The sequence below is a fragment of the Ovis canadensis genome, chromosome 4, assembly GCF_042477335.2.
Source record: "Ovis canadensis isolate MfBH-ARS-UI-01 breed Bighorn chromosome 4, ARS-UI_OviCan_v2, whole genome shotgun sequence".
NCBI lineage: Eukaryota > Metazoa > Chordata > Mammalia > Artiodactyla > Bovidae > Ovis > Ovis canadensis.
This window is the reverse complement of record NC_091248.1, coordinates 681,105-746,996: the sequence shown is the minus strand read 5'-3', so window position 1 is coordinate 746,996 and position 65,892 is coordinate 681,105.

The window sequence follows — 65,892 nt, the reverse complement described above, 5'->3', positions numbered from 1 at the left end:
GGCGCCCAGGGAGACAGCCTCCGGGTGTGCGGGGCTGCAGACCCCAGCCAGGGGCCCTGGGAGCCTGGTGCTCTCCGTGCAGCGCTGAGTCTGGGCGGCCAAGCAACCGCTGGAGGAGCCCTGCACTGGACCTTCCCTTCCCTCGCACAGAGCTCTTCCTGCTGGAGCCCTTGGCAGTGTGCAAGCCACCGGCCCTTAAGCCGTCCCCAAGGACGCCTGGGGACTAGGTGCAAAGGCAAGGCAGGAGCGGAGCTGCGGTCAGGAAGGCGCCAGTGGCGTCTCCCAGCCTCGCGCAGCCTGCTCCTTCCTGGACAGGAAGCCTAGCAGCGAGGCAAGTCTGGGCAAGGCTCGCCCAGGGCAGAGCAGCCTCACTCCAGCAACTCTGCCAGATCGGGCCTCTGAGCAGAGATGGAGCTCTGCCGCCCTGGAGGAGCACTCGGCTCCAGCCAAGTAGGGCTTGAGCCAAACGAGGCTGGGCTGCCTCTTCTTCCCTCGAGGAGGCTCGCCTCCCCGCCAGATGTTCACTCGGGTTCCAGGTGGGGGCGCTCTGCGCCTTCTGCAGGTCTTGGCTCAGGGGCTGCTTGCCCTGAGCTGGGGCTGTGGGCGGGAGCCCAGGCACGCAGGGGCAGGCCCCAACCAGCTGCACACGTCTCTGCTGGGGAGGAGAGCGCTAGGGAACCTACGTGTGTGAGGCCGCTGCTAGGCGCCCAGGGAGTCAGCCTCCGGGTGTGCGGGGCTGCAGACCCCAGCCAGGGGCCCTGGGAGCCTGGTGCTCTCCGTGCGGCGCTGAGTCTCGGCAGCCAAGCAACCGCTGGAGGAGCCCTGCACTAGCCCTTCCCTTCCCTTGCACAGAACTCTTCCTGCTGGAGCCCTTGGCAGTGTGCCAGCCACCGGCCCCTAAGCCCTCCCCAAGGACGACTGGTGCCTAGGTGCAAAGGCAAGGCAGGAGCGGAGCTGAGGCCAGGAAGGCGCCAGTGGCGTCTCCCAGCCTCGCGCAGCCTGCTCCTTCCTGGGCAGGAAGCCTAGCAGCGAGGCAAGTCTGGACAAGGCTCGCCCAGGGCAGAGCAGCCTCACTCCAGCAACTCTGCCAGATAGGGCCTCTGAGCAGAGTGGAGCTCTGCCGTCCTGGAGGCGCACTCGGCTCCAGCCAAGTAGGGCTTGAGCCAAGCGAGGCTGGGCTGCCTCTTCTTCCCTCGAGGATGCTCGCCTCCCCGCCAGCTGTTCACTCGGCTTCCTGGTGGGGGCGCTCTGCGCCTCCTGCAGGTCTTGGCTCAGGGGCTGCTTGCCTGGGCTGGGGCTGTGGGCGGGAGCCAAGGCACGCAGGGGCAGGCCCCAACCAGCTGCAAACGTCCCTGCTGGGGAGGAGAGCGCTAGGGAAGCTACGTGTGTGAGGAAGCTGCTGGGCGCCCAGGGAGTCAGCCTCCGGGTGTGCGGTGCTGCAGAACCCAGCCAGGGGCCTGGGAGCCTGGTGCTCTCCGTGCGGCGCTGAGTCTGGGCGGCCAAGCAACCGCTGGAGGAGCCCTGCACTAGCCCTTCCCTTCCCTCGCACAGAGCTCTTCCTGCTGGAGCCCTTGGCAGTGTGCAAGCCACCGGCCCCTAAGCCGTCCCGAAGGACGCCTGGGGACTAGGTCCAAAGGCAAGGCAGGAGCGGAGCTGAGGCCAGGAAGGCGCCAGTGGCGTCTCCCAGCCTCGCGCAGCCTGCTCCTTCCTGGGCAGGAAGCCTAGCAGCGAGGCAAGTCTGGGCAAGGCTCGCCCAGGGCAGAGCAGCCTCACTCCAGCAACTCTGCCAGATCGGGCCTCTGAGCAGAGCTGGAGCTCTGCCGTCCTGGAGGAGCACTCGGCTCCAGCCAAGTAGGGCTTGAGCCAAACGAGGTTGGGCTGCCTCTTCTTCCCACGAGGAGGCTCGCCACCCCGCCAGCTCTTCACTCGGCTTCCAGGTGGGGGCGCTCTGCGCCTCCTGCAGGTCTTGGCTCAGGGGCTGCTTGCCCTGAGTTGGGGCTGCGGGCGGGAGCCCAGGCACGCAGGGGCAGGCCCCAACCAGCTGCACACGTCTCTTCTGGGGAGGAGAGCGCTAGGGAAGCTACGTGTGTGAGGCAGCTGCTGGGCGCCCAGGGAGTCAGCCTCCGGGTGTGCGGGGCTGCAGAACCCAGCCAGGGGCCCTGGGAGCCTGGTGCTCTCCGTGCGGCGCTGAGTCTGGGCGGCCAAGCAACCGCTGGAGGAGCCCTGCACTAGCCCTTCCCTTCCCTTGCACAGAACTCTTCCTGCTGGAGCCCTTGGCAGTGTGCCAGCCACCGGCCCCTAAGCCCTCCCCAAGGACGCCTGGGGCCTAAGTGCAAAGGCAAGGCAGGAGCGGAGCTGAGGCCAGGAAAGCGCCAGTGGCGTCTCCCAGCCTCGCGCAGCCTGCTCCTTCCTGGGCAGGAAGCCTAGCAGCGAGGCAAGTCTGGGCAAGGCTCGCCCAGGGCAGAGCAGCCTTGCGGAGCAACTCTGCCAGATCGGGCCTCTGAGCAGAGTGGAGCTCTGCCGTCCTGGAGGCGCACTCGGCTCCAGCCAAGTAGGGCTTGAGCCAAACGTGGCTGGGCTGCCTCTTCTTCCCTCGAGGAGGCTCGCCTCCCCGCCAGCTGTTCACTCGGCTTCCAGGTGGGGGCGCTCTGCGCCTCCTGCAGGTCTTGGCTCATGGGCTGCTTGCCCTGAGTTGGGGCTGTGGGCGGGAGCCAAGGCACGCAGGGGCAGGCCCCAACCAGCTGCACACGTCTCTGCTGGGGAGGAGAGCGCTAGGGAAGCTACGTGTGTGAGGAAGCTGCTGGGCGCCCAGGGAGTCAGCCACCGGGTGTGCGGGGCTGCAGAACCCAGCCAGGGGCCTGGGAGCCTGGTGCTCTCCGTGCGGCGCTGAGTCTGGGCGGCCAAGCAACCGCTGGAGGAGCCCTGCACTAGCCCTTCCCTTCCCTCGCACAGAACTCTTCCTGCTGGAGCCCTTGGCAGTGTGCAAGCCACCGGCCCCTAAGCCCTCCCCAAGGACGCCTGGGGCCTAGGTGCAAGGCAAGGCAGGAGCGGAGCTGAGGCCAGGAAGGCGCCAGTGGCGTCTCCCAGCCTCGCGCAGCCTGCTCCTTCCTGGGCTGGAAGCCTAGCAGCAGGCAAGTCTGGGCAAGGCTCGCCCAGGGCAGAGCATCCTCGCGCCAGCAACTCTGCCAGTTCGGGCCTCTGAGCAGTGCTGGAGCTCTGCCGTCCTGGAGGAGCACTCGGCTCCAGCCAAGTAGGGCTTGAGCCAAACGAGGCTGGGCTGCCTCTTCTTCCCACGAGGGGGCTCGCCACCCCGCCAGCTCTTCACTCGGCTTCCAGGTGGGGGCGCTCTGCGCCTCCTGCAGGTCTTGGCTCAGGGGCTGCTTGCCCTGAGCTGGGGCTGTGGGCGGGAGCCCAGGCACGCAGGGGCAGGCCCCAACCAGCTGCACACGTCTCTGCTGGGGAGGAGAGCGCTAGGGAAGCTACGTGTGTGAGGCAGCTGCTGGGCGCCCAGGGAGTCAGCCTCCGGGTGTGCGGGGCTGCAGACCCCAGCCAGGGTACCTGGGAGCCTGGTGCTCTCCGTGCGGCGCTGAGTCTGGGCGGCCAAGCAACCCCTGGAGGAGCCCTGCACTAGCCCTTCCCTTCCCTTGCACAGAACTCTTCCTGCTGGAGCCCTTGGCAGTGTGCCAGCCACCGGCCCCTAAGCCCTCCCCAAGGAAGCCTGGGGCCTAGGTGCAAAGGCAAGGTAGGAGCGGAGCTGAGGCCAGGAAGGCGCCAGTGGCGTCTTCCAGCCTCGCGCAGCCTGCTCCTTCCTGGGCAGGAAGCCTAGCAGCGAGACAAGCCTGGGCAAGGCTCGCCCAGGGCAGAGCAGCCTCGCGCCAGGAACTCTGCCAGATCGGGCCTCTGAGCAGAGCTGGAACTCTGCCCTCTTGGAGGCGCACTCGACTCCAGCCAAGTAGGGCTTGAGCCAAACGAGGCTGGGCTGCCTCTTCTTCCCTCGAGGAGGCTCGCCTCCCCGCCAGATGTTCACTCGGGTTCCAGGTGGGGGCGCTCTGCGCCTCCTGCAGGTCTTGGCTCAGGGGCTGCTTGCCCTGAGCTGGGGCTGCGGGCGGGAGCCCAGGCACGCAGGGGCAGGCCCCAACCAGCTGCACACGTCTCTGCTGGGGAGGAGAGCGCTAACGAAGCTACGTGTGTGAGGCAGCTGCTGGGCGCCCAGGGATTCAGCCTCCGGGTGTGCGGGTCTGCAGACCCCAGCCAGGGGCCCTGGGAGCCTGGTGCTCTCCGTGCGGCGCTGAGTCTGGGCGGCCAAGCAACCGCTGGAGGAGCCCTGCACTAGCCCTTCCCTTCCCTCGCACAGAATTCTTCCTGCTGGAGCCCTTGGCAGTGTGCAAGCCACCGGCCCCTAAGCCCTCCCCAAGGACGCCTGGGGCCTAGGTGCAAGGAAAGGCAGGAGCGGAGCTGAGGCCAGGAAGGCGCCAGTGGCGTCTCCCAGCCTCGCGCAGCCTGCTCCTTCCTGGGCTGGAAGCCTAGCAGCAGGCAAGTCTGGGCAAGGCTCGCCCAGGGCAGAGCATCCTCGCGCCAGCAACTCTGCCAGTTCGGGCCTCTGAGCAGTGCTGGAGCTCTGCCGTCCTGGAGGAGCACTCGGCTCCAGCCAAGTAGGGCTTGAGCCAAACGAGGCTGGGCTGCCTCTTCTTCCCTCGAGGAGGCTCGCCATCCCGCCAGCTCTTCACTCGGCTTCCAGGTGGGGGCGCTCTGCGCCTCCTGCAGGTCTTGGCTCAGGGGCTGCTTGCCCTGAGCTGGGGCTGTGGGCGGGAGCCCAGGCACGCAGGGACAGGCCCCAACCAGCTGCACACGCCTCTGCTGGGGAGGAGAGCGCTAGGGAACTACGTGTGTGAGGCAGCTGCTGGGCGCCCAGGGAGTCAGCATCCAGGTGTGCGGGGCTGCAGACCCCAGGCAGGGGCCCTGGGAGCCTGGTGCTCTCCGTGCGGCGCTGAGTCTGGGTGGCCAAGCAACCGCTGGAGGAGCCCTGCACTAGCCCTTCCCTTCCCTCGCACAGAGCTCTTCCTGCTGGAGCCCTTGGCAGTTTGCAAGCCACCGGCCCCTAAGCCCTCCCCAAGGAGGCCTGGGGCCTAGGTGCAAAGGCAAGGCAGGAGCGAAGCTGAGGCCAGGAAGGCGCCAGTGGCGTCTCCCAGCCTCGCGCAGCCTGCTCCTTCCTGGGCAGGAAGCCTAGCAGCGAGGCAAGTCTGGGCAAAGCTCGCCCAGGGCAGAGCAGCCTCACTCCAGCAACTCTGCCAGATCGGGCCTCTGAGCAGAGCTGGACCTCTGCCGTCCTGGAGGAGCACTCGGCTCCAGCCAAGTAGGGCTTGAGCCAAACGAGGCTGGGCTGCCTCTTCTTCCCACGAGGAGGCTCGCCACCCCGCCAGCTCTTCACTCGGCTTCCAGGTGGGGGCGCTCTGCGCCTCCTGCAGGTCTTGGCTCAGGGGCTGCTTGCCCTGAGCTGGGGCTGTGGGCGGGAGCCCAGGCACGCAGGGGCAGGCCCCAACCAGCTGCACACGTCTCTGCTGGGGAGGAGAGCGCTAGGGAAGCTACGTGTGTGAGGCAGCTGCTGGGCGCCCAGGGAGTCAGCCTCCGGGTGTGCGGGGCTGCAGACCCCAGCCAGGGGCCCTGGGAGCCTGGTGCTCTCCGTGCGGCGCTGAGTCTGGGCAGCCAAGCAACCGCTGGAGGAGCCCTGCACTAGCCCTTCCCTTCCCTCGCACAGAACTCTTCCTGCTGGAGCCCTTGGCAGTGTGCCAGCCACCGGCCCCTAACCCCTCCCCAAGGTCCCTGGTGCCTAGGTGCAAAGGCAAGGCAGGAGCGGAGCTGAGGCCAGGAAGGCGCCAGTGGCGTCTCCCAGCCTCGCGCAGCCTGCTCCTTCCTGGGCAGGAAGCCTAGCAGCGAGGCAAGTCTGGGCAAGGCTCACCCAGGGCAGAGCAGCCTCGAGCCAGCAACTCTGCCAGATCGGGCCTCTGAGCAGAGCTGGAGCTCTGCCGTCCTGGAGGCTCACTCGGCTCCAGCCAAGTAGGGCTTGAGCCAAACGGGGCTGGGCTGCCTCTTCTTCCCTCGAGCAGGCTCGGCTCCCCGCCAGATGTTCACTCGGCTTCCAGGTGGGGGCGCTCTGCGCCTCCTGCAGGTCTTGGCTCAGGGGCTGCTTGCCCTGAGCTGGGGCTGCGGGCGGGAGCCCAGGCACGCAGTGGCAGGCCCCAACCAGCTGCACACGTCTCTGCTGGGAAGGAGAGCGCTAGGAAAACTACGTGTGTCAGGCAGCTGCTGGGCGCCCAGGGAGACAGCCTCCGGGTGTGCGGGGCTGCAGACCCCAGCCAGGGGCCCTGGGAGCCTGGTGCTCTCCGTGCAGCGCTGAGTCTGGGCGGCCAAGCAACCGCTGGAGGAGCCCTGCACTGGACCTTCCCTTCCCTCGCACAGAGCTCTTCCTGCTGGAGCCCTTGGCAGTGTGCAAGCCCCCGGCCCTTAAGCCGTCCCCAAGGACGCCTGGGGACTAGGTGCAAAGGCAAGGCAGGAGCGGAGCTGCGGCCAGGAAGGCGCCAGTGGCGTCTCCCAGCCTCGCGCAGCCTGCTCCTTCCTGGACAGGAAGCCTAGCAGCGAGGCAAGTCTGGGCAAGGCTCGCCCAGGGCAGAGCAGCCTCACTCCAGCAACTCTGCCAGATCGGGCCTCTGAGCAGAGATGGAGCTCTGCCGCCCTGGAGGAGCACTCGGCTCCAGCCAAGTAGGGCTTGAGCCAAACGAGGCTGGGCTGCCTCTTCTTCCCTCGAGGAGGCTCGCCTCCCCGCCAGATGTTCACTCGGGTTCCAGGTGGGGGCGCTCTGCGCCTTCTGCAGGTCTTGGCTCAGGGGCTGCTTGCCCTGAGCTGGGGCTGTGGGCGGGAGCCCAGGCACGCAGGGGCAGGCCCCAACCAGCTGCACACGTCTCTGCTGGGGAGGAGAGCGCTAGGGAACCTACGTGTGTGAGGCCGCTGCTAGGCGCCCAGGGAGTCAGCCTCCGGGTGTGCGGGGCTGCAGACCCCAGCCAGGGGCCCTGGGAGCCTGGTGCTCTCCGTGCGGCGCTGAGTCTCGGCAGCCAAGCAACCGCTGGAGGAGCCCTGCACTAGCCCTTCCCTTCCCTTGCACAGAACTCTTCCTGCTGGAGCCCTTGGCAGTGTGCCAGCCACCGGCCCCTAAGCCCTCCCCAAGGACGACTGGTGCCTAGGTGCAAAGGCAAGGCAGGAGCGGAGCTGAGGCCAGGAAGGCGCCAGTGGCGTCTCCCAGCCTCGCGCAGCCTGCTCCTTCCTGGGCAGGAAGCCTAGCAGCGAGGCAAGTCTGGACAAGGCTCGCCCAGGGCAGAGCAGCCTCACTCCAGCAACTCTGCCAGATAGGGCCTCTGAGCAGAGTGGAGCTCTGCCGTCCTGGAGGCGCACTCGGCTCCAGCCAAGTAGGGCTTGAGCCAAGCGAGGCTGGGCTGCCTCTTCTTCCCTCGAGGATGCTCGCCTCCCCGCCAGCTGTTCACTCGGCTTCCTGGTGGGGGCGCTCTGCGCCTCCTGCAGGTCTTGGCTCAGGGGCTGCTTGCCTGGGCTGGGGCTGTGGGCGGGAGCCAAGGCACGCAGGGGCAGGCCCCAACCAGCTGCAAACGTCCCTGCTGGGGAGGAGAGCGCTAGGGAAGCTACGTGTGTGAGGAAGCTGCTGGGCGCCCAGGGAGTCAGCCTCCGGGTGTGCGGTGCTGCAGAACCCAGCCAGGGGCCTGGGAGCCTGGTGCTCTCCGTGCGGCGCTGAGTCTGGGCGGCCAAGCAACCGCTGGAGGAGCCCTGCACTAGCCCTTCCCTTCCCTCGCACAGAGCTCTTCCTGCTGGAGCCCTTGGCAGTGTGCAAGCCACCGGCCCCTAAGCCGTCCCGAAGGACGCCTGGGGACTAGGTCCAAAGGCAAGGCAGGAGCGGAGCTGAGGCCAGGAAGGCGCCAGTGGCGTCTCCCAGCCTCGCGCAGCCTGCTCCTTCCTGGGCAGGAAGCCTAGCAGCGAGGCAAGTCTGGGCAAGGCTCGCCCAGGGCAGAGCAGCCTCACTCCAGCAACTCTGCCAGATCGGGCCTCTGAGCAGAGCTGGAGCTCTGCCGCCCTGGAGGAGCACTCGGCTCCAGCCAAGTAGGGCTTGAGCCAAACGAGGCTGGGCTGCCTCTTCTTCCCTCGAGCAGGCTCGCCTCCCCGCCAGCTGTTCACTCGGCTTCCAGGTGGGGGCGCTCTGCGCCTCCTGCAGGTCTTGGCTCAGCGGCTGCTTGCCCTGAGCTGGGGCTGCGGGCGGGAGCCCAGGCACGCAGGGGCAGGCCCCAACCAGCTGCACACGTCTCTGCTGGGGAGGAGAGCGCTAGGGAAGCTACGTGTGTGAGGCAGCTGCTGGGCGCCCAGGGAGTCAGCCTCCGGGTTTGAGGGGCTGCAGACCCCAGCCAGGGGCCCTGGGAGCCTGGTGCTCTCCGTGCGGCGATGAGTCTGGGCGGCCAAGCAACCGCTGGAGGAGCCCTGCACTAGCCCTTCCCTTCCCTCGCACAGAACTCTTCCTGCTGGAGCCCTTGGCAGTGTGCAAGCCACCGGCCCCTAAGCCCTCCCCAAGGACGCCTGGGGCCTAGGTGCAAGGCAAGGCAGGAGCGGAGCTGAGGCCAGGAAGGCGCCAGTGGCGTCTCCCAGCCTCGCGCAGCCTGCTCCTTCCTGGGCTGGAAGCCTAGCAGCAGGCAAGTCTGGGCAAGGCTCGCAAAGGGCAGAGCAGCCTCGCGCCAGCAACTCTGCCAGATCGGGCCTCTGAGCAGAGCTGGAGCTCTGCCGTCCTGGAGGCGCACTCGGCTCCAGCCATGTAGGGCTTGAGCCAAACGAGCCTGGGCTGCCTCTACTTCCCTCAAGCAGGCTCGCCTCCCCGCCAGCTGTTCACTTGGCTTCCAGGTGGGAGCGCTCTGTGCCTCCTGTAGGTCTCTGCTCAGGGGCTGCTTGCCCTTAGCTGGGGCTGTGGGCGGGAGCCCAGGCACGCAGGGGCAGGCCCCAACCAGCTGCACACGTCTGTGCTGGCGAGGAGAGCGCTAGGGAAGCTACGTGTGTGAGGCAGCTGCTGGGCGCCCAGGGAGTGAGCCTCCGGGTGTGCGGGGCTGCAGACCCCAGCCAGGGGCCCTGGGAGCATGGTGCACTCCGTGCGGCGCTGAGTCTGGGCGGCCAAGCAACCGCTGGAGGAGCCCTGCACTAGCCCTTCCCTTCCCTCGCACAGAGCTCTTCCTGCTGGAGCCCTTGGCAGTGTGCAAGCCACCGGCCCCTAAGCCCTCCCCAAGGACGCCTGGGGCCTAGGTGCAAAGGCAAGGCAGGAGCGGAGCTGAGGCCAGGAAGGCGCCAGTGGCGTCTCCCAACCTCGCGCAGCCAGCTGCTTCCTGGGCAGGAAGCCTAGCAGCGAGGCAAGTCTGGGCAAGGCTCGCCCAGGGCAGAGCAGCCTCGCGCCAGCAACTCTGCCAGATCTGGCCTCTGAGCAGAGCTGGAGCTCTGCCGTCCTGGAGGCGCACTCGGCTCCAGCCAAGTAGGGCTTGAGCCAAACGAGGCTGGGCTGCCTCTTCTTCCCTCCAGGAGGCTCGCCTCACCGCCAGCTGTTCACTCGGCTTCCAGGTGGGGGCGCTCTGCGCCTCCTGCCGGTCTTGGCTCAGGGGCTGCATGCCTGAGCTGGGGCTGTGCGCGGGAGCCCAGGCACGCAGGGGCAGGCCCCAACCAGCTGCACACGTCTCTACTGGGGAGGAGAGCGCTAGGGAAGCTACGTGTGTGAGGCAGCTGCTGGGCGCCCAGGGAGTCAGCCTCCGGGTGTGCGGGGCTGCAGACCCCAGCCAGGGGCCCTGGGAGCCTGGTGAACTCCGTGCGGCTCTGAGTCTGGCCGGCCAAGCAACCGCTGGAGGAGCCCTGCACTAGCCCTTCCCTTCCCTCGCACAGAGCTCTTCCTGCTGGAGCCCTTGGCAGTCTGCAAGCCACCGGCCCCTAAGCCCTCCCCAAGGACGCCTGCCTGGGGCCTAGGTGCAAAGGCAAGGCAGGAGCGGAGCTGAGGCCAGGAAGGCGCCATTGGCGTCTCCCAGCCTCGCGCAGCCTGCTCCTTCCTGGGCAGGAAGCCTAGCAGCGAGGCAAGTCTGGGCAAGGCTCGCCCAGGGCAGAGCAGCCTCGCGCCAGCAACTCTGCCAGATCGGGCCTCTGAGCAGAGCTGGAGCTCTGCCGTCCTGGAGGCGCACTCGGCTCCAGCCAAGTAGGGCTTGAGCCAAACGAGGCTGGGCTGCCTCTTCTTCCCTCGAGGAGGCTCGCTTCCCCGCCAGCTCTTCACTCGGCTTCCAGGTGGGGGCGCTCTGCGCCTCCTGCAGGTCTTGGCTCAGGGGATGCTTGCCCTGAGCTGGGGCTGTGCGCGGGAGCCCAGGCACGCAGGGGCAGGCCCCAACCAGCTGCACACCTCTCTGCTGGGGAGGAGAGCGCTAGGGAAGCTACGTGTGTGAGGCAGCTGCTGGGCGCCCAGGGAGTCAGCCTCCGGGTGTGCGGGGCTGCAGACCCCAGCCAGGGGCCCTGGGAGCCTGGTGCACTCCGTGCCGAGCTGAGTCTGGGCGGCCAAGCAACCGCTGGAGGAGCCCTGCACTAGCCCTTCCCTTCCCTCGCACAGAGCTCTTCCTGCTGGAGCCCTTGGCAGTGTGCAAGCCACCGGCCCCTAAGCCCTCCCCAAGGACGCCTGCCTGGGGCCTAGGTGCAAAGGCAAGGCAGGAGCGGAGCTGAGGCCAGGAAGGCGCCATTGGCGTCTCCCAGCCTCGCGCAGCCTGCTCCTTCCTGGGCAGGAAGCCTAGCAGCGAGGCAAGTCTGGGCAAGGCTCGCCCAGGGCAGAGCAGCCTCGCGCCAGCAACTCTGCCAGATCAGGCCTCTGAGCAGAGCTGGAGCTCTGCCGTCCTGGAGGCGCACTCGGCTCCAGCCATGTAGGGCTTGAGCCAAACGAGCCTGGGCTACCTCTACTTCCCTCAAGCAGGCTCGCCTCCCCGCCAGCTGTTCACTTGGCTTCCAGGTGGGAGCGCTCTGCGCCTCCTGTAGGTCTCTGCTCAGGGGCTGCTTGCCCTTAGCTGGGGCTGTGGGCGGGAGCCCAGGCACGCAGGGGCAGGCCCCAACCAGCTGCACACGTCTGTGCTGGCGAGGAGAGCGCTAGGGAAGCTACGTGTGTGAGGCAGCTGCTGGGCGCCCAGGGAGTGAGCCTCCGGGTGTGCGGGGCTGCAGACCCCAGCCAGGGGCCCTGGGAGCATGGTGCACTCCGTGCGGCGCTGAGTCTGGGCGGCCAAGCAACCGCTGGAGGAGCACTGCACTAGCCCTTCCCTTCCCTCGCACAGAGCTCTTCCTGCTGGAGCCCTTGGCAGTGTGCAAGCCACCGGCCCCTAAGCCCTCCCCAAGGACGCCTGGGGCCTAGGTGCAAAGGCAAGGCAGGAGCGGAGCTGAGGCCAGGAAGGCGCCAGTGGCGTCTCCCAGCCTCGCGCAGCCAGCTGCTTCCTGGGCAGGAAGCCTAGCAGCGAGGCAAGTCTGGGCAAGGCTCGCCCAGGGCAGAGCAGCCTCGCGCCAGCAACTCTGCCAGATCTGGCCTCTGAGCAGAGCTGGAGCTCTGCCGTCCTGGAGGCGCACTCGGCTCCAGCCAAGTAGGGCTTGAGCCAAACGAGGCTGGGCTGCCTCTTCTTCCCTCCAGGAGGCTCGCCTCACCGCCAGCTGTTCACTCGGCTTCCAGGTGGGGGCGCTCTGCGCCTCCTGCAGGTCTTGGCTCAGGGGCTGCATGCCTGAGCTGGGGCTGTGCGCGGGAGCCCAGGCACGCAGGGGCAGGCCCCAACCAGCTGCACACGTCTCTGCTGGGGAGGAGAGCGCTAGGGAAGCTACGTGTGTGAGGCAGCTGCTGGGAGCCCAGGGAGTCAGCCTCCGGGTGTGCGGGGCTGCAGACCCCAGCCAGGGGCCCTGGGAGCCTGGTGCACTCCGTGCCGAGCTGAGTCTGGGCGGCCAAGCAACCGCTGGAGGAGCCCTGCACTGGCCCTTCCTTTCCCTAGCACAGAGCTCTTCCTGCTGGAGCCCTTGGCAGTCTGCAAGCCACCGGCCCCTAAGCCCTCCCCAAGGACGCCTGCCTGGGGCCTAGGTGCAAAGGCAAGGCAGGAGCGGAGCTGAGGCCAGGAAGGCGCCATTGGCGTCTCCCAGCCTCGCGCAGCCTGCTCCTTCCTGGGCAGGAAGCCTAGCAGCGAGGCAAGTCTGGGCAAGGCTCGCCCAGGGCAGAGCAGCCTCGCGCCAGCAACTCTGCCAGATCGGGCCTCTGAGCAGAGCTGGAGCTCTGCCGTCCTGGAGGCGCACTCGGCTCCAGCCAAGTCGGGCTTGAGCCAAACGAGGCTGGGCTGCCTCTTCTTCCCTCGAGGAGGCTCGCTTCCCCGCCAGCTCTTCACTCGGCTTCCAGGTGGGGGCGCTCTGCGCCTCCTGCAGGTCTTGGCTCAGGGGATGCTTGCCCTGAGCTGGGGCTGTGCGCGGGAGCCCAGGCACGCAGGGGCAGGCCCCAACCAGCTGCACACGTCTCTGCTGGGGAGGAGAGCGCTAGGGAAGCTACGTGTGTGAGGCAGCTGCTGGGCGCCCAGGGAGTCAGCCTCCGGGTGTGCGGGGCTGCAGACCCCAGCCAGGGGCCCTGGGAGCCTGGTGCACTCCGTGCCGAGCTGAGTCTGGGCGGCCAAGCAACCGCTGGAGGAGCCCTGCACTAGCCCTTCCCTTCCCTCGCACAGAGCTCTTCCTGCTGGAGCCCTTGGCAGTGTGCAAGCCACCGGCCCCTAAGCCCTCCCCAAGGACGCCTGCCTGGGGCCTAGGTGCAAAGGCAAGGCAGGAGCGGAGCTGAGGCCAGGAAGGCGCCATTGGCGTCTCCCAGCCTCGCGCAGCCTGCTCCTTCCTGGGCAGGAAGCCTAGCAGCGAGGCAAGTCTGGGCAAGGCTCGCCCAGGGCAGAGCAGCCTCGCGCCAGCAACTCTGCCAGATCAGGCCTCTGAGCAGAGCTGGAGCTCTGCCGTCCTGGAGGCGCACTCGGCTCCAGCCATGTAGGGCTTGAGCCAAACGAGCCTGGGCTGCCTCTACTTCCCTCAAGCAGGCTCGCCTCCCCGCCAGCTGTTCACTTGGCTTCCAGGTGGGAGCGCTCTGCGCCTCCTGTAGGTCTCAGCTCAGGGGCTGCTTGCCCTTAGCTGGGGCTGTGGGCGGGAGCCCAGGCACGCAGGGGCAGGCCCCAACCAGCTGCACACGTCTCTACTGGGGAGGAGAGCGCTAGGGAAGCTACGTGTGTGAGGCAGCTGCTGGGCGCCCAGGGAGTGAGCCTCCGGGTGTGCGGGGCTGCAGACCCCAGCCAGGGGCCCTGGGAGCATGGTGCACTCCGTGCGGCGCTGAGTCTGGGCGGCCAAGCAACCGCTGGAGGAGCCCTGCACTAGCCCTTCCCTTCCCTCGCACAGAGCTCTTCCTGCTGGAGCCCTTGGCAGTGTGCAAGCCACCGGCCCCTAAGCCCTCCCCAAGGACGCCTGGGGCCTAGGTGCAAAGGCAAGGCAGGAGCGGAGCTGAGGCCAGGAAGGCGCCAGTGGCGTCTCCCAGCCTCGCGCAGCCAGCTGCTTCCTGGGCAGGAAGCCTAGCAGCGAGGCAAGTCTGGGCAAGGCTCGCCCAGGGCAGAGCAGCCTCGCGCCAGCAACTCTGCCAGAACGGGCCTCTGAGCAGAGCTGGAGCTCTGCCGTCCTGGAGGCGCACTCGGCTCCAGCCAAGTAGGGCTTGAGCCAAACGAGGCTGGGCTGCCTCTTCTTCCCTCCAGGAGGCTCGCCTCACCGCCAGCTGTTCACTCGGCTTCCAGGTGGGGGCGCTCTGCGCCTCCTGCAGGTCTTGGCTCAGGGGCTGCATGCCTGAGCTGGGGCTGTGCGCGGGAGCCCAGGCACGCAGGGGCAGGCCCCAACCAGCTGCACACGTCTCTGCTGGGGAGGAGAGCGCTAGGGAAGCTACGTGTGTGAGGCAGCTGCTGGGCGCCCAGGGAGTCAGCCTCCGGGTGTGCGGGGCTGCAGACCCCAGCCAGGGGCCCTGGGAGCCTGGTGCACTCCGTGCCGAGCTGAGTCTGGGCGGCCAAGCAACCGCTGGAGGAGCCCTGCACTGGCCCTTCCTTTCCCTAGCACAGAGCTCTTCCTGCTGGAGCCCTTGGCAGTGTGCAAGCCACCCGCCCCTAAGCCCTCCCCAAGGACGCCTGGGGCCTAGGTGCAAAGGCAAGGCAGGAGCGGAGCTGAGGCCAGGAAGGCGCCAGTGGCGTCTCCCAGCCTCGCGCAGCCTGCTCCTTCCTGGGCAGGAAGCCTAGCAGCGAGGCAAGTCTGGGCAAGGCTCGCCCAGGGCAGAGCAGCCTCGCGCCAGCAACTCTGCCAGATCGGGCCTCTGAGCAGAGCTGGAGCTCTGCCGTCCTGGAGGCGCACTCGGCTCCAGCCAAGTAGGGCTTGAGCCAAACGAGGCTGGGCTGCCTCTTCTTCCCTCGAGGAGGCTCTCCTCCCCGCAGGCTGTTCACTCGGCTTCGAGGTGGGGGCGCTCTGCGCCTCCTGCAGGTCTTGGCTCAGGGGCTGCTTGCCCTGAGCTGGGGCTGTGCGCGGGAGCCCAGGCACGCAGGGGCAGGCCCCAACCAGCTGCACACGTCTCTGCTGGGGAGGAGAGCGCTAGGGAAGCTACGTGTGTGAGGCAGCTGCTGGGCGCCCAGGGAGTCAGCCTCCGGGTGTGCGGGGCTGCAGACCCCAGCCAGGGGCCCTGGGAGCCTGGTGCACTCCGTGCGGCGCTGAGCCTGGGCGGCCAAGCAACCGCTGGAGGAGCCCTGCACTGGCCCTTCCCTTCCCTCGCACAGAGCTCTTCCTGCTGGAGTCCTTGGCACTGCGCAAGCCACCGGCCCCTAAGCCCTACCCAAGGACGCCTGGGGCCTAGGTGCAAAGGCAAGGCAGGAGCGGAGCTGAGGCCAGGAAGGCGCCAGTGGCGTCTCCCAGCCTCGCGCAGCCTACTCCTTCCTGGGCAGGAAGCCTAGCAGCGAGGCAAGTCTGGGCAAGGCTCGCCCAGGGCAGAGCAGCCTCGCGCCAGCAACTCGGCCAGAACGGGCCTCTGAGCAGAGCTGGAGCTCTGCCGTCCTGGAGGCGCACTCGGCTCCAGCCAAGTAGGGCTTGAGCCAAACGAGGCTGGGCTGCCTCTTCTTCCCTCAAGGAGGCTCGCCTCCCCACCAGCTGTTCACTCGGCTTCCAGGTGGGGGCGCTCTGCGCCTCCTGCAGGTCTTGGCTCAGGGGCTGCTTGCCCTGAGCTGGGGCTGTGGGCGGGAGCCTAGGCACGCAGGGGCAGGCCCCAACCAGCTGCACACGTCTCTGCTGGGGAGGAGAGCGCTAGGGAAGCTACGTGTGTGAGGCAGCTGCTGGGCGCCCAGGGAGTCAGCCTCCGGGTGTGCGGGGCTGCAGACCCCAGCCAGGGGCCCTGGGAGCCTGGTGCACTCCGTGCGGCGCTGAACCTGGGCGGCCAAGCAACCGATGGAGGAGCCCTGCACTGGCCCTTCCCTTCCCTCGCACAGAGCTCTTCCTGCTGGAGCCCTTGGCAGTGTGCAAGCCACCGGCCCCTAAGCCCTCCCCAAGGACGCCTGAGGCCTAGGTGCAAAGGCAAGGCAGGAGCGGAGCTGAGGCCAGGAAGGCGCCAGTGGCGTCTCCCAGCCTCGCGCAGCCTGCTCCTTCCTGGGCAGGAAGCCTAGCAGCGAGGCAAGTCTGGGCAAGGCTAGCCCAGGGCAGAGCAGCCTCGCGCCAGCAACTCTGCCAGATCGGGCCTCTGAGCAGAGCTGGAGCTCTGCCGTCCTGGAGGCGCACTCGGCTCCAGCCATGTAGGGCTTGAGCCAAACGAGCCTGGGCTGCCTCTACTTCCCTCAAGCAGGCTCGCCTCCCCGCCAGCTGTTCACTCGGCTTCCAGGTGGGGGCGCTCTGCGCCTCCTGCAGGTCTTGGCTCAGGGGCTGCTTGCCCTTAGCTGCGGCTGTGGGCGGGAGCCCAGGCACGCAGGGGCAGGCCCCAACCAGCTGCACACGTCTCTGCTGGGGAGGAGAGCGCTAGGGAAGCTACGTGTGTGAGGCAGCTGCTGGGCGCCCAGGGAGTCAGCCTCCGGGTGTGCGGGGCTGCAGACCCCAGCCAGGGGCCCTGGGAGCCTGGTGCACTCCGTGCCGAGCTGAGTCTGGGCGGCCAAGCAACCGCTGGAGGGGCCCTGCACTAGCCCTTCCCTTCCCTCGCACAGAGCTCTTCCTGCTGGAGCCCTTGGCAGTGTGCAAGCCACCCGCCCCTAAGCCCTCCCCAAGGACGCCTGGGGCCTAGGTGCAAAGGCAAGGCAGGAGCGGAGCTGAGGCCAGGAAGGCGCCAGTGGCGTCTCCCAGCCTCGCGCAGCCTGCTCCTTCCTGGGCAGGAAGCCTAGCAGCGAGGCAAGTCTGGGCAAGGCTCGCCCAGGGCAGAGCAGCCTCGCGCCAGCAACTCTGCCAGATCGGGCCTCTGAGCAGAGCTGGAGCTCTGCCGTCCTGGAGGCGCACTCGGCTCCAGCCAACTAGGGCTTGAGCCAAACGAGGCTAGGCTGCCTCTTCTTCCCTCGAGGAGGCTCGCCTCCCCGCCAGCTGTTCACTCGGCTTCCAGGTGGGGGCGCTCTGCGCCTCCTGCAGGTCTTGGCTCAGGGGCTGCTTGCCCTGAGCTGGGGCTGTGCGCGGGAGCCCAGGCACGCAGGGGCAGGCCCCAACCAGCTGCACACATCTCTGCTGGGGAGGAGAGCGCTAGGGAAGCTACGTGTGTGAGGCAGCTGCTGGGCGCTCAGGGAGTCAGCCTCCGGGTGTGCGGGGCTGCAGACCCCAGCCAGGGGCCCTGGGAGCCTGGTGCACTCCGTGCGGCGCTGAGCCTGGGCGGCCAAGCAACCGCTGGAGGAGCCCTGCACTGGCCCTTCCTTTCCCTAGCACAGAGCTCTTCCTGCTGGAGCCCTTGGCAGTGTGCAAGCCACCCGCCCCTAAGCCCTCCCCAAGGACGCCTGGGGCCTAGGTGCAAAGGCAAGGCAGGAGCGGAGCTGAGGCCAGGAAGGCGCCAGTGGCGTCTCCCAGCCTCGCGCAGCCTGCTCCTTCCTGGGCAGGAAGCCTAGCAGCGAGGCAAGTCTGGGCAAGGCTCGCCCAGGGCAGAGCAGCCTCGCGCCAGCAACTCTGCCAGATCGGGCCTCTGAGCAGAGCTGGAGCTCTGCCGTCCTGGAGGCGCACTCGGCTCCAGCCAAGTAGGGCTTGAGCCAAACGAGGCTGGGCTGCCTCTTCTTCCCTCGAGGAGGCTCTCCTCCCCGCAGGCTGTTCACTCGGCTTCCAGGTGGGGGCGATCTGCGCCTCCTGCAGGTCTTGGCTCAGGGGCTGCTTGCCCTGAGCTGGGGCTGTGCGCGGGAGCCCAGGCACGCAGGGGCAGGCCCCAACCAGCTGCACACGTCTCTGCTGCGGAGGAGAGCGCTAGGGAAGCTACGTGTGTGAGGCAGCTGCTGGGCGCCCAGGGAGTCAGCCTCCGGGTGTGCGGGGCTGCAGACCCCAGCCAGGGGCCCTGGGAGCCTGGTGCACTCCGTGCGGCGCTGAGCCTGGGCGGCCAAGCAACCGCTGGAGGAGCCCTGCACTGGCCCTTCCCTTCCCTCGCACAGAGCTCTTCCTGCTGGAGTCCTTGGCACTGCGCAAGCCACCGGCCCCTAAGCCCTACCCAAGGACGCCTGGGGCCTAGGTGCAAAGGCAAGGCAGGAGCGGAGCTGAGGCCAGGAAGGCGCCATTGGCGTCTCCCAGCCTCGCGCAGCCTGCTCCTTCCTGGGAAGGAAGCCTAGCAGCGAGGCAAGTCTGGGCAAGGCTCGCCCAGGGCAGAGCAGCCTCGCGCCAGCAACTCTGCCAGATCGGGCCTCTGAGCAGAGCTGGAGCTCTGCCGTCCTGGAGGCGCACTCGGCTCCAGCCAACTAGGGCTTGAGCCAAACGAGGCTGGGCTGCCTCTTCGTCCCTCGAGGAGGCTCGCCTCCCCGCCAGCTGTTCACTCGGCTTCCAGGTGGGGGCGCTCTGCGCCTCCTGCAGGTCTTGGCTCAGGGGCTGCTTGCCCTGAGCTGGGGCTGTGGGCGGGAGCCCAGGCACGCAGGGGCAGGCCCCAACCAGCTGCACACGTCTCTGCTGGGGAGGAGAGCGCTAGGGAAGCTACGTGTGTGAGGCAGCTGCTGGGCGCCCAGGGAGTCAGCCTCCGGGTGTGCGGGGCTCAGACCCCGGCCAGGGGCCCTGGGAGCCTGGTGCACTCCGTGCGGCGCTGAGCCTGGGCGGCCAAGCAACCGCTGGAGGAGCCCTGCACTGGCCCTTCCCTTCCCTCGCACAGAGCGCTTCCTGCTGGAGCCCTAGGCAGTGTGCAAGCCACCGGCCCCTAAGCCCTCCCCAAGGACGCCTGGGGCCTAGGTGCAAAGGCAAGGCAGCAGCGGAGCTGAGGCCAGGAAGGCGCCAGTGGCGTCTTCCAGCCTCGCGCAGCCTGCTCCTTCCTGGGCAGGAAGCCTAGCAGTGAGGCAAGTCTGGGCAAGGCTCACCCAGGGCAGAGCAGCCTCGCGCCAGCAACTCTGCCAGAACGGGCCTCTGAGCAGAGCTGGAGCTCTGCCGTCCTGGAGGCGCACTCGGCTCCAGCCAAGTAGGGCTTGAGCCAAACGAGGCTGGGCTGCCTCTTCTTCCCTCGAGGAGGCTCGCCTCCCCGCCAGCTGTTCACTCGGCTTCCAGGTGGGGGCGCTCTGCGCCTCCTGCAGGTCTTGGCTCAGGGGCTGCTTGCCCTGAGCTGGGGCTGTGCGCAGGAGCCCAGGAACGCAGGGGCAGGCCCCAACCAGCTGCACACGTCTCTGCTGGGGAGGAGAGCGCTAGGGAAGCTACATGTGTGAGGCAGCTGCTGGGCGCCCAGGGAGTCAGCCTCTGGGTGTGCGGGGCTGCAGACCCCAGCCAGGGGCCCTTGGAGCCTGGTGCACTCCGTGCGGCGCTGAGTCTGGGCGGCCAAGCAACCTCTGGAGGAGCCCTGCATTAGCCCTTCCCTTCCCTCGCACAGAGCTCTTCCTGCTGGAGCCCTTGGCAGTGTGCAAGCCACCGGCCCCTAAGCCCTCCCCAAGGACGCCTGAGGCCTAGGTGCAAAGGCAAGGCAGGAGCGGAGCTGAGGCCAGGAAGGCGCCAGTGGCGTCTCCCAGCCTCGCGCAGCCTGCTCCTTCCTGGGCAGGAAGCCTAGCAGCGAGGCAAGTCTGGGCAAGGCTCGCCCAGGGCAGAGCAGCCTCGCGCCAGCAACTCTGCCAGATCGGGCCTCTGAGCAGAGCTGGAGCTCTGCCGTCCTGGAGGCGCACTCGGCTCCAGCCATGTAGGGCTTGAGCCAAACGAGCCTGGGCTGCCTCTACTTCCCTCAAGCAGGCTCGCCTCCCCGCCAGCTGTTCACTCGGCTTCCAGGTGGGGGCGCTCTGCGCCTCCTGCAGGTCTTGGCTCAGGGGCTGCTTGCCCTTAGCTGGGGCTGTGGGCGGGAGCCCAGGCACGCAGGGGCATGCCCCAACCAGCTGCACACGTCTCTGCTGGGGAGGAGAGCGCTAGGGAAGCTACGTGTGTGAGGCAGCTGCTGGGCGCCCAGGGAGTCAGCCCCCGGGTGTGCGGGGCTGCAGACCCCAGCCAGGGGCCCTGGGAGCCTGGTGCACTCCGTGCCGAGCTGAGTCTCGGCGGCCAAGCAACCGCTGGAGGGGCCCTGCACTAGCCCTTCCCTTCCCTCGCACAGAGCTCTTCCTGCTGGAGCCCTTGGCAGTGTGCAAGCCACCGGCCCCTAAGCCCTCCCCAAGGACGCCTGGGGCCTAGGTGCAAAGGCAAGGCAGGAGCGGAGCTGAGGCCAGGAAGGCGCCAGTGGCGTCTCCCAGCCTCGCGCAGCCTGCTCCTTCCTGGGCAGGAAGCCTAGCAGCGAGGCAAGTCTGGGCAAGGCTCGCCCAGGGCAGAGCAGCCTCGCGCCAGCAACTCTCCCAGATCGGGCCTCTGAGCAGAGCCGGAGCTCTGCCGTCCTGGAAGCGCACTCGGCTCCAGCCAAGTAGGGCTTGAGCCAAACGAGGCTGGGCTGCCTCTTCTTCCCTCGAGGAGGCTCTCCTCCCCGCAGGCTGTTCACTCGGCTTCGAGGTGGGGGCGCTCTGCGCCTCCTGCAGGTCTTGGCTCAGGGGCTGCTTGCCCTGAGCTGGGGCTGTGCGCGGGAGCCCAGGCACGCAGGTTCAGGCCCCAACCAGCTGCACACGTCTCTGCTGGGGAGGAGAGCGCTAGGGAAGCTTCGTGTGTGAGGCAGCTGCTGGGCGCCCAGGGAGTCAGCCTCCGGGTGTGCGGGGCTGCAGACCCCAGCCAGGGGCCCTGGGAGCCTGGTGCACTCCGTGCGGCGCTGAGCCTGGGCGGCCAAGCAACCGCTGGAGGAGCCCTGCACTGGCCCTTCCCTTCCCTCGCACAGAGCTCTTCCTGCTGGAGTCCTTGGCACTGCGCAAGCCACCGGCCCCTAAGCCCTACCCAAGGACGCCTGGGGCCTAGGTGCAAAGGCAAGGCAGGAGCGGAGCTGAGGCCAGGAAGGCGCCATTGGTGTCTCCCAGCCTCGCACAGCCTGCTCCTTCCTGGGCAGGAAGCCTAGCAGCGAGGCAAGTCTGGGCAAGGCTCGCCCAGGGCAGAGCAGCCTCGCGCCAGCAACTCTGCCAGATCGGGCCTCTGAGCAGAGCTGGAGCTCTGCCGTCCTGGAGGCGCACTCGGCTCCAGCCAAGTAGGGCTTGAGCCAAACGAGGCTGGGCTGCCTCTTCTTCCCTCGAGGAGGCTCGCCTCCCCGCCAGCTGTTCACTCGGCTTCCAGGTGGGGGCGCTCTGCGCCTCCTGCAGGTCTTGGCTCAGGGGCTGCTTGCCCTGAGCTGGGGCTGTGGGCGGGAGCCCAGGCACGCAGGGGCAGGCCCCAACCAGCTGCACACGTCTCTGCTGGGGAGGAGAGCGCTAGGGAAGCTACGTGTGTGAGGCAGCTGCTGGGCGCCCAGGGAGTCAGCCTCCGGGTGTGCGGGGCTGCAGACCCCGGCCAGGGGCCCTGGGAGCCTGGTGCACTCCGTGCGGCGCTGAGCCTTGGCGGCCAAGCAACCGCTGGAGGAGCCCTGCACTGGCCCTTCCCTTCCCTCGCACAGAGCGCTTCCTGCTGGAGCCCTTGGCAGTGTGCAAGCCACCGGACCCTAAGCCCTCCCCAAGGACGCCTGGGGCCTAGGTGCAAAGGCAAGGCAGCAGCGGAGCTGAGGCCAGGAAGGCGCCAGTGGCGTCTTCCAGCCTCGCGCAGCCTGCTCCTTCCTGGGCAGGAAGCCTAGCAGCGAGGCAAGTCTGGGCAAGGCTCGCCCAGGGCAGAGCAGCCTCGCGCCAGCAACTCTGCCAGAACGGGCCTCTGAGCAGAGCTGGAGCTCTGCCGTCTTGGAGGCGCACTCGGCTCCAGCCAAGTAGGGCTTGAGCCAAACGAGGCTGGGCTGCCTCTTCTTCCCTCGAGGAGGCTCGCCTCCCCGCCAGCTGTTCACTCGGCTTCCAGGTGGGGGCGCTCTGCGCCTCCTGCAGGTCTTGGCTCAGGGGCTGCTTGCCCTGAGCTGGGGCTGTGCGCAGGAGCCCAGGAACGCAGGGGCAGGCCCCAACCAGCTGCACACGTCTCTGCTGGGGAGGAGAGCGCTAGGGAAGCTACATGTGTGAGGCAGCTGCTGGGCGCCCAGGGAGTCAGCCTCTGGGTGTGCGGGGCTGCAGACCCCAGCCAGGGGCCCTTGGAGCCTGGTGCACTCCGTGCGGCGCTGAGTCTGGGCGGCCAAGCAACCTCTGGAGGAGCCCTGCATTAGCCCTTCCCTTCCCTCGCACAGAGCTCTTCCTGCTGGAGCCCTTGGCAGTGTGCAAGCCACCGGCCCCTAAGCCCTCCCCAAGGACGCCTGAGGCCTAGGTGCAAAGGCAAGGCAGGAGCGGAGCTGAGGCGAGGAAGGCGCCAGTGGCGTCTCCCAGCCTCGCGCAGCCTGCTCCTTCCTGGGCAGGAAGCCTAGCAGCGAGGCAAGTCTGGGCAAGGCTCGCCCAGGGCAGAGCAGCCTCGCGCCAGCAACTCTGCCAGATCGGGCCTCTGAGCAGAGCTGGAGCTCTGCCGTCCTGGAGGCGCACTCGGCTCCAGCCATGTAGGGCTTGAGCCAAACGAGCCTGGGCTGCCTCTACTTCCCTCAAGCAGGCTCGCCTCCCCGCCAGCTGTTCACTCGGCTTCCAGGTGGGGGCGCTCTGCGCCTCCTGCAGGTCTTGGCTCAGGGGCTGCTTGCCCTTAGCTGGGGCTGTGGGCGGGAGCCCAGGCACGCAGGGGCAGGCCCCAACCAGCTGCACACATCTCTGCTGGGGAGGAGAGCGCTAGGGAAGCTACGTGTGTGAGGCAGCTGCTGGGCGCTCAGGGAGTCAGCCTCCGGGTGTGCGGGGCTGCAGACCCCAGCCAGGGACCCTGGGAGCCTGGTGCACTCCGTGCGGCGCTGAGCCTGGGCGGCCAAGCAACCGCTGGAGGAGCCCTGCACTGGCCCTTCCTTTCCCTAGCACAGAGCTCTTCCTGCTGGAGCCCTTGGCAGTGTGCAAGCCACCGGCCCCTAAGCCCTCCCCAAGGACGCCTGGGGCCTAGGTGCAAAGGCAAGGCAGGAGCGGAGCTGAGGCCAGGAAGGCGCCAGTGGCGTCTCCCAGCCTCGCGCAGCCTGCTCCTTCCTGGGCAGGAAGCCTAGCAGCGAGGCAAGTCTGGGCAAGGCTCGCCCAGGGCAGAGCAGCCTCGCGCCAGCAACTCTGCCAGATCGGGCCTCTGAGCAGAGCTGGAGCTCTGCCGTCCTGGAGGCGCACTCGGCTCCAGCCAAGTAGGGCTTGAGCCAAACGAGGCTGGGCTGCCTCTTCTTCCCTCGAGGAGGCTCTCCTCCCCGCAGGCTGTTCACTCGGCTTCGAGGTGGGGGCACTCTGCGCCTCCTGCAGGTCTTGGCTCAGGGGCTGCTTGCCCTGAGCTGGGGCTGTGCGCGGGAGCCCAGGCACGCAGGGGCAGGCCCCAACCAGCTGCACACGTCTCTGCTGGGGAGGAGAGCGCTAGGGAAGCTACGTGTGTGAGGCAGCTGCTGGGCGCCCAGGGAGTCAGCCTCCGGGTGTGCGGGGCTGCAGACCCCAGCCAGGGGCCCTGGGAGCCTGGTGCACTCCGTGCGGCGCTGAGCCTGGGCGGCCAAGCAACCGCTGGAGGAGCCCTGCACTGGCCCTTCCCTTCCCTCGCACAGAGCTCTTCCTGCTGGAGTCCTTGGCACTGCGCAAGCCACCGGCCCCTAAGCCCTACCCAAGGACGCCTGGGGCCTAGGTGCAAAGGCAAGGCAGGAGCGGAGCTGAGGCCAGGAAGGCGCCATTGGCGTCTCCCAGCCTCGCGAGCCTGCTCCTTCCTGGGCAGGAAGCCTAGCAGCGAGGCAAGTCTGGGCAAGGCTCGCCCAGGGCAGAGCAGCCTCGCGCCAGCAACTCTGCCAGATCGGGCCTCTGAGCAGAGCTGGAGCTCTGCCGTCCTGGAGGCACACACGGCTCCAGCCAAGTAGGGCTTGAGCCAAACGAGGCTGGGCTGCCTCTTCTTCCCTCGAGGAGGCTCGCCTCCCCGCCAGCTGTTCACTCGGCTTCCAGGTGGGGGCGGTCTGCGCCTCCTGCAGGTCTTGGCTCAGGGGCTGCTTGCGCTGAGCTGGGGCTGTGGGCGGGAGCCCAGGCACGCAGGGGCAGGCCCCAACCAGCTGCACACGTCTCTGCTGGGGAGGAGAGCGCTAGGGAAGCTACGTGTGTGAGGCAGCTGCTGGGCGCCCAGGGAGTCATCCTCCGGGTGTGCGGGGCTGCAGACCCCGGCCAGGGGCCCTGGGAGCCTGGTGCACTCCGTGCGGCGCTGAGCCTGGGCGGCCAAGCAACCGCTGGAGGAGCCCTGCACTGGCCCTTCCCTTCCCTCGCACAGAGCGCTTCCTGCTGGAGCCCTTGGCAGTGTGCAAGCCACCGGACCCTAAGCCCTCCCCAAGGACACCTGGGGCCTAGGTGCAAAGGCAAGGCAGCAGCGGAGCTGAGGCCAGGAAGGCGCCAGTGGCGTCTTCCAGCCTCGCGCAGCCTGCTCCTTCCTGGGCAGGAAGCCTAGCAGCGAGGCAAGTCTGGGCAAGGCTCGCCCAGGGCAGAGCAGCCTCGCGCCAGCAACTCTGCCAGAACGGGCCTCTGAGCAGAGCTGGAGCTCTGCCGTCCTGGAGGCGCACTCGGCTCCAGCCAAGTAGGGCTTGAGCCAAACGAGGCTGGGCTGCCTCTTCTTCCCTCCAGGAGGCTCGCCTCCCCGCCAGCTGTTCACTCGGCTTCCAGGTGGGGGCGCTCTGCGCCTCCTGCAGGTCTTGGCTCAGGGGCTGCTTGCCCTGAGCTGGGGCTGTGCGCAGGAGCCCAGGCACGCAGGGGCAGGCCCCAACCAGCTGCACACGTCTCTGCTGGGGAGGAGAGCGCTAGGGAAGCTACATGTGTGAGGCAGCTGCTGGGCGCCCAGGGAGTCAGCCTCCGGGTGTGCGGGGCTGCAGACCCCAGCCAGGGGCCCTTGGAGCCTGGTGCACTCCGTGCGGCGCTGAGTCTGGGCGGCCAAGCAACCTCTGGAGGAGCCCTGCATTAGCCCTTCCCTTCCCTCGCACAGAGCTCTTCCTGCTGGAGCCCTTGGCAGTGTGCAAGCCACCGGCCCCTAAGCCCTCCCCAAGGACGCCTGAGGCCTAGGTGCAAAGGCAAGGCAGGAGCGGAGCTGAGGCCAGGAAGGCGCCAGTGGCGTCTCCCAGCCTCGCGCAGCCTGCTCCTTCCTGGGCAGGAAGCCTAGCAGCGAGGCAAGTCTGGGCAAGGCTCGCCCAGGGCAGAGCAGCCTCGCGCCAGCAACTCTGCCAGATCGGGCCTCTGAGCAGAGCTGGAGCTCTGCCGTCCTGGAGGCGCACTCGGCTCCAGCCATGTAGGGCTTGAGCCAAACGAGCCTGGGCTGCCCCTACTTCCCTCAAGCAGGCTCGCCTCCCCGCCAGCTGTTCACTCGGCTTCCAGGTGGGGGCGCTCTGCGCCTCCTGCAGGTCTTGGCTCAGGGGCTGCTTGCCCTGAGCTGGGGCTGTGGGCGGGAGCCCAGGCACGCAGGGGCAGGCCCCAACCAGCTGCACACGTCTCTGCTGGGGAGGAGAGCGCTAGGGAAGCTACGTGTGTGAGGCAGCTGCTGGGCGCCCAGGGAGTCAGCCTCCGGGTGTGCGGGGCTGCAGACCCCAGCCAGGGGCCCTGGGAGCCTGGTGCACTCCGTGCCGAGCTGAGTCTGGGCGGCCAAGCAACCGCTGGAGGGGCCCTGCACTAGCCCTTCCCTTCCCTCGCACAGAGCTCTTCCTGCTGGAGCCCTTGGCAGTGTGCAAGCCACCGGCCCCTAAGCCCTCCCCAAGGACGCCTGGGGCCTAGGTGCAAAGGCAAGGCAGGAGCGGAGCTGAGGCCAGGAAGGCGCCAGTGGCGTCTCCCAGCCTCGCGCAGCCTGCTCCTTCCTGGGCAGGAAGCCTAGCAGCGAGGCAAGTCTGGGCAAGGCTCGCCCAGGGCAGAGCAGCCTCGCGCCAGCAACTCTGCCAGATCGGGCCTCTGAGCAGAGCAGGAGCTCTGCCGTCCTGGAGGCGCACTCGGCTCCAGCCAAGTAGGGCTTGAGCCAAACGAGGCTAGGCTGCCTCTTCTTCCCTCGAGGAGGCTCGCCTCCCCGCCAGCTGTTCACTCGGCTTCCAGGTGGGGGCGCTCTGCGCCTCCTGCAGGTCTTGGCTCAGGGGCTGCTTGCCCTGAGCTGGGGCTGTGCGCGGGAGCCCAGGCACGCAGGGGCAGGCCCCAACCAGCTGCACACATCTCTGCTGGGGAGGAGAGCGCTAGGGAACCTACGTGTGTGAGGCAGCTGCTGGGCGCTCAGGGAGTCAGCCTCCGGGTGTGCGGGGCTGCAGACCCCAGCCAGGGGCCCTGGGAGCCTGGTGCACTCCGTGCGGCGCTGAGCCTGGGCGGCCAAGCAACCGCTGGAGGAGCCCTGCACTGGCCCTTCCTTTCCCTAGCACAGAGCTCTTCCTGCTGGAGCCCTTGGCAGTGTGCAAGCCACCGGCCCCTAAGCCCTCCCCAAGGACGCCTGGGGCCTAGGTGCAAAGGCAAGGCAGGAGCGGAGCTGAGGCCAGGAAGGCGCCAGTGGCGTCTCCCAGCCTCGCGCAGCCTGCTCCTTCCTGGGCAGGAAGCCTAGCAGCGAGGCAAGTCTGGGCAAGGCTCGCCCAGGGCAGAGCAGCCTCGCCCCAGCAACTCTGCCAGATCGGGCCTCTGAGCAGAGCTGGAGCTCTGCCGTCCTGGAGGCGCACTCGGCTCCAGCCAAGTAGGGCTTGAGCCAAACGAGGCTGGGCTGCCTCTTCTTCCCTCGAGGAGGCTCTCCTCCCCGCAGGCTGTTCACTCGGCTTCGAGGTGGGGGCACTCTGCGCCTCCTGCAGGTCTTGGCTCAGGGGCTGCTTGCCCTGAGCTGGGGCTGTGCGCGGGAGCCCAGGCACGCAGGGGCAGGCCCCAACCAGCTGCACACGTCTCTGCTGGGGAGGAGAGCGCTAGGGAAGCTACGTGTGTGAGGCAGCTGCTGGGCGCCCAGGGAGTCAGCCTCCGGGTGTGCGGGGCTGCAGACCCCAGCCAGGGGCCCTGGGAGCCTGGTGCACTCCGTGCGGCGCTGAGCCTGGGCGGCCAAGCAACCGCTGGAGGAGCCCTGCACTGGCCCTTCCCTTCCCTCGCACAGAGCTCTTCCTGCTGGAGTCCTTGGCACTGCGCAAGCCACCGGCCCCTAAGCCCTACCCAAGGAAGCCTGGGGCCTAGGTGCAAAGGCAAGGCAGGAGCGGAGCTGAGGCCAGGAAGGCGCCATTGGCGTCTCCCAGCCTCGCGAGCCTGCTCCTTCCTGGGCAGGAAGCCTAGCAGCGAGGCAAGTCTGGGCAAGGCTCGCCCAGGGCAGAGCAGCCTCGCGCCAGCAACTCTGCCAGATCGGGCCTCTGAGCAGAGCTGGAGCTCTGCCGTCCTGGAGGCGCACACGGCTCCAGCCAAGTAGGGCTTGAGCCAAACGAGGCTGGGCTGCCTCTTCTTCCCTCGAGGAGGCTCGCCTCCCCGCCAGCTGTTCACTCGGCTTCCAGGTGGGGGCGCTCTGCGCCTCCTGCAGGTCTTGGCTGAGGGGCTGCTTGCGCTGAGCTGGGGCTGTGGGCGGGAGCCCAGGCACGCAGGGGCAGGCCCCAACCAGCTGCACACGTCTCTGCTGGGGAGGAGAGCGCTAGGGAAGCTACGTGTGTGAGGCAGCTGCTGGGCGCCCAGGGAGTCAGCCTCCGGGTGTGCGGGGCTGCAGACCCCGGCCAGGGGCCCTGGGAGCCTGGTGCACTCCGTGCGGCGCTGAGCCTGGGCGGCCAAGCAACCGCTGGAGGAGCCCTGCACTGGCCCTTCCCTTCCCTCGCACAGAGCGCTTCCTGCTGGAGCCCTTGGCAGTGTGCAAGCCACCGGACCCTAAGCCCTCCCCAAGGACGCCTGGGGCCTAGGTGCAAAGGCAAGGCAGCAGCGGAGCTGAGGCCAGGAAGGCGCCAGTGGCGTCTTCCAGCCTCGCGCAGCCTGCTCCTTCCTGGGCAGGAAGCCTAGCAGCGAGGCAAGTCTGGGCAAGGCTCGCCCAGGGCAGAGCAGCCTCGCGCCAGCAACTCTGCCAGAACGGGCCTCTGAGCAGAGCTGGAGCTCTGCCGTCCTGGAGGCGCACTCGGCTCCAGCCAAGTAGGGCTTGAGCCAAACGAGGCTGGGCTGCCTCTTCTTCCCTCCAGGAGGCTCGCCTCCCCGCCAGCTGTTCACTCGGCTTCCAGGTGGGGGCGCTCTGCGCCTCCTGCAGGTCTTGGCTCAGGGGCTGCTTGCCCTGAGCTGGGGCTGTGCGCAGGAGCCCAGGAACGCAGGGGCAGGCCCCAACCAGCTGCACACGTCTCTGCTGGGGAGGAGAGCGCTAGGGAAGCTACATGTGTGAGGCAGCTGCTGGGCGCCCAGGGAGTCAGCCTCCGGGTGTGCGGGGCTGCAGACCCCAGCCAGGGGCCCTTGGAGCCTGGTGCACTCCGTGCGGCGCTGAGTCTGGGCGGCCAAGCAACCTCTGGAGGAGCCCTGCATTAGCCCTTCCCTTCCCTCGCACAGAGCTCTTCCTGCTGGAGCCCTTGGCAGTGTGCAAGCCACCGGCCCCTAAGCCCTCCCCAAGGACGCCTGAGGCCTAGGTGCAAAGGCAAGGCAGGAGCGGAGCTGAGGCCAGGAAGGCGCCAGTGGCGTCTCCCAGCCTCGCGCAGCCTGCTCCTTCCTGGGCAGGAAGCCTAGCAGCGAGGCAAGTCTGGGCAAGGCTCGCCCAGGGCAGAGCAGCCTCGCGCCAGCAACTCTGCCAGATCGGGCCTCTGAGCAGAGCTGGAGCTCTGCCGTCCTGGAGGCGCACTCGGCTCCAGCCATGTAGGGCTTGAGCCAAACGAGCCTGGGCTGCCTCTACTTCCCTCAAGCAGGCTCGCCTCCCCGCCAGCTGTTCACTCGGCTTCCAGGTGGGGGCGCTCTGCGCCTCCTGCAGGTCTTGGCTCAGGGGCTGCTTGCCCTGAGCTGGGGCTGTGGGCGGGAGCCCAGGCACGCAGGGGCAGGCCCCAACCAGCTGCACACGTCTCTGCCGGGGAGGAGAGCGCTAGGGAAGCTACGTGTGTGAGGCAGCTGCTTGGCGCCCAGGGAGTCAGCCTCCGGGTGTGCGGGGCTGCAGACCCCAGCCAGGGGCCCTGGGAGCCTGGTGCACTCCGTGCCGAGCTGAGTCTGGGCGGCCAAGCAACCGCTGGAGGGGCCCTGCACTAGCCCTTCCTTTCCCTCGCACAGAGCTCTTCCTGCTGGAGCCCTTGGCAGTGTGCAAGCCACCGGCCCCTAAGCCCTCCCCAAGGACGCCTGGGGCCTAGGTGCAAAGGCAAGGCAGGAGCGGACCTGAGGCCAGGAAGGCGCCAGTGGCGTCTCCCAGCCTCGCGCAGCCTGCTCCTTCCTGGGCAGGAAGCCTAGCAGCGAGGCAAGTCTGGGCAAGGCTCGCCCAGGGCAGAGCAGCCTCGCGCCAGCAACTCTGCCAGATCGGGCCTCTGAGCAGAGCTGGAGCTCTGCCGTCCTGGAGGCGCACTCGGCTCCAGCCAAGTAGGGCTTGAGCCAAACGAGGCTAGGCTGCCTCTTCTTCCCTCGAGGAGGCTCGCCTCCCCGCCAGCTGTTCACTCGGCTTCCAGGTGGGGGCGCTCTGCGCCTCCTGCAGGTCTTGGCTCAGGGGCTGCTTGCCCTGAGCTGGGGCTGTGCGCGGGAGCCCAGGCACGCAGGGGCAGGCCCCAACCAGCTGCACACATCTCTGCTGGGGAGGAGAGCGCTAGGGAAGCTACGTGTGTGAGGCAGCTGCTGGGCGCTCAGGGAGTCAGCCTCCGGGTGTGCGGGGCTGCAGACCCCAGCCAGGGGCCCTGGGAGCCTGGTGCACTCCGTGCGGCGCTGAGCCTGGGCGGCCAAGCAACCGCTGGAGGAGCCCTGCACTGGCCTTTCCTTTCCCTAGCACAGAGCTCTTCCTGCTGGAGCCCTTGGCAGTGTGCAAGCCACCGGCCCCTAAGCCCTCCCCAAGGACGCCTGGGGCCTAGGTGCAAAGGCAAGGCAGGAGCGGAGCTGAGGCCAGGAAGGCGCCAGTTGCGTCTCCCAGCCTCGCGCAGCCTGCTCCTTCCTGGGCAGGAAGCCTAGCAGCGAGGCAAGTCTGGGCAAGGCTCGCCCAGGGCAGAGCAGCCTCGCGCCAGCAACTCTGCCAGATCGGGCCTCTGAGCAGAGCTGGAGCTCTGCCGTCCTGGAGGCGCACTCGGCTCCAGCCAAGTAGGGCTTGAGCCAAACGAGGCTGGGCTGCCTCTTCTTCCCTCGAGGAGGCTCTCCTCCCCGCAGGCTGTTCACTCGGCTTCGAGGTGGGGGCGCTCTGCGCCTCCTGCAGGTCTTGGCTCAGGGGCTGCTTGCCCTGAGCTGGGGCTGTGCGCGGGAGCCCAGGCACGCAGGGGCAGGCCCCAACCAGCTGCACACGTCTCTGCTGGGGAGGAGAGCGCTAGGGAAGCTACGTGTGTGAGGCAGCTGCTGGGCGCCCAGGGAGTCAGCCTCCGGGTGTGCGGGGCTGCAGACCCCAGCCAGGGGCCCTGGGAGCCTGGTGCACTCTGTGCGGCGCTGAGCCTGGGCGGCCAAGCAACCGCTGGAGGAGCCCTGCACTGGCCCTTCCCTTCCCTCGCACAGAGCTCTTCCTACTGGAGTCCTTGGCACTGCGCAAGCCACCGGCCCCTAAGCCCTACCCAAGGACGCCTGGGGCCTAGGTGCAAAGGCAAGGCAGGAGCGGAGCTGAGGCCAGGAAGGCGCCAGTGGCGTCTCCCAGCCTCGCGCAGCCTGCTCCTTCCTGGGCAGGAAGCCTAGCAGCGAGGCAAGTCTGGGCAAGGCTCGCCCAGGGCAGAGCAGCCTCGCGCCAGCAACTCGGCCAGAACGGGCCTCTGAGCAGAGCTGGAGCTCTGCCGTCCTGGAGGCGCACTCGGCTCCAGCCAAGTAGGGCTTGAGCCAAACGAGGCTGGGCTGCCTCTTCTTCCCTCAAGGAGGCTCGCCTCCCCGCCAGCTGTTCACTCGGCTTCCAGGTGGGGGCGCTCTGCGCCTCCTGCAGGTCTTGGCTCAGGGGCTGCTTGCCCTGAGCTGGGGCTGTGGGCGGGAGCCTAGGCACGCAGGGGCAGGCCCCAACCAGCTGCACACGTCTCTGCTGGGGAGGAGAGCGCTAGGGAAGCTACGTGTGTGAGGCAGCTGCTGGGCGCCCAGGGAGTCAGCCTCCGGGTGTGCGGGGCTGCAGACCCCAGCCAGGGGCCCTGGGAGCCTGGTGCACTCCGTGCGGCGCTGAACCTGGGCGGCCAAGCAACCGATGGAGGAGCCCTGCACTGGCCCTTCCCTTCCCTCGCACAGAGCTCTTCCTGCTGGAGCCCTTGGCAGTGTGCAAGCCACCGGCCCCTAAGCCCTCCCCAAGGACGCCTGAGGCCTAGGTGCAAAGGCAAGGCAGGAGCGGAGCTGAGGCCAGGAAGGCGCCAGTGGCGTCTCCCAGCCTCGCGCAGCCTGCTCCTTCCTGGGCAGGAAGCCTAGCAGCGAGGCAAGTCTGGGCAAGGCTAGCCCAGGGCAGAGCAGCCTCGCGCCAGCAACTCTGCCAGATCGGGCCTCTGAGCAGAGCTGGAGCTCTGCCGTCCTGGAGGCGCACTCGGCTCCAGCCATGTAGGGCTTGAGCCAAACGAGCCTGGGCTGCCTCTACTTCCCTCAAGCAGGCTCGCCTCCCCGCCAGCTGTTCACTCGGCTTCCAGGTGGGGGCGCTCTGCGCCTCCTGCAGGTCTTGGCTCAGGGGCTGCTTGCCCTTAGCTGCGGCTGTGGGCGGGAGCCCAGGCACGCAGGGGCAGGCCCCAACCAGCTGCACACGTCTCTGCTGGGGAGGAGAGCGCTAGGGAAGCTACGTGTGTGAGGCAGCTGCTGGGCGCCCAGGGAGTCAGCCTCCGGGTGTGCGGGGCTGCAGACCCCAGCCAGGGGCCCTGGGAGCCTGGTGCACTCCGTGCCGAGCTGAGTCTGGGCGGCCAAGCAACCGCTGGAGGGGCCCTGCACTAGCCCTTCCCTTCCCTCGCACAGAGCTCTTCCTGCTGGAGCCCTTGGCAGTGAGCAAGCCACCCGCCCCTAAGCCCTCCCCAAGGACGCCTGGGGCCTAGGTGCAAAGGCAAGGCAGGAGCGGAGCTGAGGCCAGGAAGGCGCCAGTGGCGTCTCCCAGCCTCGCGCAGCCTGCTCCTTCCTGGGCAGGAAGCCTAGCAGCGAGGCAAGTCTGGGCAAGGCTCGCCCAGGGCAGAGCAGCCTCGCGCCAGCAACTCTGCCAGATCGGGCCTCTGAGCAGAGCTGGAGCTCTGCCGTCCTGGAGGCGCACTCGGCTCCAGCCAACTAGGGCTTGAGCCAAACGAGGCTAGGCTGCCTCTTCTTCCCTCGAGGAGGCTCGCCTCCCCGCCAGCTGTTCACTCGGCTTCCAGGTGGGGGCGCTCTGCGCCTCCTGCAGGTCTTGGCTCAGGGGCTGCTTGCCCTGAGCTGGGGCTGTGCGCGGGAGCCCAGGCACGCAGGGGCAGGCCCCAACCAGCTGCACACATCTCTGCTGGGGAGGAGAGCGCTAGGGAAGCTACGTGTGTGAGGCAGCTGCTGGGCGCTCAGGGAGTCAGCCTCCGGGTGTGCGGGGCTGCAGACCCCAGCCAGGGGCCCTGGGAGCCTGGTGCACTCCGTGCGGCGCTGAGCCTGGGCGGCCAAGCAACCGCTGGAGGAGCCCTGCACTGGCCCTTCCTTTCCCTAGCACAGAGCTCTTCCTGCTGGAGCCCTTGGCAGTGTGCAAGCCACCCGCCCCTAAGCCCTCCCCAAGGACGCCTGGGGCCTAGGTGCAAAGGCAAGGCAGGAGCGGAGCTGAGGCCAGGAAGGCGCCAGTGGCGTCTCCCAGCCTCGCGCAGCCTGCTCCTTCCTGGGCAGGAAGCCTAGCAGCGAGGCAAGTCTGGGCAAGGCTCGCCCAGGGCAGAGCAGCCTCGCGCCAGCAACTCTGCCAGATCGGGCCTCTGAGCAGAGCTGGAGCTCTGCCGTCCTGGAGGCGCACTCGGCTCCAGCCAAGTAGGGCTTGAGCCAAACGAGGCTGGGCTGCCTCTTCTTCCCTCGAGGAGGCTCTCCTCCCCGCAGGCTGTTCACTCGGCTTCGAGGTGGGGGCGCTCTGCGCCTCCTGCAGGTCTTGGCTCAGGGGCTGCTTGCCCTGAGCTGGGGCTGTGCGCGGGAGCCCAGGCACGCAGGGGCAGGCCCCAACCAGCTGCACACGTCTCTGCTGCGGAGGAGAGCGCTAGGGAAGCTACGTGTGTGAGGCAGCTGCTGGGCGCCCAGGGAGTCAGCCTCCGGGTGTGCGGGGCTGCAGACCCCAGCCAGGGGCCCTGGGAGCCTGGTGCACTCCGTGCGGCGCTGAGCCTGGGCGGCCAAGCAACCGCTGGAGGAGCCCTGCACTGGCCCTTCCCTTCCCTCGCACAGAGCTCTTCCTGCTGGAGTCCTTGGCACTGCGCAAGCCACCGGCCCCTAAGCCCTACCCAAGGACGCCTGGGGCCTAGGTGCAAAGGCAAGGCAGGAGCGGAGCTGAGGCCAGGAAGGCGCCATTGGCGTCTCCCAGCCTCGCGCAGCCTGCTCCTTCCTGGGAAGGAAGCCTAGCAGCGAGGCAAGTCTGGGCAAGGCTCGCCCAGGGCAGAGCAGCCTCGCGCCAGCAACTCTGCCAGATCGGGCCTCTGAGCAGAGCTGGAGCTCTGCCGTCCTGGAGGCGCACTCGGCTCCAGCCAACTAGGGCTTGAGCCAAACGAGGCTGGGCTGCCTCTTCGTCCCTCGAGGAGGCTCGCCTCCCCGCCAGCTGTTCACTCGGCTTCCAGGTGGGGGCGCTCTGCGCCTCCTGCAGGTCTTGGCTCAGGGGCTGCTTGCCCTGAGCTGGGGCTGTGGGCGGGAGCCCAGGCACGCAGGGGCAGGCCCCAACCAGCTGCACACGTCTCTGCTGGGGAGGAGAGCGCTAGGGAAGCTACGTGTGTGAGGCAGCTGCTGGGCGCCCAGGGAGTCAGCCTCCGGGTGTGCGGGGCTCAGACCCCGGCCAGGGGCCCTGGGAGCCTGGTGCACTCCGTGCGGCGCTGAGCCTGGGCGGCCAAGCAACCGCTGGAGGAGCCCTGCACTGGCCCTTCCCTTCCCTCGCACAGAGCGCTTCCTGCTGGAGCCCTTGGCAGTGTGCAAGCCACCGGCCCCTAAGCCCTCCCCAAGGACGCCTGGGGCCTAGGTGCAAAGGCAAGGCAGCAGCGGAGCTGAGGCCAGGAAGGCGCCAGTGGCGTCTTCCAGCCTCGCGCAGCCTGCTCCTTCCTGGGCAGGAAGCCTAGCAGTGAGGCAAGTCTGGGCAAGGCTCACCCAGGGCAGAGCAGCCTCGCGCCAGCAACTCTGCCAGAACGGGCCTCTGAGCAGAGCTGGAGCTCTGCCGTCCTGGAGGCGCACTCGGCTCCAGCCAAGTAGGGCTTGAGCCAAACGAGGCTGGGCTGCCTCTTCTTCCCTCGAGGAGGCTCGCCTCCCCGCCAGCTGTTCACTCGGCTTCCAGGTGGGGGCGCTCTGCGCCTCCTGCAGGTCTTGGCTCAGGGGCTGCTTGCCCTGAGCTGGGGCTGTGCGCAGGAGCCCAGGAACGCAGGGGCAGGCCCCAACCAGCTGCACACGTCTCTGCTGGGGAGGAGAGCGCTAGGGAAGCTACATGTGTGAGGCAGCTGCTGGGCGCCCAGGGAGTCAGCCTCTGGGTGTGCGGGGCTGCAGACCCCAGCCAGGGGCCCTTGGAGCCTGGTGCACTCCGTGCGGCGCTGAGTCTGGGCGGCCAAGCAACCTCTGGAGGAGCCCTGCATTAGCCCTTCCCTTCCCTCGCACAGAGCTCTTCCTGCTGGAGCCCTTGGCAGTGTGCAAGCCACCGGCCCCTAAGCCCTCCCCAAGGACGCCTGAGGCCTAGGTGCAAAGGCAAGGCAGGAGCGGAGCTGAGGCGAGGAAGGCGCCAGTGGCGTCTCCCAGCCTCGCGCAGCCTGCTCCTTCCTGGGCAGGAAGCCTAGCAGCGAGGCAAGTCTGGGCAAGGCTCGCCCAGGGCAGAGCAGCCTCGCGCCAGCAACTCTGCCAGATCGGGCCTCTGAGCAGAGCTGGAGCTCTGCCGTCCTGGAGGCGCACTCGGCTCCAGCCATGTAGGGCTTGAGCCAAACGAGCCTGGGCTGCCTCTACTTCCCTCAAGCAGGCTCGCCTCCCCGCCAGCTGTTCACTCGGCTTCCAGGTGGGGGCGCTCTGCGCCTCCTGCAGGTCTTGGCTCAGGGGCTGCTTGCCCTTAGCTGGGGCTGTGGGCGGGAGCCCAGGCACGCAGGGGCAGGCCCCAACCAGCTGCACACGTCTATGCTGGGGAGGAGAGCGCTAGGGAAGCTACGTGTGTGAGGCAGCTGCTGGGCGCCCAGGGAGTCAGCCCCCGGGTGTGCGGGGCTGCAGACCCCAGCCAGGGGCCCTGGGAGCCTGGTGCACTCCGTGCCGAGCTGAGTCTCGGCGGCCAAGCAACCGCTGGAGGGGCCCTGCACTAGCCCTTCCCTTCCCTCGCACAGAGCTCTTCCTGCTGGAGCCCTTGGCAGTGTGCAAGCCACCGGCCCCTAAGCCCTCCCCAAGGACGCCTGGGGCCTAGGTGCAAAGGCAAGGCAGCAGCGGAGCTGAGGCCAGGAAGGCGCCAGTGGCGTCTCCCAGCCTCGCGCAGCCTGCTCCTTCCTGGGCAGGAAGCCTAGCAGCGAGGCAAGTCTGGGCAAGGCTCGCCCAGGGCAGAGCAGCCTCGCGCCAGCAACTCTCCCAGATCGGGCCTCTGAGCAGAGCCGGAGCTCTGCCGTCCTGGAGGCGCACTCGGCTCCAGCCAAGTAGGGCTTGAGCCAAACGAGGCTGGGCTGCCTCTTCTTCCCTCGAGGAGGCTCTCCTCCCCGCAGGCTGTTCACTCGGCTTCGAGGTGGGGGCGCTCTGCGCCTCCTGCAGGTCTTGGCTCAGGGGCTGCTTGCCCTGAGCTGGGGCTGTGCGCGGGAGCCCAGGCACGCAGGTTCAGGCCCCAACCAGCTGCACACGTCTCTGCTGGGGAGGAGAGCGCTAGGGAAGCTTCGTGTGTGAGGCAGCTGCTGGGCGCCCAGGGAGTCAGCCTCCGGGTGTGCGGGGCTGCAGACCCCAGCCAGGGGCCCTGGGAGCCTGGTGCACTCCGTGCGGCGCTGAGCCTGGGCGGCCAAGCAACCGCTGGAGGAGCCCTGCACTGGCCCTTCCCTTCCCTCGCACAGAGCTCTTCCTGCTGGAGTCCTTGGCACTGCGCAAGCCACCGGCCCCTAAGCCCTACCCAAGGACGCCTGGGGCCTAGGTGCAAAGGCAAGGCAGGAGCGGAGCTGAGGCCAGGAAGGCGCCATTGGTGTCTCCCAGCCTCGCACAGCCTGCTCCTTCCTGGGCAGGAAGCCTAGCAGCGAGGCAAGTCTGGGCAAGGCTCGCCCAGGGCAGAGCAGCCTCGCGCCAGCAACTCTGCCAGATCGGGCCTCTGAGCAGAGCTGGAGCTCTGCCGTCCTGGAGGCGCACTCGGCTCCAGCCAAGTAGGGCTTGAGCCAAACGAGGCTGGGCTGCCTCTTCTTCCCTCGAGGAGGCTCGCCTCCCCGCCAGCTGTTCACTCGGCTTCCAGGTGGGGGCGCTCTGCGCCTCCTGCAGGTCTTGGCTCAGGGGCTGCTTGCCCTGAGCTGGGGCTGTGGGCGGGAGCCCAGGCACGCAGGGGGAGGCCCCAACCAGCTGCACACGTCTCTCCTGGGGAGGAGAGCGCTAGGGAAGCTACGTGTGTGAGGCAGCTGCTGGGCGCCCAGGGAGTCAGCCTCCGGGTGTGCGGGGCTGCAGACCCCGGCCAGGGGCCCTGGGAGCCTGGTGCACTCCGTGCGGCGCTGAGCCTTGGCGGCCAAGCAACCGCTGGAGGAGCCCTGCACTGGCCCTTCCCTTCCCTCGCACAGAGCGCTTCCTGCTGGAGCCCTTGGCAGTGTGCAAGCCACCGGACCCTAAGCCCTCCCCAAGGACGCCTGGGGCCTAGGTGCAAAGGCAAGGCAGCAGCGGAGCTGAGGCCAGGAAGGCGCCAGTGGCGTCTTCCAGCCTCGCGCAGCCTGCTCCTTCCTGGGCAGGAAGCCTAGCAGCGAGGCAAGTCTGGGCAAGGCTCGCCCAGGGCAGAGCAGCCTCGCGCCAGCAACTCTGCCAGAACGGGCCTCTGAGCAGAGCTGGAGCTCTGCCGTCTTGGAGGCGCACTCGGCTCCAGCCAAGTAGGGCTTGAGCCAAACGAGGCTGGGCTGCCTCTTCTTCCCTCGAGGAGGCTCGCCTCCCCGCCAGCTGTTCACTCGGCTTCCAGGTGGGGGCGCTCTGCGCCTCCTGCAGGTCTTGGCTCAGGGGCTGCTTGCCCTGAGCTGGGGCTGTGCGCAGGAGCCCAGGAACGCAGGGGCAGGCCCCAACCAGCTGCACACGTCTCTGCTGGGGAGGAGAGCGCTAGGGAAGCTACATGTGTGAGGCAGCTGCTGGGCGCCCAGGGAGTCAGCCTCTGGGTGTGCGGGGCTGCAGACCCCAGCCAGGGGCCCTTGGAGCCTGGTGCACTCCGTGCGGCGCTGAGTCTGGGCGGCCAAGCAACCTCTGGAGGAGCCCTGCATTAGCCCTTCCCTTCCCTCGCACAGAGCTCTTCCTGCTGGAGCCCTTGGCAGTGTGCAAGCCACCGGCCCCTAAGCCCTCCCCAAGGACGCCTGAGGCCTAGGTGCAAAGGCAAGGCAGGAGCGGAGCTGAGGCGAGGAAGGCGCCAGTGGCGTCTCCCAGCCTCGCGCAGCCTGCTCCTTCCTGGGCAGGAAGCCTAGCAGCGAGGCAAGTCTGGGCAAGGCTCGCCCAGGGCAGAGCAGCCTCGCGCCAGCAACTCTGCCAGATCGGGCCTCTGAGCAGAGCTGGAGCTCTGCCGTCCTGGAGGCGCACTCGGCTCCAGCCATGTAGGGCTTGAGCCAAACGAGCCTGGGCTGCCTCTACTTCCCTCAAGCAGGCTCGCCTCCCCGCCAGCTGTTCACTCGGCTTCCAGGTGGGGGCGCTCTGCGCCTCCTGCAGGTCTTGGCTCAGGGGCTGCTTGCCCTTAGCTGGGGCTGTGGGCGGGAGCCCAGGCACGCAGGGGCAGGCCCCAACCAGCTGCACACATCTCTGCTGGGGAGGAGAGCGCTAGGGAAGCTACGTGTGTGAGGCAGCTGCTGGGCGCTCAGGGAGTCAGCCTCCGGGTGTGCGGGGCTGCAGACCCCAGCCAGGGACCCTGGGAGCCTGGTGCACTCCGTGCGGCGCTGAGCCTGGGCGGCCAAGCAACCGCTGGAGGAGCCCTGCACTGGCCCTTCCTTTCCCTAGCACAGAGCTCTTCCTGCTGGAGCCCTTGGCAGTGTGCAAGCCACCGGCCCCTAAGCCCTCCCCAAGGACGCCTGGGGCCTAGGTGCAAAGGCAAGGCAGGAGCGGAGCTGAGGCCAGGAAGGCGCCAGTGGCGTCTCCCAGCCTCGCGCAGCCTGCTCCTTCCTGGGCAGGAAGCCTAGCAGCGAGGCAAGTCTGGGCAAGGCTCGCCCAGGGCAGAGCAGCCTCGCGCCAGCAACTCTGCCAGATCGGGCCTCTGAGCAGAGCTGGAGCTCTGCCGTCCTGGAGGCGCACTCGGCTCCAGCCAAGTAGGGCTTGAGCCAAACGAGGCTGGGCTGCCTCTTCTTCCCTCGAGGAGGCTCTCCTCCCCGCAGGCTGTTCACTCGGCTTCGAGGTGGGGGCACTCTGCGCCTCCTGCAGGTCTTGGCTCAGGGGCTGCTTGCCCTGAGCTGGGGCTGTGCGCGGGAGCCCAGGCACGCAGGGGCAGGCCCCAACCAGCTGCACACGTCTCTGCTGGGGAGGAGAGCGCTAGGGAAGCTACGTGTGTGAGGCAGCTGCTGGGCGCCCAGGGAGTCAGCCTCCGGGTGTGCGGGGCTGCAGACCCCAGCCAGGGGCCCTGGGAGCCTGGTGCACTCCGTGCGGCGCTGAGCCTGGGCGGCCAAGCAACCGCTGGAGGAGCCCTGCACTGGCCCTTCCCTTCCCTCGCACAGAGCTCTTCCTGCTGGAGTCCTTGGCACTGCGCAAGCCACCGGCCCCTAAGCCCTACCCAAGGACGCCTGGGGCCTAGGTGCAAAGGCAAGGCAGGAGCGGAGCTGAGGCCAGGAAGGCGCCATTGGCGTCTCCCAGCCTCGCGCAGCCTGCTCCTTCCTGGGCAGGAAGCCTAGCAGCGAGGCAAGTCTGAGCAAGGCTCGCCCAGGGCAGAGCAGCCTCGCGCCAGCAACTCTGCCAGATCGGGCCTCTGAGCAGAGCAGGAGCTCTGCCGTCCTGGAGGCGCACTCGGCTCCAGCCAAGTAGGGCTTGAGCCAAACGAGGCTAGGCTGCCTCTTCTTCCCTCGAGGAGGCTCGCCTCCCCGCCAGCTGTTCACTCGGCTTCCAGGTGGGGGCGCTCTGCGCCTCCTGCAGGTCTTGGCTCAGGGGCTGCTTGCCCTGAGCTGGGGCTGTGCGCGGGAGCCCAGGCACGCAGGGGCAGGCCCCAACCAGCTGCACACATCTCTGCTGGGGAGGAGAGCGCTAGGGAACCTACGTGTGTGAGGCAGCTGCTGGGCGCTCAGGGAGTCAGCCTCCGGGTGTGCGGGGCTGCAGACCCCAGCCAGGGGCCCTGGGAGCCTGGTGCACTCCGTGCGGCGCTGAGCCTGGGCGGCCAAGCAACCGCTGGAGGAGCCCTGCACTGGCCCTTCCTTTCCCTAGCACAGAGCTCTTCCTGCTGGAGCCCTTGGCAGTGTGCAAGCCACCGGCCCCTAAGCCCTCCCCAAGGACGCCTGGGGCCTAGGTGCAAAGGCAAGGCAGGAGCGGAGCTGAGGCCAGGAAGGCGCCAGTGGCGTCTCCCAGCTTCGCGCAGCCTGCTCCTTCCTGGGCAGGAAGCCTAGCAGCGAGGCAAGTCTGGGCAAGGCTCGCCCAGGGCAGAGCAGCCTCGCCCCAGCAACTCTGCCAGATCGGGCCTCTGAGCAGAGCTGGAGCTCTGCCGTCCTGGAGGCGCACTCGGCTCCAGCCAAGTAGGGCTTGAGCCAAACGAGGCTGGGCTGCCTCTTCTTCCCTCGAGGAGGCTCTCCTCCCCGCAGGCTGTTCACTCGGCTTCGAGGTGGGGGCACTCTGCGCCTCCTGCAGGTCTTGGCTCAGGGGCTGCTTGCCCTGAGCTGGGGCTGTGCGCGGGAGCCCAGGCACGCAGGGGCAGGCCCCAACCAGCTGCACACGTCTCTGCTGGGGAGGAGAGCGCTAGGGAAGCTACGTGTGTGAGGCAGCTGCTGGGCGCCCAGGGAGTCAGCCTCCGGGTGTGCGGGGCTGCAGACCCCAGCCAGGGGCCCTGGGAGCCTGGTGCACTCCGTGCGGCGCTGAGCCTGGGCGGCCAAGCAACCGCTGGAGGAGCCCTGCACTGGCCCTTCCCTTCCCTCGCACAGAGCTCTTCCTGCTGGAGTCCTTGGCACTGCGCAAGCCACCGGCCCCTAAGCCCTACCCAAGGAAGCCTGGGGCCTAGGTGCAAAGGCAAGGCAGGAGCGGAGCTGAGGCCAGGAAGGCGCCATTGGCGTCTCCCAGCCTCGCGAGCCTGCTCCTTCCTGGGCAGGAAGCCTAGCAGCGAGGCAAGTCTGGGCAAGGCTCGCCCAGGGCAGAGCAGCCTCGCGCCAGCAACTCTGCCAGAACGGGCCTCTGAGCAGAGCTGGAGCTCTGCCGTCCTGGAGGCGCACTCGGCTCCAGCCAAGTAGGGCTTGAGCCAAACGAGGCTGGGCTGCCTCTTCTTCCCTCCAGGAGGCTCGCCTCCCCGCCAGCTGTTCACTCGGCTTCCAGGTGGGGGCGCTCTGCGCCTCCTGCAGGTCTTGGCTCAGGGGCTGCTTGCCCTGAGCTGGGGCTGTGCGCAGGAGCCCAGGAACGCAGGGGCAGGCCCCAACCAGCTGCACACGTCTCTGCTGGGGAGGAGAGCGCTAGGGAAGCTACATGTGTGAGGCAGCTGCTGGGCGCCCAGGGAGTCAGCCTCCGGGTGTGCGGGGCTGCAGACCCCAGCCAGGGGCCCTTGGAGCCTGGTGCACTCCGTGCGGCGCTGAGTCTGGGCGGCCAAGCAACCTCTGGAGGAGCCCTGCATTAGCCCTTCCCTTCCCTCGCACAGAGCTCTTCCTGCTGGAGCCCTTGGCAGTGTGCAAGCCACCGGCCCCTAAGCCCTCCCCAAGGACGCCTGAGGCCTAGGTGCAAAGGCAAGGCAGGAGCGGAGCTGAGGCCAGGAAGGCGCCAGTGGCGTCTCCCAGCCTCACGCAGCCTGCTCCTTCCTGGGCAGGAAGCCTAGCAGCGAGGCAAGTCTGGGCAAGGCTCGCCCAGGGCAGAGCAGCCTCGCGCCAGCAACTCTGCCAGATCAGGCCTCTGAGCAGAGCTGGAGCTCTGCCGTCCTGGAGGCGCACTCGGCTCCAGCCATGTAGGGCTTGAGCCAAACGAGCCTGGGCTGCCTCTACTTCCCTCAAGCAGGCTCGCCTCCCCGCCAGCTGTTCACTCGGCTTCCAGGTGGGGGCGCTCTGCGCCTCCTGCAGGTCTTGGCTCAGGGGCTGCTTGCCCTGAGCTGGGGCTGTGGGCGGGAGCCCAGGCACGCAGGGGCAGGCCCCAACCAGCTGCACACGTCTCTGCCGGGGAGGAGAGCGCTAGGGAAGCTACGTGTGTGAGGCAGCTGCTTGGCGCCCAGGGAGTCAGCCTCCGGGTGTGCGGGGCTGCAGACCCCAGCCAGGGGCCCTGGGAGCCTGGTGCACTCCGTGCCGAGCTGAGTCTGGGCGGCCAAGCAACCGCTGGAGGGGCCCTGCACTAGCCCTTCCTTTCCCTCGCACAGAGCTCTTCCTGCTGGAGCCCTTGGCAGTGTGCAAGCCACCGGCCCCTAAGCCCTCCCCAAGGACGCCGGGGCCTAGGTGCAAAGGCAAGGCAGGAGCGGACCTGAGGCCAGGAAGGCGCCAGTGGCGTCTCCCAGCCTCGCGCAGCCTGCTCCTTCCTGGGCAGGAAGCCTAGCAGCGAGGCAAGTCTGGGCAAGGCTCGCCCAGGGCAGAGCAGCCTCGCGCCAGCAACTCTGCCAGATCGGGCCTCTGAGCAGAGCTGGAGCTCTGCCGTCCTGGAGGCGCACTCGGCTCCAGCCAAGTAGGGCTTGAGCCAAACGAGGCTAGGCTGCCTCTTCTTCCCTCGAGGAGGCTCGCCTCCCCGCCAGCTGTTCACTCGGCTTCCAGGTGGGGGCGCTCTGCGCCTCCTGCAGGTCTTGGCTCAGGGGCTGCTTGCCCTGAGCTGGGGCTGTGCGCGGGAGCCCAGGCACGCAGGGGCAGGCCCCAACCAGCTGCACACATCTCTGCTGGGGAGGAGAGCGCTAGGGAAGCTACGTGTGTGAGGCAGCTGCTGGGCGCTCAGGGAGTCAGCCTCCGGGTGTGCGGGGCTGCAGACCCCAGCCAGGGGCCCTGGGAGCCTGGTGCACTCCGTGCGGCGCTGAGCCTGGGCGGCCAAGCAACCGCTGGAGGAGCCCTGCACTGGCCTTTCCTTTCCCTAGCACAGAGCTCTTCCTGCTGGAGCCCTTGGCAGTGTGCAAGCCACCGGCCCCTAAGCCCTCCCCAAGGACGCCTGGGGCCTAGGTGCAAAGGCAAGGCAGGTGCGGAGCTGAGGCCAGGAAGGCGCCAGTTGCGTCTCCCAGCCTCGCGCAGCCTGCTCCTTCCTGGGCAGGAAGCCTAGCAGCGAGGCAAGTCTGGGCAAGGCTCGCCCAGGGCAGAGCAGCCTCGCGCCAGCAACTCTGCCAGATCGGGCCTCTGAGCAGAGCTGGAGCTCTGCCGTCCTGGAGGCGCACTCGGCTCCAGCCAAGTAGGGCTTGAGCCAAACGAGGCTGGGCTGCCTCTTCTTCCCTCGAGGAGGCTCTCCTCCCCGCAGGCTGTTCACTCGGCTTCGAGGTGGGGGCGCTCTGCGCCTCCTGCAGGTCTTGGCTCAGGGGCTGCTTGCCCTGAGCTGGGGCTGTGCGCGGGAGCCCAGGCACGCAGGGGCAGGCCCCAACCAGCTGCACACGTCTCTGCTGGGGAGGAGAGCGCTAGGGAAGCTACGTGTGTGAGGCAGCTGCTGGGCGCCCAGGGAGTCAGCCTCCGGGTGTGCGGGGCTGCAGACCCCAGCCAGGGGCCCTGGGAGCCTGGTGCACTCTGTGCGGCGCTGAGCCTGGGCGGCCAAGCAACCGCTGGAGGAGCCCTGCACTGGCCCTTCCCTTCCCTCGCACAGAGCTCTTCCTACTGGAGTCCTTGGCACTGCGCAAGCCACCGGCCCCTAAGCCCTACCCAAGGACGCCTGGGGCCTAGGTGCAAAGGCAAGGCAGGAGCGGAGCTGAGGCCAGGAAGGCGCCAGTGGCGTCTCCCAGCCTCGCGCAGCCTGCTCCTTCCTGGGCAGGAAGCCTAGCAGCGAGGCAAGTCTGGGCAAGGCTCGCCCAGGGCAGAGCAGCCTCGCGCCAGCAACTCGGCCAGAACGGGCCTCTGAGCAGAGCTGGAGCTCTGCCGTCCTGGAGGCGCACTCGGCTCCAGCCAAGTAGGGCTTGAGCCAAACGAGGCTGGGCTGCCTCTTCTTCCCTCGAGGAGGCCGCTTCCCCGCCAGCTGTTCACTCGGCTTCCAGGTGGGGGCGCTCTGCGCCTCCTGCAGGTCTTGGCTCAGGGGATGCTTGCCCTGAGCTGGGGCTGTGCGCGGGAGCCCAGGCACACAGGGGCAGGCCCCAACCCGTTGCACACGTCTCTGCTGGGGAGGAGAGCGCTAGGGAAGCTACGTGTGTGAGGCAGCTGCTGGGCGCCCAGGGAGTCAGCCTCCGGGTGTGCGGGGCTGCAGACCCCAGCCAGGGCCCTGGGAGCCTGGTGCACTCCGTGCGGCGCTGAGCCTGGGCGGCCAAGCAACCGCTGGAGGAGCCCTGCACTGGCCCTTCCTTTCCCTCGCACAGAGCTCTTCCTGCTGGAGCCCTTGGCAGTGTGCAAGCCACCGGCCCCTAAGCCCTCCCCAAGGACGCATGGGGCCTAGGTGCAAAGGCAAGGCAGGAGCGGAGCTGAGGCCAGGAAGGCGCCAGTGGCGTCTCCCAGCCTCGCGCAGCCTGCTCCTTCCTGGGCAGGAAGCCTAGCAGCGAGGCAAGCCTGGGCAAGGCTCGCCCAGGGCAGAGCAGCCTCGCGCCAGCAACTCTGCCAGAACGGGTCTCTGAGCAGAGCTGGAGCTCTGCCGTCCTGGAGGCGCACTCGGCTCCAGCCAAGTAGGGCTTGAGCCAAACGAGGCTGGGCTGCCTCTTCTTCCCTCCAGGAGGCTCGCCTCCCCGCCAGCTGTTCACTCGGCTTCCAGGTGGGGGCGCTCTGCGCCTCCTGCAGGTCTTGGCTCAGGGGCTGCTTGCCCTGAGCTGGGGCTGTGCGCGGGAGCCCAGGCACGCAGGGGTAGGCCCCAACCAGCTGCACACGTCTCTGCTGGGGAGGAGAGCGCTAGGGAAGCTACGTGTGTGAGGCAGCTGCTGGGCGCCCAGGGAGTCAGCCTCCGGGTGTGCGGGGCTGCAGACTCCATCCAGGGGCCCTGGGAGCCTGGTGCACTCCGTGCGGCGCTGAGCCTGGGCGGCCAAGCAACCGCTGGAGGAGCCCTGCACTGGCCCTTCCTTCCCTCGCACAGAGCTCTTCCTGCTGGAGCCCTTGGCAGTGTGCAAGCCACCGGCCCCTAAGCCCTCCCCAAGGACGCCTGGGGCCTAGGTGCAAAGGCAAGGCAGGAGCGGAGCTGAGGCCAGAAAGGCGCCAGTGGCGTTTCCCAACCTCGCGCAGCCTGCTCCTTCCAGGGCTGGAAGCCTAGCAGCGAGGCAAGTCTGGGCAATGCTCGCCCAGGGCAGAGAAGCCTCGCGCCAGCAACTCTGCCAGAACGGGCCTCTGAGCAGAGCTGGAGCTCTGCCGTCCTGGAGGCGCACTCGGCTCCAGCCAAGTAGGGCTTGAGCCAAACGAGGCTGGGCTGCCTCTTCTTCCTTCGAGGAGGCCGCTTCCCCGCCAGCTGTTCACTCGGCTTCCAGGTGGGGGCGCTCTGCGCCTCCTGCAAGTCTTGGCTCAGGGGATGCTTGCCCTGAGCTGGGGCTGTGCGCGGGAGCCCAGGCACGCAGGGGCAGGCCCCAACCAGCTGCACACGTCTCTGCTGGGGAGGAGAGCGCTAGGGAAGCTACGTGTGTGAGGCAGCTGCTGGGCGCCCAGGGAGTCAGCCTCCGGGTGTGCGGGGCTGCAGACCCCGGCCAAGGGCCCTGGGAGCCTGGTGCACTCCGTGCGGCGCTGAGCCTGGGCGGCCAAGCAACCGCTGGAGGAGCCCTGCACTGGCCCTTCCCTTCCCTCGCACAGAGCGCTTCCTGCTGGAGCCCTTGGCAGTGTGCAAGCCACCGGACCCTAAGCCCTCCCCAAGGACGCCTGGGGCCTAGGTGCAAAGGCAAGGCAGCAGCGGAGCTGAGGCCAGGAAGGCGCCAGTGGCGTCTTCCAGCCTCGCGCAGCCTGCTCCTTCCTGGGCAGGAAGCCTAGCAGCGAGGCAAGTCTTGGCAAGGCTCGCCCAGGGCAGAGCAGCCTCGCGCCAGCAACTCTGCCAGAACGGGCCTCTGAGCAGAGCTGGAGCTCTGCCGTCCTGGAGGCGCACTCGGCTCCAGCCAAGTAGGGCTTGAGCCAAACGAGGCTGGGCTGCCTCTTCTTCCCTCGAGGAGGCTCGCCTCCCCGCCAGCTGTTCACTCGGCTTCCAAGTGGGGGCGCTCTGCGCCTCCTGCAGGTCTTGGCTCAGGGGCTGCTTGCCCTGAGCTGGGGCTGTGCGCAGGAGCCCAGGAACGCAGGGGCAGGCCCCAACCAGCTGCACACGTCTCTGCTGGGGAGGAGAGCGCTAGGGAAGCTACATGTGTGAGGCAGCTGCTGGGCGCCCAGGGAGTCAGCCTCCGGGTGTGCGGGGCTGCAGACCCCAGCCAGGGGCCCTTGGAGCCTGGTGCACTCCGTGCGGCGCTGAGTCTGGGCGGCCAAGCAACCTCTGGAGGAGCCCTGCATTAGCCCTTCCCTTCCCTCGCACAGAGCTCTTCCTGCTGGAGCCCTTGCCAGTGTGCAAGCCACCGGCCCCTAAGCCCTCCCCAAGGACGCCTGAGGCCTAGGTGCAAAGGCAAGGCAGGAGCGGAGCTGAGGCCAGGAAGGCGCCAGTGGCGTCTCCCAGCCTCGCGCAGCCTGCTCCTTCCTGGGCAGGAAGCCTAGCAGCGAGGCAAGTCTGGGCAAGGCTCGCCCAGAGCAGAGCAGCCTCGCGCCAGCAACTCTGCCAGATCGGGCCTCTGAGCAGAGCTGGAGCTCTGCCGTCCTGGAGGCGCACTCGGCTCCAGCCATGTAGGGCTTGAGCCAAACGAGCCTGGGCTGCCTCTACTTCCCTCAAGCAGGCTCGCCTCCCCGCCAGCTGTTCACTCGGCTTCGAGGTGGGGGCGCTCTGCGCCTCCTGCAGGTCTTGGCTCAGGGGCTGCTTGCCCTGAGCTGGGGCTGTGGGCGGGAGCCCAGGCACGCAGGTGCAGGCCCCAACCAGCTGCACACGTCTCTGCTGGGGAGGAGAGCGCTAGGGAAGCTACGTGTGTGAGGCAGCTGCTGGGCGCCCAGGGAGTCAGCCTCCGGGTGTGCGGGGCTGCAGACCCCAGCCAGGGGCCCTGGGAGCCTGGTGCACTCCATGCCGAGCTGAGTCTGGGCGGCCAAGCAACCGCTGGAGGGGCCCTGCACTAGCCCTTCCCTTCCCTCGCACAGAGCTCTTCCTGCTGGAGCCCTTGGCAGTGTGCAAGCCACCGGCCCCTAAGCCCTCCCCAAGGACGCCTGGGGCCTAGGTGCAAAGGCAAGGCAGGAGCGGAGCTGAGGCCAGGAAGGCGCCCGTGGCGTCTCCCAGCCTCGCGCAGCCTGCTCCTTCCTGGGCAGGAAGCCTAGCAGCGAGGCAAGTCTGGGCAAGGCTCGCCCAGGGCAGAGCAGCCTCGCGCCAGCAACTCTGCCAGATCGGGCCTCTGAGCAGAGCTGGAGCTCTGCCGTCCTGGAGGCGCACTCGGCTCCAGCCAAGTAGGGCTTGAGCCAAACGAGGCTAGGCTGCCTCTTCTTCCCTCGAGGAGGCTCGCCTCCCCGCCAGCTGTTCACTTGGCTTCCAGGTGGGGGCGCTCTGCGCCTCCTGCAGGTCTTGGCTCAGGGGCTGCTTGCCCTGAGCTGGGGCTGTGCGCGGGAGCCCAGGCACGCAGGGGCAGGCCCCAACCAGCTGCACACATCTCTGCTGGGGAGGAGAGCGCTAGGGAAGCTACGTGTGTGAGGCAGCTGCTGGGCGCTCAGGGAGTCAGCCTCCGGGTGTGCGGGGCTGCAGACCCCAGCCAGGGGCCCTGGGAGCCTGGTGCACTCCGTGCGGCGCTGAGCCTGGGCGGCCAAGCAACCGCTGGAGGAGCCCTGCACTGGCCCTTCCTTTCCTTAGCACAGAGCTCTTCCTGCTGGAGCCCTTGGCAGTGTGCAAGCCACCGGCCCCTAAGCCCTCCCCAAGGACGCCTGGGGCCTAGGTGCAAAGGCAAGGCAGGAGCGGAGCTGAGGCCAGGAAGGCGCCAGTGGCGTCTCCCAGCCTCGCGCAGCCTGCTCCTTCCTGGGCAGGAAGCCTAGCAGCGAGGCAAGTCTGGGCAAGGCTCGCCCAGGGCAGAGCAGCCTCGCGCCAGCAACTCTGCCAGATCGGGCCTCTGAGCAGAGCTGGAGCTCTGCCGTCCTGGAGGCGCCCTCGGCTCCAGCCAAGTAGGGCTTGAGCCAAACGAGGCTGGGCTGCCTCTTCTTCCCTCGAGGAGGCTCTCCTCCCCGCAGGCTGTTCACTCGGCTTCGAGGTGGGGGCGCTCTGCGCCTCCTGCAGGTCTTGGCTCAGGGGCTGCTTGCCCTGAGCTGGGGCTGTGCGCGGGAGCCCAGGCACGCAGGGGCAGGCCCCAACCAGCTGCACACGTCTCTGCTGGGGAGGAGAGCGCTAGGGAAGCTACGTGTGTGAGGCAGCTGCTGGGCGCCCAGGGAATCAGCCTCCGGGTGTGCGGGGCTGCAGACCCCAGCCAGGGGCCCTGGGAGCCTGGTGCACTCCGTGCGGCGCTGAGCCTGGGCGGCCAAGCAACCGCTGGAGGAGCCCTGCACTGGCCCTTCCCTTCCCTCGCACAGAGCTCTTCCTGCTGGAGTCCTTGGCACTGCGCAAGCCACCGGCCCCTAAGCCCTACCCAAGGACGCCTGGGGCCTAGGTGCAAAGGCACGGCAGGAGCGGAGCTGAGGCCAGGAAGGCGCCAGTGGCGTCTCCCAGCCTCTCGCAGCCTGCTCCTTCCTGGGCAGGAAGCCTAGCAGCGAGGCAAGTCTGGGCAAGGCTCGCCCAGGGCAGAGAAGCCTCACGCCAGCAACTCTGCCAGATCGGGCCTCTGAGCAGAGCTGGAGCTCTGCCGTCCTGGAGGCGCACTCGGCTCCAGCCATGTAGGGCTTGAGCCTAACGAGCCTGGGCTGCCTCTACTTCCCTCAAGCAGGCTCGCCTCCCCGCCAGCTTTTCACTCGGCTTCCAGGTGGGGGCGCTCTGCGCCTCCTGCAGGTCTTGGCTCAGGGGCTGCTTGCCCTTAGCTGGGGCTGTGGGCGGGAGCCCAGGCACGCAGGGGCAGGCCCCAACCAGCTGCACACGTCTCTGCTGGGGAGGAGAGCGCTAGGGAAGCTACGTGTGTGAGGCAGCTGCTGGGCGCCCAGGGAGTCAGCCTCCGGGTGTGCGGGGCTGCAGACCCCAGCCAGGGGCCCTGGGAGCCTGGTGCACTCCGTGCGGCGCTGAGCCTGGGCGGCCAAGCAACCGCTGGAGGAGCCCTGCACTGGCCCTTCCCTTCCCTCGCACAGAGCGCTTCCTGCTGGAGCCCTTGGCAGTGTGCAAGCCACCGGCCCCTAAGCCCTCCCCAAGGACGCCTGGGGCCTAGGTGCAAAGGAAAGGCAGCAGCGTAGCTGAGGCCAGGAAGGCGCCAGTGGCGTCTTCCAGCCTCGCGCAGCCTGCTCCTTCCTGGGCAGGAAGCCTAGCAGCGAGGCAAGTCTGGGCAAGGCTCGCCCAGACAGAGCAGCCTGGCACCAGCAACTCTGCCAGAACGGGCCTCTGAGCAGAGCTGGAGCTCTGCCGTCCTGGAGGCGCACTCGGCTCCAGCCAAGTAGGGCTTGAGCCAAACGAGGCTGGGCTGCCTCTTCTTCCCTCGAGGAGGCTCGCCTCCCCGCCAGCTGTTCACTCGGCTTCCAGGTGGGGGCGCTCTGCGCCTCCTGCAGGTCTTGGCTCAGGGGCTGCTTGCCCTGAGCTGGGGCTGTGCGCAGGAGCCCAGGAACGCAGGGGCAGGCCCCAACCAGCTGCACACGTCTCTGCTGGGGAGGAGAGCGCTAGGGAAGCTACATGTGTGAGGCAGCTTCTGGGCGCCCAGGGAGTCAGCCTCCGGGTGTGCGGGGCTGCAGACCCCAGCCAGGGGCCCTGGGAGCCTGGTGCACTCCGTGCCAAGCTGAGTCTGGGCGGCCAAGCAACCGCTGGAGGGGCCCTGCACTAGCCCTTCCCTTCCCTCGCACAGAGCTCTTCCTGCTGGAGCCCTTGGCAGTGTGCAAGCCACCGGCCCCTAAGCCCTCCCCAAGGACGCCTGGGGCCTAGGTGCAAAGGCAAGGCAGGAGCGGAGCTGAGGCCAGGAAGGCGCCAGTGGCGTCTCCCAGCCTCGTGCAGCCTGCTCCTTCCTGGGCAGGAAGCCTAGCAGCGAGGCAAGTCTGGGCAAGGCTCGCCCAGGGCAGAGCAGCCTCGCGCCAGCAACTCTGCCAGATCGGGCCTCTGAGCAGAGCTGGAGCTCTGCCGTCCTGGAGGCGCACTCGGCTCCAGCCAAGTAGGGCTTGAGCCAAACGAGGCTGGGCTGCCTCTTCTTCCCTCGAGGAGGCTCGCCTCCCCGCCAGCTCTTCACTCGGCTTCCAGGTGGGGGCGCTCTGCGCCTCCTGCAGGTCTTGGCTCAGGGGCTGCTTGCCCGGAGCTGGGGCTGTGCGCAGGAGCCCAGGCACGCAGGGGCAGGCCCCAACCAGCTGCACACATCTCTGCTGGGGAGGAGAGCACTAGGGAAGCTACGTGTGTGAGGCAGCTGCTGGGCGCCCAGGGAGTCAGCCTCCGGGTGTGCGGGGATGCAGACCCCAGCCAGGGGCCCTGGGAGCCTGGTGCACTCCGTGCGGCGCTGAGCCTGGGCGGCCAAGCAACCGCTGGAGGAGCCCTGCACTGGCCCTTCCCTTCCCTCGCACAGAGCTCTTCCTGCTGGAGCCCTTGGCAGTGTGCAAGCCACCGGCCCCTAAGCCCTCCCCAAGGACGCCTGGGGCCTAGGTGCAAAGGCAAGGCAGTAGCGGAGCTGAGGCCAGGAAGGCGCCAGTGGCGTCTCCCAACCTCGCGCAGCCTGCTCCTTCCTGGGCAGGAAGCCTAGCAGCGAGGCAAGTCTGGGCAAGGCTCGCCCAGGGCAGAGCAGCCTCGCGCCAGCAACTCTGCCAGAACGGGCCTCTGAGCAGAGCTGGAGCTCTGCCGTCCTGGAGGCGCACTCGGCACCAGCCAAGTAGGGCTTGAGCCAAACGAGGCTGGGCTGCCTCTTCTTCCCTCGAGGAGGCTCGCCTCCCCGCCAGCTGTTCACTCGGCTTCCAGGTGGGGGCGCTCTGCGCCTCCTGCAGGTCTTGGCTCAGGGGCTGCTTGCCCTGAGCTGGGGCTGTGGGCGGGAAGCCGGGCACGCAGGGGCAGGCCCCAACCAGCTGAAAACGTCTCTGCTGGGGAGGAGAGCGCTAGGGAAGCTACGTGTGTGAGGCAGCTGCTGGGCGCCCAGGGAGTGAGCCTCCGGGTGTGCGGGGCTGCAGACCCCAGCCAAACGCCCTGGGAGCCTGGTGCACTCCGTGCAGCGCTGAGTCTGGGCGGCCAAGCAACCGCTGGAGGAGCCCTGCACTGGCCCTTCCCTTCCCTCGCACAGAGCTCTTCCTGCTGGAGCCCTTGGCAGTGTGCAAGCCACCGGCCCCAAAGCCCTCCCCAAGGACGCCTGGGGCCTAGGTGCAAAGGCAAGGCAGGAGCGGAGCTGAGGCCAGGAAGGCGCAAGTGGCGTCTCCCAGCCTCGCGCAGCCTGCTCCTTCCTGGGCAGGAAGCCTAGCAGCGAGGCAAGTCTGGGCAAGGCTCGCCCAGGGCAGAGCAGCCTCGCACCAGCAACTCTGCCAGAACGGGCCTCTGAGCAGAGCTGGAGCTCTGCCGTCCTGGAGGCGCACTCGGCTTCAGCCAAGTAGGGCTTGAGCCAAACGAGGCTGGGCTGCCTCTTCTTCCCTCGAGGAGGCTCGCCTCCCCGCCAGCTGTTCACTCGGCTTCCAGGTGGGGGCGCTCTGCGCCTCCTGCAGGTCTTGAATCAGGGGCTGCTTGCCCTGAGCTGGGGCTGTGCGCGGGAGCCCAGGCACGCAGGGGCAGGCCCCAACCAGCTGCACACGTCTCTGCTGGGGAGGAGAGCGCTAGGGAAGCTACGTGTGTGAGGCAGCTGCTGGGCGCCCAGGGAGTCAGCCTCCGGGTGTGCGGGGCTGCAGACCCCAGCCAGGGGCCCTGGGAGCCTGGTGCACTCCGTGCGGCGCTGAGCCTGGGCGGCCAAGCAACCGCTGGAGGAGCCCTGCACTGGCCCTTCCCTTCCCTCGCACAGAGCGCTTCCTGCTGGAGCCCTTGGCAGTGTGCAAGCCACCGGCCCCTAAGCCCTCCCCAAGGACGCCTGGGGCCTAGGTGCAAAGGAAAGGCAGCAGCGTAGCTGAGGCCAGGAAGGCGCCAGTGGCGTCTTCCAGCCTCACCCAGCCTGCTCCTTCCTGGGCAGGAAGCCTAGCAGCGAGGCAAGTCTGGGCAAGGCTCGCCCAGGGCAGAGCAGCCTGGCACCAGCAACTCTGCCAGAACGGGCCTCTGAGCAGAGCTGGAGCTCTGCCGTCCTGGAGGCGCACTCGGCTCCAGCCAAGTAGGGCTTGAGCCAAACGAGGCTGGGCTGCCTCTTCTTCCCTCGAGGAGGCTCGCCTCCCCGCCAGCTGTTCACTCGGCTTCCAGGTGGGGGCGCTCTGCGCCTCCTGCAGGTCTTGGCTCAGGGGCTGCTTGCCCTGAGCTGGGGCTGTGCGCAGGAGCCCAGGAACGCAGGGGCAGGCCCCAACCAGCTGCACACGTCTCTGCTGGGGAGGAGAGCGCTAGGGAAGCTACATGTGTGAGGCAGCTGCTGGGCGCCCAGGGAGTCAGCCTCCGGGTGTGCGGGGCTGCAGACCCCAGCCAGGGGCCCTGGGAGCCTGGTGCACTCCGTGCCAAGCTGAGTCTGGGCGGCCAAGCAACCGCTGGAGGGGCCCTGCACTAGCCCTTCCCTTCCCTCGCACAGAGCTCTTCCTGCTGGAGCCCTTGGCAGTGTGCAAGCCACCGGCCCCTAAGCCCTCCCCAAGGACGCCTGGGGCCTAGGTGCAAAGGCAAGGCAGGAGCGGAGCTGAGGCCAGGAAGGCGCCAGTGGCGTCTCCCAGCCTCGCGCAGCCTGCTCCTTCCTGGGCAGGAAGCCTAGCAGCGAGGCAAGTCTGGGCAAGGCTCGCCCAGGGCAGAGCAGCCTCGCGCCAGCAACTCTGCCAGATCGGGCCTCTGAGCAGAGCTGGAGCTCTGCCGTCCTGGAGGCGCACTCGGCTCCAGCCAAGTAGGGCTTGAGCCAAACGAGGCTGGGCTGCCTCTTCTTCCCTCGAGGAGGCTCGCCTCCCCGCCAGCTCTTCACTCGGCTTCCAGGTGGGGGCGCTCTGCGCCTCCTGCAGGTCTTGGCTCAGGGGCTGCTTGCCCGGAGCTGGGGCTGTGCGCAGGAGCCCAGGCACGCAGGGGCAGGCCCCAACCAGCTGCACACATCTCTGCTGGGGAGGAGAGCGCTAGGGAAGCTACGTGTGTGAGGGAGCTGCTGGGCGCCCAGGGAGTCAGCCTCCGGGTGTGCGGGGCTGCAGACCCCAGCCAGGGGCCCTGGGAGCCTGGTGCACTCCGTGCGGCGCTGAGCCTGGGCGGCCAAGCAACCGCTGGAGGAGCCCTGCACTGGCCCTTTCTTTCCTTCGCACAGAGCTCTTCCTGCTGGAGCCCTTGGCAGTGTGCAAGCCACCGGCCCCTAAGCCCTCCCCAAGGACGCCTGGGGCCTAGGTGCAAAGGCAAGGCAGGAGCGGAGCTGAGGCCAGGAAGGCGCCAGTGGCGTCTCCCAGCCTCGCGCAGCCTGCTCCTTCCTGGGCAGGAAGCCTAGCATAGAGGCAAGTCTGGGAAAGGCTCGCCCAGGGCAGAGCAGCCTCGCGCCAGCAACTCTGCCAGAACGGGCCTCTGAGCAGAGCTGGAGCTCTGCCGTCCTGGAGGCGCACTCGGCTCCAGCCAAGTAGGGCTTGAGCCAAACGAGGCTGGGCTGCCTCTTCTTCCCTCGAGGAGGCTCGCCTCCCCGCCAGCTGTTCACTCGGCTTCCAGGTGGGGGCGCTCTGCGCCTCCTGCAGGTCTTGGCTCAGGGACAGCTTGCCCTGAGCTGGGGCTGTGGGCGGGAGCCCAGGCACGCAGGGGCAGGCCCCAACCAGCTGCACACGTCTCTGCTGGGGAGGAGAGCGCTAGGGAAGCTACGTGTGTGAGGCAGCTGCTGGGCGCCCAGGGAGTCAGCCTCCGGGTGTGCGGGGCTGCAGACCCCAGCCAGGGTCCCTGGGAGCCTGGTGCACTCCGTGCGGCGCTGAGCCTGGGCGGCCAAGCAACCGCTGGAGGAGCCCTGCACTGGCCCTTCCCTTCCCTCGCACAGAGCTCTTCCTGCTGGAGCCCTTGGCAGTGTGCAAGCCACCGGCCCCTAAGCCCTCCCCAAGGACGCCTGGGGCCTAGGTGCAAAGGCAAGGCAGGAGCGGAGCTGAGGCCAGGAAGGCGCCAGTGGCGTCTCCCAGCCTCGCGCAGCCTGCTCCTTCCTGGGCAGGAAGCCTAGCAGCGAGGCAAGTCTGGGCAAGGCTCGCCCAGGGCAGAGCAGCCTGGCGCCAGCAACTCTGCCAGAACGGGCCTCTGAGCAGAGCTGGAGCTCTGCCGTCCTGGAGGCGCACTCGGCTCCAGCCAAGTAGGGCTTGAGCCAAACGAGGCTGGGCTGCCTCTTCTTCCCTCGAGGAGGCTCGCCTCCCCGCCAGCTGTTCACTCGGCTTCCAGGTGGGGGCGCTCTGCGCCTCCTGCAGGTCTTGGCTCAGGGGCTGCTTGCCCTGAGCTGGGGCTGTGCGCGGGAGCCCAGGCACGCAGGGGCAGGCCCCAACCAGCTGCACACGTCTCTGCTGGGGAGGAGAGCGCTAGGGAAGCTACGTGTGTGAGGCAGCTGCTGGGCGCCCAGGGAGTCAGCCTCCGGGTGTGCGGGGCTGCAGACCCCAGCCAGGGGCCCTGGGAGCATGGTGCACTCCGTGCGGCGCTGAGCCTGGGCGGCCAAGCAACCGCTGGAGGAGCCTTGCACTGGCCCTTCCCTTCCCTCGCACAGAGCTCTTCCTGCTGGTGTCCTTGGCACTGCGCAAGCCACCGGCCCCTAAGCCCTACCCAAGGACGCCTGGGGCCTAGGTGCAAAGGCAAGGCAGGAGCGGAGCTGAGGCCAGGAAGGCGCCAGTGGCGTCTCCCAGCCTCGCGCAGCCTACTCCTTCCTGGGCAGGAAGCCTAGCAGCGAGGCAAGTCTGGGCAAGGCTCGCCCAGGGCAGAGCAGCCTCGCGCCAGCAACTCGGCCAGAACGGGCCTCTGAGCAGAGCTGGAGCTCTGCCGTCCTGGAGGCGCACTCGGCTCCAGCCAAGTAGGGCTTGAGCCAAACGAGGCTGGGCTGCCTCTTCTTCCCTTGAGGAGGCCACTTCCCCGCCAGCTGTTCACTCGGCTTCCAGGTGGGGGCGCTCTGCGCCTCCTGCAGGTCTTGGCTCAGGGGATGCTTGCCCTGAGCTGGGGCTGTGCGCGGGAGCCCAGGCACCCAGGGGCAGGCCCCAACCAGTTGCACACGTCTCTGCTGGGGAGGAGAGTGCTAGGGAAGCTACGTGTGTGAGGCAGCTGCTGGGCGCCCAGGGAGTCAGCCTCCGGGTGTGCGGGGCTGCAGACCACAGCCAGGGGCCCTGGGAGCCTGGTGCACTCCGTGCGGCGCTGAGCCTGGGCGGCCAAGCAACAGCTGGAGGAGCCCTGCACTGGCCCTTCCTTTCCCTCGCACAGAGCTCTTCCTGCTGGAGCCCTTGGCAGTGTGCAAGCCACCGGCCCCTAAGCCCTCCCCAAGGACGCCTGGGGCCTAGGTGCAAAGGCAAGGCAGGAGCGGAGCTGAGGCCAGGAAGGCGCCAGTGGCGTCTCCCAGCCTCGCGCAGCCTGCTCCTTCCTGGGCAGGAAGCCTAGCAGCGAGGCAAGTCTGGGCAAGGCTCGCCCAGGGCAGAGCAGCCTCGCGCCAGCAACTCTGCCAGAACGGGCCTCTGAGCAGAGCTGGAGCTCTGCCGTCCTGGAGGCGCACTCGGCTCCAGCCAAGTAGGGCTTGAGCCAAACGAGGCTGGGCTGCCTCTTCTTCCCTCGAGGAGACTCGCCTTCCCGCCAGCTGTTCACTCGGCTTCCAGGTGGGGGCGATCTGCGCCTCCTGCAGGTCTTGGCTCAGGGGCTGCTTGCTCTGAGCCGGGGCTGTGGGCGGGAGCCCAGGAATGCAGGGGCCAGCCCCAACCAGCTGCACACGTCTCTGCTGGGGAGGAGAGCGCTAGGGAAGCTACGTGTGTGAGGCAGCTGCTGGGCGCCCAGGGAGTCATCCTCCGGGTGTGCGGGGCTGCAGACCCCAGCCAGGGGCCCTGGGAGCTTGGTGCACTCCGTGCGGCGCTGAGCCTGGGCGGCCAAGCAACCGCTGGAGGAGCCCTGCACTGGCCCTTCCCTTCCCTCGCACAGAGCGCTTCCTGCTGGAGCCCTTGGCAGTGTGCAAGCCACCGGCCCCTAAGCCCTCCCCAAGGACGCCTGGGGCCTAGGTGCAAAGGCAAGGCAGCAGCGGAGCTGAGGCCAGGAAGGCGCCAGTGGCGTCTTCCAGCCTCGCGCAGCTTGCTCCTTCCTGGGCAGGAAGCCTAGCAGCGAGGCAAGTCTGGGCAAGGCTCGCCCAGGGCAGAGCAGCCTGGCGCCAGCAACTCTGCCAGAACGGGCCTCTGAGCAGAGCTGGAGCTCTGCCGTCCTGGAGGCGCACTCGGCTCCAGCCAAGTAGGGCTTGAGCCAAACGAGGCTGGGCTGCCTCTTCTTCCCTCGAGGAGGCTCGCCTCCCCGCCAGCTGTTCACTCGGCTTCCAGGTGGGGGCGCTCTGCGCCTCCTGCAGGTCTTGGCTCAGGGGCTGCTTGCCCTGAGCTGGGGCTGTGGGCGGGAGCCCAGGCACGCAGGGGCAGGCCCCAACCAGCTGCACACGTCTCTGCTGGGGAGGAGAGCGCTAGGGAAGCTACGTGTGTGAGGCAGCTGCTGGGCGCCCAGGGAGTCAGCCTCCGGGTGTGCGGGGCTGCAGACCCCGGCCAGGGGCCCTGGGAGCCTGGTGCACTCCGTGCGGCGCTGAGCCTGGGCGGCCAAGCAACCGCTGGAGGAGCCCTGCACTGGCCCTTCCCTTCCCTCGCACAGAGTGCTTCCTGCTGGAGCCCTTGGCAGTGTGCAAGCCACCGGACCCTAAGCCCTCCCCAAGGACGCCTGGGGCCTAGGTGCAAAGGCAAGGCAGCAGCGGAGCTGAGGCCAGGAAGGCGCCAGTGGCGTCTCCCAACCTCGCGCAGCCTGCTCCTTCCTGGGCAGGACGCCTAGCAGCGAGGCAAGTCTGGGCAATGCTCGCCCAGGGCAGAGCAGCCTCGCGCCAGCAACTCTGCCAGAACGGGCCTCTGAGCAGAGCTGGAGCTCTGCCGTCCTGGAGGCGCACTCGGCACCAGCCAAGTAGGGCTTGAGCCAAACGAGGCTGGGCTGCCTCTTCTTCCCTCGAGGAGGCTCGCCTCCCCGCCAGCTGTTCACTCGGCTTCCAGGTGGGGGCGCTCTGCGCCTCCTGCAGGTCTTGGCTCAGGGGCTGATTGCCCTGAGCTGGGGCTGTGGGCGGGAGGCCGGGCACGCAGGGGCAGGCCCCAACCAGCTGCAAACGTCTCTGCTGGGGAGGAGAGCGCTAGGGAAGCTACGTGTGTGAGGCAGCTGCTGGGCGCCCAGGGAGTGAGCCTCCGGGTGTGCGGGGCTGCAGACCCCAGCCAAACGCCCTGGGAGCATGGTGCACTCCGTGCAGCGCTGAGTCTGGGCGGCCAAGCAACCGCTGGAGGAGCCCTGCACTGGCCCTTCCCTTCCCTCGCACAGAGCTCTTCCTGCTGGAGCCCTTGGCAGTGTGCAAGCCACCGGCCCCTAAGCCCTCCCCAAGGACGCCTGGGGCCTAGGTGCAAAGGCAAGGCAGGAGCGGAGCTGAGGCCAGGAAGGCGCCAGTGGCGTCTCCCAGCCTCGCGCAGCCTGCTCCTTCCTGGGCAGGAAGCCTAGCAGCGAGGCAAGTCTGGGCAAGGCTCGCCCAGGGCAGAGCAGCCTGGCGCCAGCAACTCTGCCAGAACGGGCCTCTGAGCAGAGCTGGAGCTCTGCCGTCCTGGAGGCGCACTCGGCTCCAGCCAAGTAGGGCTTGAGCCAAACGAGGCTGGGCTGCCCTTTCTTCCCTCGAGGAGGCTCGCCTCCCCGCCAGCTGTTCACTCGGCTTCCAGGTGGGGGCGCTCTGCGCCTCCTGCAGGTCTTGGATCAGGGGCTGCTTGCCCTGAGCTGGGGCTGTGCGCGGGAGCCCAGGCACGCAGGGGCAGGCCCCAACCAGCTGCACACGTCTCTGCTGGGGAGGAGAGCGCTAGGGAAGCTACGTGTGTGAGGCAGCTGCTGGGCGCCCAGGGAGTCAGCCTCCGGGTGTGCGGGGCTGCAGACCCCAGCCAGGGGCCCTGGGAGCCTGGTGCACTCCGTGCGGCGCTGAGCCTGGGCGGCCAAGCAACCGCTGGAGGAGCCCTGCACTGGCCCTTTCTTTCCCTCGCACAGAGCTCTTCCTGCTGGAGCCCTTGGCAGTGTGCAAGCCACCGGCCCCTAAGCCCTCCCCAAGGACGCCTGGGGCCTAGGTGCAAAGGCAAGGCAGGAGCGGAGCTGAGGCCAGGAAGGCGCCAGTGGCGTCTCCCAGCCTCGCGCAGCCTGCTCCTTCCTGGGCAGGAAGCCTAGCAGAGAGGCAAGTCTGGGAAAGGCTCGCCCAGGGCAGAGCAGCCTCGCGCCAGCAACTCTGCCAGAACGGGCCTCTGAGCAGAGCTGGAGCTCTGCCGTCCTGGAGGCGCACTCGGCTCCAGCCAAGTAGTGCTTGAGCCAAACGAGGCTGGGCTGCCTCTTCTTCCCTCGAGGAGGCTCGCCTCCCCGCCAGCTGTTCACTCGGCTTCCAGGTGGGGGCGCTCTGCGCCTCCTGCATGTCTTGGCTCAGGGGCAGCTTGCCCTGAGCTGGGGCTGTGGGCGGGAGCCCAGGCACGCAGGGGCAGGCCCCAACCAGCTGCACACGTCTCTGCTGGGGAGGAGAGCGCTAGGGAAGCTACGTGTGTGAGGCAGCTGCTGGGCGCCCAGGGAGTCAGCCTCCGGGTGTGCGGGGCTGCAGACACCAGCCAGGGGCCCTGGGAGCCTGGTGCACTCCGTGCGGCGCTGAGCCTGGGCGGCCAAGCAACCGCTGGAGGAGCCCTGCACTGGCCCTTCCATTCCCTCGCACAGAGCTCTTCCAGCTGGAGCCCTTGGCAGTGTGCAAGCCACCGGCCCCTAAGCCCTCCCCAAGGACGCCTGGGGCCTAGGTGCAAAGGCAAGGCAGGAGCGGAGCTGAGGCCAGGAAGGCGCCAGTGGCGTCTCCCAGCTTCGCGCAGCCTGCTCCTTCCTGGGCAGGAAGCCTAGCAGCGAGGCAAGTCTGGGCAAGGCTCGCCCAGGGCAGAGCAGCCTGGCGCCAGCAACTCTGCCAGAACGGGCCTCTGAGCAGAGCTGGAGCTCTGCCGTCCTGGAGGCGCACTCGGCTCCAGCCAAGTAGGGCTTGAGCCAAACGAGCCTGGGCTGCCTCTTCTTCCCTCGAGGAGGCTCGCCTCCCCGCCAGCTGTTCACTCGGCTTCCAGGTGGGGGCGCTCTGCGCCTCCTGCAGGTCTTGGCTCAGGGGCTGCTTGCCCTGAGCTGGGGCTGTGGGCGGGAGCCCAGGCACGCAGGGGCAGGCCCCAACCAGCTGCACACGTCTCTGCTGGGGAGGAGAGCGCTAGGGAAGCTACGTGTGTGAGGCAGCTGCTGGGCGCCCAGGGAGTCAGCCTCCGGGTGTGCGGGGCTGCAGACCCCAGCCAGGGGCCCTGGGAGCATGGTGCACTCCGTGCGGCGCTGAGCCTGGGCGGCCAAGCAACCGCTGGAGGAGCCCTGCACTGGCCCTTCCCTTCCCTCGCACAGAGCTCTTCCTGCTGGTGTCCTTGGCACTGCGCAAGCCACCGGCCCCTAAGCCCTACCCAAGGACGCCTGGGGCCTAGGTGCAAAGGCAAGGCAGGAGCGGAGCTGAGGCCAGGAAGGCGCCAGTGGCGTCTCCCAGCCTCGCGCAGCCTACTCCTTCCTGGGCAGGAAGCCTAGCAGCGAGGCAAGTCTGGGCAAGGCTCGCCCAGGGCAGAGCAGCCTCGCGCCAGCAACTCGGCCAGAACGGGCCTCTGAGCAGAGCTGGAGCTCTGCCGTCCTGGAGGCGCACTCGGCTCCAGCCAAGTAGGGCTTGAGCCAAACGAGGCTGGGCTGCCTCTTCTTCCCTCAAGGAGGCTCGCCTCCCCGCCAGCTGTTCACTCGGCTTCCAGGTGGGGGCGCTCTGCGCCTCCTGCAGGTCTTGGCTCAGGGGCTGCTTGCCCTGAGCTGGGGCTGTGCGCGGGAGCCCAGGCACGCAGGGGTAGGCCCCAACCAGCTGCACACGTCTCTGCTGGGGAGGAGAGCGCTAGGGAAGCTACGTGTGTGAGGCAGCTGCTGGGCGCCCAGGGAGTCAGCCTCCGGGTGTGCGGGGCTGCAGACCCCAGCCAGGGGCCCTGGGAGCCTGGTGCACTCCGTGCGGCGCTGAGCCTGGGCGGCAAAGCAACCGCTGGAGGAGGCCTGCACTGGCCCTTCCCTTCCCTCGCACAGAGCGCTTCCTGCTGGAGCCCTTGGCAGTGTGCAAGCCACCGGCCCCTAAGCCCTCCCCAAGGACGCCTGGGGCCTAGGTGCAAAGGCAAGGCAGGAGCGGAGCTGAGGCCAGGAAGGCGCCAGTGGCGTCTTCCAGCCTCGCGCAGCTTGCTCCTTCCTGGGCAGGAAGCCTAGCAGCGAGGCAAGTCTGGGCAAGGCTCGCCCAGGGCAGAGCAGCCTGGCGCCAGCAACTCTGCCAGAACGGGCCTCTGAGCAGAGCTGGAGCTCTGCCGTCCTGGAGGCGCACTCGGCTCCAGCCAAGTAGGGCTTGAGCCAAACGAGGCTGGGCTGCCTCTTCTTCCCTCGAGGAGGCTCGCCTCCCCGCCAGCTGTTCACTCGGCTTCCAGGTGGGGGCGCTCTGCGCCTCCTGCAGGTCTTGGCTCAGGGGCTGCTTGCCCTGAGCTGGGGCTGTGGGCGGGAGCCCAGGCACGCAGGGGCAGGCCCCAACCAGCTGCACACGTCTCTGCTGGGGAGGAGAGCGCTAGGGAAGCTACGTGTGTGAGGCAGCTGCTGGGCGCCCAGGGAGTCAGCCTCCGGGTGTGCGGGGCTGCAGACCCCGGCCAGGGGCCCTGGGAGCCTGGTGCACTCCGTGCGGCGCTGAGCCTGGGCGGCCAAGCAACCGCTGGAGGAGCCCTGCACTGGCCCTTCCCTTCCCTCGCACAGAGTGCTTCCTGCTGGAGCCCTTGGCAGTGTGCAAGCCACCGGCCCCTAAGCCCTCCCCAAGGACGCCTGGGGCCTAGGTGCAAAGGCAAGGCAGCAGCGGAGCTGAGGCCAGGAAGGCGCCAGTGGCGTCTCCCAACCTCGCGCAGCCTGCTCCTTCCTGGGCAGGAAGCCTAGCAGCGAGGCAAGTCTGGGCAAGGCTCGCCCAGGGCAGAGCAGCCTCGCGCCAGCAACTCTGCCAGAACGGGCCTCTGAGCAGAGCTGGAGCTCTGCCGTCCTGGAGGCGCACTCGGCACCAGCCAAGTAGGGCTTGAGCCAAACGAGGCTGGGCTGCCTCTTCTTCCCTCGAGGAGGCTCGCCTCCCCGCCAGCTGTTCACTCGGCTTCCAGGTGGGGGCGCTCTGCGCCTCCTGCAGGTCTTGGCTCAGGGGCTGCTTGCCCTGAGCTGGGGCTGTGGGCGGGAGGCCGGGCACGCAGGGGCAGGCCCCAACCAGCTGCAAACGTCTCTGCTGGGGAGGAGAGCGCTAGGGAAGCTACGTGTGTGAGGCAGCTGCTGGGCGCCCAGGGAGTGAGCCTCCGGGTGTGCGGGGCTGCAGACCCCAGCCAAACGCCCTGGGAGCATGGTGCACTTCGTGCAGCGCTGAGTCTGGGCGGCCAAGCAACCGCTGGAGGAGCCCTGCACTGGCCCTTCCCTTCCCTCGCACAGAGCTCTTCCTGCTGGAGCCCTTGGCAGTGTGCAAGCCACCGGCCCCTAAGCCCTCCCCAAGGACGCCTGGGGCCTAGGTGCAAAGGCAAGGCAGGAGCGGAGCTGAGGCCAGGAAGGCGCAAGTGGCGTCTCCCAGCCTCGCGCAGCCTGCTCCTTCCTGGGCAGGAAGCCTAGCAGCGAGGCAAGTCTGGGCAAGGCTCGCCCAGGGCAGAGCAGCCTCGCACCAGCAACTCTGCCAGAACGGGCCTCTGAGCAGAGCTGGAGCTCTGCCGTCCTGGAGGCTCACTCGGCTCCAGCCAAGTAGGGCTTGAGCCAAACGAGGCTGGGCTGCCCTTTCTTCCCTCGAGGAGGCTCGCCTCCCCGCCAGCTGTTCACTCGGCTTCCAGGTGGGGGCGCTCTGCGCCTCCTGCAGGTCTTGGATCAGGGGCTGCTTGCCCTGAGCTGGGGCTGTGTGCGGGAGCCCAGGCACGCAGGGGCAGGCCCCAACCAGCTGCACACGTCTCTGCTGGGGAGGAGAGCGCTAGGGAAGCTACGTGTGTGAGGCAGCTGCTGGGCGCCCAGGGAGTCAGCCTCCGGGTGTGCGGGGCTGCAGACCCCAGCCAGGGGCCCTGGGAGCCTGGTGCACTCCGTGCGGCGCTGAGCCTGGGCGGCCAAGCAACCGCTGGAGGAGCCCTGCACTGGCCCTTTCTTTCCCTCGCACAGAGCTCTTCCTGCTGGAGCCCTTGGCAGTGTGCAAGCCACCGGCCCCTAAGCCCTCCCCAAGGACGCCTGGGGCCTAGGTGCAAAGGCAAGGCAGGAGCGGAGCTGAGGCCAGGAAGGCGCCAGTGGCGTCTCCCAGCCTCGCGCAGCCTGCTCCTTCCTGGGCAGGAAGCCTAGCAGAGAGGCAAGTCTGGGAAAGGCTCGCCCAGGGCAGAGCAGCCTCGCGCCAGCAACTCTTCCAGAACGGGCCTCTGAGCAGAGCTGGAGCTCTGCCGTCCTGGAGGCGCACTCGGCTCCAGCCAAGTAGGGCTTGAGCCAAACGAGGCTGGGCTGCCTCTTCTTCCCTCGAGGAGGCTCGCCTCCCCGCCAGCTGTTCACTCGGCTTCCAGGTGGGGGCGCTCTGCGCCTCCTGCATGTCTTGGCTCAGGGGCAGCTTGCCCTGAGCTGGGGCTGTGGGCGGGAGCCCAGGCACGCAGGGGCAGGCCCCAACCAGCTGCACACGTCTCTGCTGGGTAGGAGAGCGCTAGGGAAGCTACGTGTGTGAGGCAGCTGCTGGGCGCCCAGGGAGTCAGCCTCCGGGTGTGCGGGGCTGCAGACACCAGCCAGGGGCCCTGGGAGCCTGGTGCACTCCGTGCGGCGCTGAGCCTGGGCGGCCAAGCAACCGCTGGAGGAGCCCTGCACTGGCCCTTCCCTTCCCTCGCACAGAGCTCTTCCTGCTGGAGCCCTTGGCAGTGTGCAAGCCACCGGCCCCTAAGCCCTCCCCAAGGACGCCTGGGGCCTAGGTGCAAAGGCAAGGCAGGAGCGGAGCTGAGGCCAGGAAGGCGCCAGTGGCGTCTCCCAGCCTCGCGCAGCCTGCTCCTTCCTGGGCAGGAAGCCTAGCAGCGAGGCAAGTCTGGGCAAGGCTCGCCCAGGGCAGAGCAGCCTCGCGCCAGCAACTCTGCCAGAACGGGCCTCTGAGCAGAGCTGGAGCTCTGCCGTCCTGGAGGCGCACTCGGCTCCAGCCAAGTAGGGCTTGAGCCAAACGAGGCTGGGCTGCCTCTTCTTCCCTCGAGGAGACTCGCCTCCCCGCCAGCTGTTCACTCGGCTTCCAGGTGGGGGCGATCTGCGCCTCCTGCAGGTCTTGGCTCATGGGCTGCTTGCTCTGAGCCGGGGCTGTGGGCGGGAGCCCAGGAATGCAGGGGCCAGCCCCAACCAGCTGCACACGTCTCTGCTGGGGAGGAGAGCGCTAGGGAAGCTACGTGTGTGAGGCAGCTGCTGGGCGCCCAGGGAGTCAGCCTCCGGGTGTGCGGGGCTGCAGACCCCGGCCAGGGGCCCTGGGAGCCTGGTGCACTCCGTGCGGCGCTGAGCCTGGGCGGCCAAGCAACCGCTGGAGGAGCCCTGCACTGGCCCTTCCCTTCCCTCGCACAGAGTGCTTCCTGCTGGAGCCCTTGGCAGTGTGCAAGCCACCGGACCCTAAGCCCTCCCCAAGGACGCCTGGGGCCTAGGTGCAAAGGCAAGGCAGCAGCGGAGCTGAGGCCAGGAAGGCGCCAGTGGCGTCTTCCAGCCTCGCGCAGCCTGCTCCTTCCTGGTCAGGAAGCCTAGCAGCGAGGCAAGTCTGGGCAAGGCTCGCCCAGGGCAGAGCAGCCTCGCGCCAGCAACTCTGCCAGAACGGGCCTCTGAGCAGAGCTGGAGCTCTGCCGTCCTGGAGGCGCACTCGGCTCCAGCCAAGTAGGGCTTGAGCCAAAGGAGGCTGGGCTGCCTCTTCTTCCCTCGAGGAGGCTCGCCTCCCCGCCAGCTCTTCACTCGGCTTCCAGGTGGGGGCGCTCTGCGCCTCCTGCAGGTCTTGGCTCAGGGGCTGCTTGCCCTGAGCTGGGGCTGTGCGCAGGAGCCCAGGAACGCAGGGGCAGGCCCCAACCAGCTGCACACGTCTCTGCTGGGGAGGAGAGCGCTAGGGAAGCTACGTGTGTGAGGCAGCTGCTGGGCGCCCAGGGAGTCAGCCTCCGGGTGTGCGGGGCTGCAGACTCCAGCCAGGGGCCTTGGGAGCCTGGTGCACTCCGTGCGGCGCTGAGCCTGGGCGGCCAAGCAACCGCTGGAGGAGCCCTGCACTGGCCCTTCCTTCCCTCGCACAGAGCTCTTCCTGCTGGAGCCCTTGGCAGTGTGCAAGCCACCGGACCCTAAGCCCTCCCCAAGGACGCCTGGGGCCTAGGTGCAAAGGCAAGGCAGCAGCGGAGCTGAGGCCAGGAAGGCGCCAGTGGCGTCTCCCAACCTCGCGCAGCCTGCTCCTTCCTGGGCAGGAAGCCTAGCAGCGAGGCAAGTCTGGGCAAGGCTCGCCCAGGGCAGAGCAGCCTCGCGCCAGCAACTCTGCCAGAACGGGCCTCTGAGCAGAGCTGGAGCTCTGCCGTCCTGGAGGCGCACTCGGCACCAGCCAAGTAGGGCTTGAGCCAAACGAGGCTGGGCTGCCTCTTCTTCCCTCGAGGAGGCTCGCCTCCCCGCCAGCTGTTCACTCGGCTTCCAGGTGGGGGCGCTCTGCGCCTCCTGCAGTTCTTGGCTCAGGGGCTGCTTGCCCTGAGCTGGGGCTGTGGGCGGGAGGCCGGGCACGCAGGGGCAGGCCCCAACCAGCTGCAAACGTCTCTGCTGGGGAGGAGAGCGCTAGGGAAGCTACGTGTGTGAGGCAGCTGCTGGGCGCCCAGGGAGTGAGCCTCCGGGTGTGCGGGGCTGCAGACCCCAGCCAAACGCCCTGGGAGCATGGTGCACTCCGTGCAGCGCTGAGTCTGGGCGGCCAAGCAACCGCTGGAGGAGCCCTGCACTGGCCCTTCCCTTCCCTCGCATAGAGCTCTTCCTGCTGGAGCCCTTGGCAGTGTGCAAGCCACCGGCCCCTAAGCCCTCCCCAAGGACGCCTGGGGCCTAGGTGCAAAGGCAAGGCAGGAGCGGAGCTGAGGCCAGGAAGGCGCCAGTGGCGTCTCCCAGCCTCGCGCAGCCTGCTCCTTCCTGGGCAGGAAGCCTAGCAGCGAGGCAAGTCTGGGCAAGGCTCGCCCAGGGCAGAGCAGCCTGGCGCCAGCAACTCTGCCAGAACGGGCCTCTGAGCAGAGCTGGAGCTCTGCCGTCCTGGAGGCGCACTCGGCTCCAGCCAAGTAGGGCTTGAGCCAAACGAGCCTGGGCTGCCTCTTCTTCCCTCGAGGAGGCTCGCCTCCCCGCCAGCTGTTCACTCGGCTTCCAGGTGGGGGCGCTCTGCGCCTCCTGCAGGTCTTGGCTCAGGGGCTGCTTGCCCTGAGCTGGGGCTGTGCGCGGGAGCCCAGGCACGCAGGGGCAGGCCCCAACCAGCTGCACACGTCTCTGCTGGGGAGGAGAGCGCTAGGGAAGCTACGTGTGTGAGGCAGCTGCTGGGCGCCCAGGGAGTCAGCCTCCGGGTGTGCGGGGCTGCAGACCCAAGCCATGGGCCCTGGGAGCATGGTGCACTCCGTGCGGCGCTGAGCCTGGGCGGCCAAGCAACCGCTGGAGGAGCCCTGCACTGGCCCTTCCCTTCCTTCGCACAGAGCTCTTCCTGCTGGTGTCCTTGGCACTGCGCAAGCCACCGGCCCCTAAGCCCTACCCAAGGACGCCTGGGGCCTAGGTGCAAAGGCAAGGCAGGAGCGGAGCTGAGGCCAGGAAGGCGCCAGTGGCGTCTCCCAGCCTCGCGCAGCCTACTCCTTCCTGGGCAGGAAGCCTAGCAGCGAGGCAAGTCTGGGCAAGGCTCGCCCAGGGCAGAGCAGCCTCGCGCCAGCAACTCGGCCAGAACGGGCCTCTGAGCAGAGCTGGAGCTCTGCCGTCCTGGAGGCGCACTCGGCTCCAGCCAAGTAGGGCTTGAGCCAAACGAGGCTGGGCTGCCTCTTCTTCCCTCAAGGAGGCTCGCCTCCCCGCCAGCTGTTCACTCGGCTTCCAGGTGGGGGCGCTCTGCGCCTCCTGCAGGTCTTGGCTCAGGGGCTGCTTGCCCTGAGCTGGGGTTGTGCGCGGGAGCCCAGGCACGCAG